Source organism: Falco rusticolus, chromosome 3 (genome assembly GCF_015220075.1).
Source record: "Falco rusticolus isolate bFalRus1 chromosome 3, bFalRus1.pri, whole genome shotgun sequence".
Lineage (NCBI taxonomy): Eukaryota > Metazoa > Chordata > Aves > Falconiformes > Falconidae > Falco > Falco rusticolus.
This window is the reverse complement of record NC_051189.1, coordinates 48,481,632-48,553,720: the sequence shown is the minus strand read 5'-3', so window position 1 is coordinate 48,553,720 and position 72,089 is coordinate 48,481,632. Positions and strand designations below refer to the sequence as shown.

The 72,089-nt window shown below is 39.2% G+C and overlaps 1 protein-coding gene across 3 annotated transcripts; it reads right to left on the bottom strand.

The window, feature by feature from the left end:
* Positions 1–17,699: 17,699 nt before the first annotated feature.
* On the bottom strand, positions 17,700–65,479 carry PCMTD1 (protein-L-isoaspartate (D-aspartate) O-methyltransferase domain containing 1). Of its 3 annotated transcripts, XM_037378857.1 has the most exons (6): positions 65,206–65,314; positions 43,333–43,759; positions 39,228–39,330; positions 27,239–27,410; positions 25,589–25,712; positions 17,700–21,275 (listed from the first exon to the last, which is right to left on the bottom strand). In XM_037378857.1, the coding sequence occupies exons 2-6, from the start codon at positions 43,637–43,639 to the stop codon at positions 20,905–20,907; spliced, it is 1,077 nt and encodes a 358-aa protein (XP_037234754.1). In that variant the 5' UTR covers positions 43,640–43,759; positions 65,206–65,314; the 3' UTR covers positions 17,700–20,904. The 3 variants fall into 3 exon arrangements, with proteins under 3 accessions (XP_037234754.1, XP_037234756.1, XP_037234755.1); XM_037378859.1 differs by lacking the exon at positions 43,333–43,759 and having other exon boundaries at positions 65,206–65,377; XM_037378858.1 differs by lacking the exons at positions 39,228–39,330; positions 43,333–43,759 and having other exon boundaries at positions 65,206–65,479.
* Positions 65,480–72,089: the final 6,610 nt, after the last annotated feature.

The window sequence follows — 72,089 nt, the reverse complement described above, 5'->3', positions numbered from 1 at the left end:
TTTAAACACCATTAGAAGACTATCTTTTGTATAGGGTTATGCAAGAATACTGATTTACCAAACTAGCTTCTAAGTCAGAACCGTATTTTTTTTTAAAATTCAAGTCAAAAGGAAAAGCAATTCTTTCCCCTCCACTAAATTAGAACTTTTTTTTTTTTAAAAAAAAAAAAAAGGATGTGAAATAGGACAATTTCTTGCATCACAGAAGCCAAATGTGCTGTCATAGCTCTGGAACATATCTCTTGTCAAAAGTACAACAGAGATATTTGTTCCTAGGGGTGTGTTATGTACAAGGGCTTCCTAAATAATCCGGGAAAACAGCAAATCTTTTTGATTCGTTGTCCATATTCATCCATTCAGCCCACTAATGTGCATTCTCCTGGATGGACTGCTATTAACAGTTAAGGTAATTATCGTGTCAGTGCTACTTTCATGAAGACACACAGCCTTTGACTTTCTTCTCTTCAGTCCAAATTACTGATAAGTTTTCCTCTTTTTCTTTTTTTTTTTTTTAATATATCCAACCATTTCTTTCTGAAATTTAGTGTTTCTAGTCATAATGAAATAAATTCTTTTCATCTTGCTTATTAAGACACAATTTTCCCGTGAATGAATATTCAAGAAAATGGAACCTTTGATTTTTATATGCTCCTATCATTAGATATTTTCCGTTGTTAGCCTAAACACACAAATTACAATGTACACTCATGGCTACTGAAATTACAGAGTTCAGTCCAAGAAGTCTTCAAGTAAAATTTTCCACAGTAAAATTCAGTGTCTATCTTCTTTTGCTTCCACACTCCTCCACTACAAAACCGATGGCTGAGTCTGTTTTAAGAATGTAAACCTGCAAAGATTGACAGAGTAAATGTAGCTGCAGACAGAGAGATGTGGCCCTCTGCATTGCATGGCATGCAGATTTTAGGAGTCTGACGTCATATTTACTGTCCCAAAATCTGTGCTGTACCCTAAAAAGTCGTCAAAAAGGTTACAAGGAGTAAATAGAAAGAACAACAAAGGCATGTTGCATTTGGCCTTGAAAGCCAACAGAAGCATAGCAGAGTCAGTAAGAAAAGATTCCCCACTTCAAATTAAATACGGCAGTGTATTTTGAAAAAAAAGCTCTGAAATACAAGGCAATTTTGCACAGGCTAGCACCAATACGGTAAGCCTTGGGGCTTACTCCTTTACAGAAATCAAAGGAAACAGAACCAGCAGTGTCCTCTGTGTGTCCTTCCTTTGCTTTTTCTGTACCTTCCAATCCCATTTTTTACCATATGAACTTCATTCAGAATGAAGAATTTCCTTCCCAACTTACCTACTTACAAAGGTTAAAACATGAACAAATACAAGACAGTAAGCATGATAATCATTAGAAATTCCAGCCTATCAGGAGAAACCGCCTTAAAAATTGTCACATTTTCTAGAAAGAAAAGATTTAATTCAGAGGCAATTGCCACAAACCCTATCCAAACTTGCCTATAGCCTGTGAATATGCTAGTTATTACCTCAGGCTGTAAGTTGCACTTTTAGTCAAAGCTGGAATGGATTATCAGGCATTAACACCATTACAGTAAGATGCACTAATGAGATCTGTACTTACACTAAATCTGTTTTGATCACCTCCCATTACGTTAAAGATGAGAAGCTAGGAAAACTTGCATGTCATTTTTTTCTATTATTATTCAAAAAAGTAAAAGAAAAAATGCTGGAAATATTTTACAAGCTAGTGAACCAATTAGAAATTTGAAATCACGCCCTTCTAGTAGTTTCCTAGTCCTTTCTTTTCCCACTATTGACAGTGAACTTTTTAACACTGTAAACTGTTAAAAAACCTCTACAGACACTTGCTTCACATGCTCAGAAATCTTACTTTTAAACATAAAAAAAATAAAAAGCCTGTATTTAAAAAAAACCAAAAAAACAAAAAAACCAATGAAGAATATGAACCATTCACAACTACTATCCAACTCCATCCCTTCATAATGAGATAACTTCTCTTTTAGTCTTTTGTTGAGCCTCAGAGGAAGGTTTGCACCATGGAGTCACACCAGTAACCTTCCTGGTGAATATCCCCACCAGAACCTATGCCTTCAGCCACCCGGGGAACCCATCTACAGCACCACCCACCACGACCCTCCAACATGTTTGTAACCATCAAGACTGCACCTGCACTCTCCATGGTACCTTCCATGCAATGAATTTAAAAAAAAAAAACAAACCAAAACAAACATAAACCAAACCACTTTATCTCAGTTTTGCAGAGGAAGAGGTGTGCATATACAATCATTCACCATTGGCTGTAGCGTGCAATGACTACCCAGTCAGTTAAGGCTAGAAGGTAGATGAGAAACGTGAAATGGGAAGTCCTGTATGATCAGACTGACAGTGCAATCAGTACACAACTGGACCAGTATCATTAAAAAACACACCAAACAAACACAACCAACAAACAAACAGAAAGAAATCTAATAACAGATGGATGGGATAACCAATCGATCAATATTTAGAAACTGGATAACAACGGATACACAAAGTTTTCTCCCCCTTCTTACACCGAGAAGCAGCCTACCCATCTCAAAAAAATCTATACAAATCATTCCAAGAACATGTATTTAATTTATATACTCCATGAACATCTCTCCACCTCTACCCAGTAACAAAGTCAGTATCAAGAAAAGTACTGATAAAGGAATCTATTGATACTCAGAAACTGAGAAGTTTATAGTTTTATAGAACATTACCAGCTAGCATGGTAACTGACAACTTTTGAATGATGCTCTGAAACAACACTTTTAGTAATTTCCAGTGAACTACATAAAAATGAAAATAAACTGGACTCCTCCTTATACAATCTGTTTTCAGTTTAATTTTGTGGAACACAAACATACATAAAAGAAAAGGGAGTGTAAAAAATGCAATATACTGTCCTACAAGAATAGTTAAAATTGGAAAGTTTTGCTAAAATACTTTCTTTTCTCTACTGAAAGCATTTTCTTGTGAAGTCCTGAGATTCCCCTGCTATCCACCTCTCTTTGTCCTGAGATTCCCCTGCTATCCATCTCTCTTTGTCCTGAGATTCCCCTGCTATCCACCTCTCTTTGCATATTTTAGATGAGACTTTTCTGGCTCCATATTGCAAAAGGAAATGTGTCATTAAATGCTTTCCAAAGTGACATTGCTGAGCATGTTGGAAGTATTTTCTGTGCTCTTCCTGAATGACAGGCTACACATCTCAGGCGTCAGCTGTGTGCAATTCATTAGTGCTACAACGGCAGCACATCAGATGAGTGTTTTATGGGGTCTTCAAAGGCAGCGATAAGTAGCCAGCATTCACTGTCTGAGGAAAAGATGATTCCTACAGCCACAAACTTTGGCTTTTTTTTTTTTTTTTTTAACAAGTTGTCAGCCAAGAAAAAGAAGAATTAAAAGTACATTTCTAAGACACATGGAGACCTTTACAAGAAACTTTTCTAAACAGGGCAAAATGGAGAGTGGGAAATTGTTTGCTGGTAATTGTTCTGAAACAATCCTCTACTTTTCTTTGATGCTTTGCTTTATATTTTGAGGAGGTTTTTAGGGAAATCTAACACAGGCTTAGGAGCATCCAATATCTGGAAAGGCTACATAGAGACACTTTGCTTGCAGGAAGTATACCTGAAAGTTCCTTAAATGTATTCATATCATACACTTTAATTTGACTTGTAATTACTAATTCAGGTAGCCTTTCTATAAATCTGGTTATTAATGTATTCAGTGGGTTCATTGCACTGCCAGTAGCTCAATTTCCTCAAATGGTTTGCCGCATGACTAGATTTTCATGAATGGAAATTGAACCAGTAGATTGAAGTTGGACTTGACAATCTGAAAGGTCTTTTCCAACCTACGTGATTTTATGATAATATTTTGTAGGCATAGACAGAGAAAGATGACAGCAGGAGTCTCTTAGGTCTCATTTACATAGAACCATTCTGAAGATTAGTTATCCTTACACTGAAAGGTAGGATATCCTTTACCAAAAAAATTGGACAAAACATTTTTAAAAGGTACAGAGAAGTATTTTACAAAATGTTCTATTAGTTCTCTAAAACTAATTTGTCAAGTTCAAACCTGAACTCAAATACTTTCAGAAACTTAGAATTGGGGTAGGGTGTTGGAAGTGAATGAAAACCTCCCCTCTGCCAAATCCTACTGCTAAGAACTAAAAAATGAGATGTAAACAGGTACATACAGAAGATTTAAGCATAAATTTGACTGGTTTCTGCATGTATTTACCAAAGCATCCTGCTTCTCCTGAGATATATCGAACAAGCCCTCCTGCAATCCAGGACACTGACAATACCACAGCAAATTTATGCAGCTACATGATACCATACAACAAAACGCACATTTAAAGAACAAGAGCGTGCTGCTTTTGTTAGTATGCCCCATCAAAAAAAATATTGGGATTCAAACATCAATGAGGTCCTTCAGAAACATCAAAACCTGAACATCTGGCACCCCTGTTATAAAATTCTCACGTCTTCCATACTTCTTCCTTCAATTTTGGAGAGGTAAGACACCAGGAATATTCATAACAAACTGCAAACTGTAAAGCAAAAAACTTCAGGCTGGATAAACACCATCCATGCTTCTTGTATTTCTAAAGTCAGTTCAGATATGCTTGTGACAAGACATTGCTCAGTGACTGGAAGATTCAGAATTAGACATAATTAATACACTGGGAAAAAAAGTTCTTGAATGGCTATTGGTGAATAGCAGCTTCGCCAAGACATCAGGTGGAGAAAGACAGATGAAGAATGTAGACTCTATTCAAGAAACCAGGTATCAAACTGAATCCAAGCTCACAACTTTTCTATAACTGACTGTTTTCATAAGTAACTTGCAAAAAAAAAAAAAAAAAAAAAAAAAAAATTGTCCATTCTGAAAGGGTTTCCAGCTCAAACAGTAACAACACACAGTAAAATAAAGAGCCCACCCTCACACTTGATGACAGCTTTAGGCATATCATCCAAGACACGATACAAAGCTGTATTTGATAACCATTCCTTCTAAGGAAAAATGAACTTTTTTAATCCAATAGAACACATAGGTTGGAATAAGAATAGTCAGATCTCAGACAAAATCCTATTTTGCCCTTGACAAAGCCAAAAAGGTTTCTTCAAGATGGAAAAGCATCTTTTTGGCCAACCTTATCCTTTTTACAGTTTGCTTCACTTCTTCACAAGAATAGGTGAATTCTTCATTTCAACACCAAGCCAAACATGCCATAAATAGATCAAATGTTTGACACAATCCAAGTGAGAGAAATGCATCCTATAATATATAAAATTAATTAAAAAACAAAACAAACAAACTTTTAAACAGGTATTTATGTCTGAGAAATCACTGTCTATATTCTGATGAAAACCAGGTATTGCACTTACCTATTTTAGTTTTTCTTCAGTTGTTGTTTATCTTTCATACACATACCCATACAAACCACTAGAGAATTGCATGACATATTGCAACAATGCAGAGTGCTCAGCTGGAACAATTGAAACAAGGTTACATTCTTTATTAGCAAGCAGTTAGTTTGCACCGAAAAAGCCTGTATTTATTACCAGGATTTTTTAAATCTCCCGGTGTTCTGATCCATTTCAAAAAGCATTAAATTACGTATCTTTTAGGTTGATACATGCTCTTTGAAGGACTTCAGTGGTATGTCACATATCTATATAACCAGGCTAATGTTGAAGATAGAGGGTAAGATAACAAGCAGATGTAGTCCTGTGTTTAGCTTAAGTTTATTTGGCTTATGCTTAAACAGTGCTAGTTTTGTACACTTTGACAGAATAAGGTTATAGCTTGAATTAATAAATAAACAGGGCCAATTAAATGCATACAAACCTTTCTCTAGTTTGCTTGTGGGTACATTTGCAGTGCTGGGCAATTTTTTTTTCTTACAGTAAGAACTTTTATCACTTGTATCTTTTTTCAGTTCACATGCCAGGAAAATGGTACATTGTGGGAGTTCAAGGCATTGCTTATAATACATTGCAGACCTTTGTTATAATTAAATTAATTTAAATACTTTAAAATAAATCTCTCTGATCCCAGAGGTTTTAATTTTCTATATATCTTCCACCTTTTATGGAACACGCATGGCATTAATTCTCTTTTAAGATCCCATATTAATGCCATGCAAAACACTGATTAATTATACAGCAATGATAAAGAAAACTACCAAGATAGAATCACACCCCTTCTTGTAGAAGGTATACAAGTGTGATGATTATTATGGTAGATTCCTCAAGTGTAGCAGCCGGGAAGGGACTGGTGCCCTCCAAATAACGCAAAAAAGCTCATAGCCATCCACTGATAAAAAGTGACTTTTCAGTGTTTTTTCTCTACAGATTTTTCATCTGCTCTTTTCTACACTGCATATGCAATGTCTTCCCAGTGCTATTTCATCCCCTTTACTACATCTTTTCACATTTCTTTGTGTCCAGTTCTGGGCTCCCCAGTTCAGGAGAGACAGGGAACTACTGGAGAGGGCCCAGCAGAGGGCTACAAAGATGATGAGGTGGCTGCAGCATCTCCCTTCTGAGGAAAGGCTGAGGGAGCTGGGGCTGTTCAGCCTGGAGAGGAGAAGACTGAGGTGGGATCTTATCAATGTCTGAAGATATCTCAAGGGCGAGTGTCAAGATGATGGGGCCAGGTTCTTTTCAGTGGCACCCAGCAACAGGACAGTGGGCAACAGGCACAAACTACAGCACAGGACGTTCCTTCTGAAGATGAGAAAAAATTTCTTTACCTTGAGGGTGACAGGGCACTGGCACAGGCTGCCCAGAGAGGCTGTGCAGTCTCCTCTGGAGACATTCAAAACCCACCTGGATGCAACTCTGTGTGACCTGCTGTAGGTGAACCTGCTTTAGCAGGGATTGGACTAGATGATCTCCAGAGGTCCCTTCCAACCCTGACCAATCTGTGATTCTTTCAGCTGTGGGCAGCATCTCACAAGGTCCCTGGCTCTGACTGGGCCAGCCACGCCACCCAGGAAAGCGGCAGCATTTACATAGGACCTCACTGCCTTCCACAGAGGAGGCTTCCTCAAGGAGGAGTGATAGACAGTATCTGACCTTAGCCTGTAAACTGGTGCACGGACTGCGCAACGAGCTTGACACGTGGGCCTTTCATGAATGATTAGCGACTCAAACAGTACAAACAACAATAGCAATGGGTTTTTATAATTTTGTTTTAATTTATCAATTAAACTCCAATATAATTCACAGATAACTTCTTAACTAAGGCCTCCTGGACTCAGCTGTAAGTAGGTGCTATGACTGTAAATTGCTCTTTTTTTTCAGGTGGGTGAGGTAGGGCGAAATTTTCATTGATTGGAGCTTCAGTAAAAAGAAGCTTCAGTAAAGAGAATCTGAAGGAACAATACACAGTGTTGTGGCTATAAAATTTCCTGCTTAGCAGCTTCAGGTAATATACTGTATTTGAAAAGATTAATTCAACTGTGATCAGATCCAACCCAAAGTTCTTTCATTCCCCCATAATTTCCAGCCATCTATCATTCACCTATTTAATAAACAGCCACTTGTTTCCCAGGCTCCACCAAAGCATCAGGCAGATAACTATCAAGGCTGTAAAGACAATAACAATGACTACAGAGCTCTCAACGCTGTGATAACTCTTTCCTGAAAGCAAACTAGCACAACTCCTGACTCAGATCATCTCATCCACACACACAGGACTGAACAGGCAAACAGAGTGTGTTTGTTCACAGCAATTTTAATCAGTTATAGTCAAACTAATTTTGATTTTAAACAGTCCACAAGGACGTGACAGGCTCAAAAACCTAACCACTTACAAATGCACACTCTGAAATAATAGAAATTTTATAATCCCATGCTGCTGTAATAATTGTGCAGTGTTTCTTATTCATATTACACTCCCACAAAACATTTCCAAGCATTCCCTTCTGATGTACAAACATAAGGAGAGCAAAACCTACATGTGGGAACCTTAACTAAATGACAGTAGAAGTAATCAAGCTGAAAAACATCTGCCATTATGGGCTGTGCAATAAAGATTGCTCTAAAAACTACAGTGTGGGAGGTTTCTCTCATGAGCAGAGAAAAACGTACCCTGGTTTAACAGCAAGGAGAACCAGCAAAGCCCAAACTTTCAAATGCACATCAGCCTCCTCCACCAGCAATTGCACTGTGTGGCCTCAAGCCTGCCATCCAATAGGCTTCAGCTTCCATGTCTATGCAGACATTTCTATTTATAATACCACAGTATCCAGCAGCTTTTTTATTCACCCAGGGCACCTGAGCACCACGTGATGCAGCCACATGGTGTGGGAAATAAGCACTTCTCATATAAGCGGACAATTTTCTGTCCTTCTGCTCAGAGGTCCTGCCAGCACTAGGCTATTTGGAGCTGCTGCACTTTCACCTTCAGTATTTCCAGAACTTCAAATGTTTTGAGGTTCCACTCAGGCACTGGGACAGTTTCCCTATTCCCCGTGCCCCCAACCCCATCTCTCCATTGCCACTCAAACTCTTCCAACCCAGGCAGTCACCTGCGGTCTGAGCCTTCTCTGGAGCTCTCCTGAAACCTAGGACAGCGAGGCCGTTTCCCTACGGCCTGGGGTAACACCTGAAAAAGGTGTCTGCATGCCAGCAGGTGCAGATACTATTCAAAAGGAAAGAGAAGGCAGAGGAAGAGCTTCTCCTCACCTGAAAAGTAATGAAAGCCAGGCTGGTCAACTCAGCTGTGCACAGGCCTACAGGGAAAGGGGACAAATGTTGCTGATGCCAAATTGTCTTGCAAAAGAAGAGCTGCCAAACGCAACTCGCTTCCGAAACTCCTCAGAGATAATATCAATCTCAGGCTGAAACCAGCAAGAAGCTATGTAGATGCAGAGCATAAAATCTACATCACATTCTCTGTGGCCTGGTCAGGCAAACCCCCTCTCTTTTGCTTTTGCTCATTCTTCTGCCTTTCCCCATTCCTTCGCAGTAAGAAGGAACTAGGAGGAATGCAGCTCCCTGACTTGGTCTGTCCTGCACCAGGATCTGGTTCTAGCTGCCTAAGGTCTTATATAAATAATAAAGTGCTTCTTAATGTAGTCGTCCTTGTAAAATCATTTGCCAAAGCAGTTCAATGACACAAAGCGTGTTTTCCCAGTGGGTCAACTGAGGCATGGGCCAATGATGTCACCAAAACACCATGGAAGAAGCCTCCAGTTCCCCCCAAATTTCTATTACTAAGAAAGGCTGCTTCTTCAGATCTGCTGTCAGAATTCAAAATTTATGGCTAGATCCACTAAACAGCTTAGATCTCACAGTTTAAGCATTAGCGTTGCATAGTATTCCCTAACTTTTGGATGTGTTGCCGTGATAAGTGCTCCTATTGCCAGGCAACAGTTTAAAGCTTTAAGGAGAAAATTTTGAAGACAGGTTCTTTGTTTTCAGCTTTGCATTTTGATGGAATAGATTGGCATCTTCAGAGGAAATTAAAACCGTTCCCTTGGACCACAGTGTAGAGCATCTGTATTTAATCAGAGCCTCCCGCTGGGCCCCATGCCAAAGCGATATTCCACAGCAGCCCTGTCCCTGCCTCCAGCCAGCCCCTGGTTTAACTGTAGATTTAGAGGTACGCATGGTACCCTGCATGAAGCGCTACCTCCCCCTCTGTGTCTGTGAGGCCCCAGAATAAGGATGGGACCAGATGACAGGGGAACTGCAAAGGCCAGGGAGACTATTCAGCTAAAAGGAAATGCTGAAGAAAAGGTGGGACTGGAAGGCAAGTCTGAAATTTTAGCTTTAGGAGCAGGGTATTTCACTGAGTGCTATCATTCACCTTCATCAAGACTGAAAGGGCTGAGTATTCACCTGATAGATGCCTGTGCTGCTCCTTTCTCATGAAAAGAAGTGTGAACATCAGTTCTTTCTTCCATAGTTTAATTATTACAAGAACAGTTTTCTAGTATTTCCTCTGCTCCCTTGAAGGAAGCACGCTGTGCTGGCAGGAGATGGGGTGGTCACAGTCAGCCATGGCTGAGAAGCAGCTGGCAAGACCCTGCAGGAAGGAGGAGCTGGTGCCCCAGTCAGCACTTAGTGGCTGCCAGTGAGTTCATCCCACTCCCTTTTCGGGGGCGGTCACAGCCTTTCCCCACCCCCTGTATCTGCATATCTGCTACCTTTCACCTGTTCCCAGTCAGAACTGTCCCATTTGCATGGCTCTGCCCCTGCCCAGTTCCCACTCCTCTCCCTTCCATTTCCATGTCCATCCCTCCCTTGCTGATAACTGCACTGAGAGATGTCTCAGCCAAACCCTTGTCTCTCCATCACTTTTTCTCTCCTTTTTGGATAGAAAACCTACCTGGACTTTCCTGGATTTAGTTTGTTCCTTGTGAGGGTGCTTAAAATAAAAACAAAACTACATTGGCAGGTTGAAATTCAAGTCCCTTTTCTCCTCAGTGAAGACCCTACCCACCAGAACCATTTTTTTAGTTCTCTGACCTAATGCTAACTAAATTATTCCATGTAAATGAAAATAATTTTGGTTGAAGACACTCAGAAAAATCACATATCTTCCACACAGGGTAATCTACAGATCAAAAGTTAACAAATTCAAAAGATTTTCAAACACTCTAATCTAGCACAGGGGTGCAAGGGGCATATCGTATACATCCAGTGGGCTATTGTTTAGGTTTTGGCTTTTTTTTTTTTCTTTGAGGATTTACATATATTTTAGATTGGATCCTGAAAGCAAGAGAGACTGAGAATAAAATCAGCAGAACTGAGGGGTTTCAGTGTGAACAGACCCAACCCACTCAAGATGTAAGGACTTGTGTCACTAAAACATTACAAGCATCAGAATAAACTTTCTTGCCATTCTCAGAGTTATCTGGATGATCTCCCTAAACCTGGGAGAATTGATTGCTATCTGTTTTAGTCAGGCTAGGTCAGAAGACAAGCAAGGCAATGCCGAAACAGTCCAAACATCACCTATCGGAGCCAACAGGTCCCACTGGGGCTTTGGAAGCTCACAAAATTTCAGGAGCTTCCCATGCAGGGTACAAGTCAGCAGCTGGCTCTTCCAAGCTACAACAGTATCAATGCCATTTTGCATCTTCCCTTTCATTGCCATTCATTGGTCCCACTCCCTCTCCTACTAGCAGAATTCTAGAGCAAACCACCTCCATCCCTAGTGCCCGTTACTCAGCTCCCTCACCTTCCAACTTTCCTTTCCTTACCTCCTGCTTCATTTGCTCAGCTCATATTCTAGCAAAACCCTCATGCTTCTATGAAGGCTCAGCTTATACTACAAACTAGAAAAGGCCTTGCTTCAAATTTTAACGAATTCTTTCAGGAAAAAAAATGAATGTAAAAACTAATGTGACATGAAACTGGTTCCACACTACATGCATACCGTATTGCTTTCCTACACAATTCATCTCCTTTTTGTCTCTTCAGAGACAGGAAATTTGTTTTGAATGGAAAAATCCAGTATTTATTGGAGGTGATAGCACAACCCCTGTTGACTTGAATGGGATCAGAATTTAGTATTTTTCAGTTACTCGAGTAGACCGCTGCTCTCTATCAAAATACATTAGAATTATATTTGCAACTGCTAGCACATTGATGCATAGGTGAAATTTAAGTCAGAAGTTTACATTCTGTTTAAAGAGCTAAAGTTTCTAGAATATTTTTAGTATGTCAGAGAACACCACAGTGAGAAACTCACTGTTCAGCTGTTTTCGTTAATGATTTTATTGTCTGTTCTTAGCCATATCCCCAAGCACTAATTAGAAAACTGCTTTGACACAGAGCTTTAAAAATCGTCAAAGCAGCATAGCTGGCGTTTTTGCCATTCTTGTGACCAAACATTTTCAATAGCCTTTTCAATCTCCCTTTTTTAAAATATTGATTGTGAAAGCTCAAAGCAACTTGGCAGCAAAGCAAGGCTACATCATTAAAGGCAACTGATGTATAAAAGCTATCATCTCAGGGGTTGGGAAGCAGGGGGAGATGAGATTTGAAACTAACATAAAGCACACTCAAATAAACATACATTTTGCTCTGTGGTGCTCCACGGTGGGTCTTCTTTTCCCCAGAAGGGTTAAACAGATCATGTGAGACCTGTTATCCTGCTACCTGTCCACCACAGATCTGAGGTAACTTGTGGGAAACAGCATGGAATTCACAGCAGTCAGCATGATGAGATGGGAACCACTTCAACCAGCCACAACTATTGAAGCCCAAGAGAGGAAAAGACAGCTGTTCATTCACTTCCATTAAATCTCCTACCTGTCACAGAGGAACTTTCATTGGAAACATTTGTCTTCCTGGTTTTGAGAGAGCACTTGCATCAGAATCTCTTGCTGTTTGCAACAGCATCACTCACCTTCTCCAAGGCCTAATCCAGCAGGAGCTGCATTTAATTTTGATCTTTCAGGACAAACTAAACTGGGGAATACCTGCTCTGCGATCCTTGTTGAGACTTAGGTGACAACTAAGTTTATTAAATTCCATGGCAGGCAGGTGGGAACTAGAGGTAGCAGTTGAGTTCAGTAGCTGTGGCCATACAAACTTTTATTTCAGGTGCCTCAAGTGGCAGCTGGACACTTGAACTCTTTTGCAGACCTTTGCCTTTATGATTTGCAAGTCTGTCTTTTTTTTTTTTTTTTTTTTTTTTAATTTGTATTTGCCTGGAAAGTATTTTGTAACTCCACTATCCACTGGCATTCAGCATTTCATGTGATCAGTTCCTAGAGATGAGATTCTCCTCCCATCATCTTATACAGACAGTGGCTTGCGACCACTGGAGTCCATGGATTACACACAAGGCGAAAGATCAGCAGTGAATAAAAAAAAGCAAGGTTACTGTGACGGAACTACCACCTGCTACCACCACTGCAGAGAAAAGGATATTAGTGTGATTATTTTAATAGGAATAAAAGGAGATGTTTACAGGAAAATAGTTACATCAGAATTTATTATCAGTCTCAAGTTAGTATCACATCAGTATCACTCCCCAAAACGTCAGTCACCTCCGCTTCTCCACAAAATTAATGAGATCTGTTTTTGTGCTCAAGGGATAAAAAAAGAAAAAAAAATCTGATTAACTTTTAAACCCAATTTCTTGAAGTGAGGTAAGGTCATGGAGATGCATGTCATTATTAAACAGATTTAGTAATCATTAACACTTAAAATCCCTGTTTCTGGATATGGGAGAAGTCATTGACTGCAGGTACTTAGGATGGTGATCCTGGAACAGCTTTTTCCAACACATTCACACAATCCTTATTTTAGAGAGCATCTGAAAATAGAAAAGAGGTGCTGTGGAACAAAGCACTAGAGGTTTCATAAGGAGATGGCTCGTTACCCCTTTCCCACATCTCAGCATATACAAACTGTGGTTTGAAAGCTGCTTAATAGTACTTTGTGTACCTTGGGCTATTTGAGCTAACAAGCCTGCCAACCTTTGCATCCATGCAAAACCCTGCTCTGGCCTTTTAACATTTAGCATTCATGTCCTCCCTCCGCTACCACAATAGTTTAGAAATGCATTTTGTTTTTCAAGTAAAGTTGAAACTGCATCCGAGCATGATTGTTGCCAATGCTCATCTCAGCACTGGCATCATTAGCAAAGCTGAGACCACACTGTGCAAACAGTATGACAGATCTGTTTGTCTCATGCTTTAAATATGACGCTTGCTTTTTTGACCACTATTTCATATTTTTCCCAATTTTCAGAAGTAGATCAGCAACTGCCAGAGATGCTAAACTCTCAGGACTGCAAAGCTGCCAGTCTACATAATCCAGAGGCTTGGACAGCTAGCTCGGTTGTTGCTGTGAATACTGAAGGTAAGAGTGGGATCTGTCTGTGGCATAGCCAGAGGATCTGGAATAGACAAAACTCCTGTTGGGGCCCTTGGCAGCAGAGCAGTACTCCGAGATGCTTCCCCTCGGGTTACACCTCTTTCTCCAAGAGGTGCTGTCCCGCTAGGGCCAGGCTTTAGTGCCACATGCTTCATGTTTAATGCATATTTCCTTCACAACTATAGCCTCCCCTCCAGCAAATGCCTCTGCAACAACACTGCTCTCCAACTCAGGCGACTAGCAGTAGCACTGTACAGCAGGCACAGCAGCAGCTGGATACTGCATTATATAGGTCTGTAATAGTCATGCACAGGTATGGATGATACCACGCACAGCTATTTTCTGCACAGCCATGTTTCCTCCACACCTGAATATCCAGTCCTCACGTATGGTCTCAAGTAAGCATTAGTACAAAATCCAGATCAACTCTAGCAGCTGAAGGCATCTAATGCCCAATTACACAGCTGGTCAAGTCCTTACAGACCCTTTTACAGTGTGGTACCTTGAACTTCTGAGTAGAAGACTTTATCCACACCAGCAACTCTGGTAAGGTCTCACATTACATTAAAGTATCCCCCAGAAAAAAATAACCCTATTATACTATACCACTGAAACAGAATTTTCAGGGAATTATTTGGAAAAATCAAAACAACTCAGAGAACGATTCTGCATCTTTCATTGGGATCTTTATCTAAGCAAGTTACTCAAAGAAATATTTAATTACAAAAACATCAATGTAGATATTTTGTCTTTCCTACCAGTTACCAGCACGCAGCCTTCAAGTTTTCCATAAGGCAATGCTGCCCTCTCTTGGTGCAATTTCTTAGCACAATGTTCTTGATACAATTCCTCAGCAAGGTTAGAAAGCGTTTTTTAGGGATGTACTGTTTTTTTTCTCCTTTTGTAGAAAAATCAACGCGTTGAGTTTGAAAAAGAAAAAAAACCAACAAACCTAAACACCCCCACCAGGCTAAAACAAACAAGTAACAGACTTAGTTTTGTAGGGTGTTGATTTAAGAAGGTCACTATCGGTAACAGATTACTGCCAACTTTACAGGATTTATTAGGTGGAGCAAACAGTACTACAAAAACAGTGCATTCTACATTTGCCCTTACAGATTACAGCACAAATATGTACTGTACCTTCTAGCAGAGAAACAGACCATAGACCAGGACAAAAAAATAGTTAGAAAGATTAAAAACAGGTATTTGAAGTGGTTAGAACACAAGCAAAATCACCTTTCAAACCAACGTGTACAGAGACTATTGATTGTACAGACGTGGGAACTGGCAGAAATTACAGATTTTGAAGCAGGAATCAAAACTTCTTGCTAATTTTTTTTACGATACAAACAGTAGCAACAGGTCAGTTTACTTATCAGTCACTGCCTCCTATACAAATTTCTCACCTCCCACTCCTGTATCCCTGCTCCTTTCCCAACCCCAATAAAACAAAAAAGAAAACTTTCTGATCACTTAACAGATATAAAAGCTTGTCCCCACCCTTGTGTAACCTTGCAGTATGGTACTGACATTGCCAACCGCAAGCCGTACACTGCACTGAGTTTGCAAGGCCTCTGCACTGGGTATAGCTGAGCTTTCCTTCACCTCCCATGGGTTTTACTCAGTTTAGCCATGACAGCACTCTCTCCAGCTGACTGTGTCTACAGCTAATCCATTCTACTCATGTTTATCTTTGTGTGGTACAGGCCTAGTTTTATATCTATAGCACTGTTATTGCTGGCAGAACAGGGTAATTATTCTCATAGTGCCGTAGTATAGAAAACGCAGCCCTGGTATGAGAGCAGAAGCCCTGAGAAGTGGGGACACATGAGGAAGTGTAGGTGTGTACCGGCATGGGGTTGCAAGAGATGGGCCCACATTTGGTACTGCAGATGCCACAGCTGTGCACAGCTCTGTAATGCAGTTTAAAAAAAAAAAAAAAAAAGACAAGACAAACTGGTCTTTGGATAACAATTTACTGTATCTAACAAACAGATCATCATATAATCCAGGTTTTCTGTAGCAGGAGCTACAGAACAACAAAGAAAGAAGATGCAAAGGCACATTATCCAACAGACAAATAATTCCCAAGCTGATCCTAGGGGAATAAGGAGGAACCAGCAATATCAAAGTATTTTTCCCACAAAGGACTGCAGAGGCACAGAACCGTTACCCTCTCCAGCAGTTACAAGCTGTGGATTTAACACTTCGGGGAAACAGCTTGAGCATAATTTCCGTTTCTTCTTTTAAACTGCATGCACTACAATTTTAACTGTATTACTGTGATTACTACTGTGATTTTTCTTTCCTCTATATGAAAGCACTCTAACTGCACTGTTCTTTTCTGAAGTATCTAATCACGATTCTTAAATTAGACTGTTAAGACCTCTGTAATTGTGCATGTACATATACAGATCCCCTCTGCCTAAAACAATTCTGAGTTTAACATATTCCAAAGACAAAAACTACCTACCCCTTTCTAGGAAGTAGAGATTAGTGACACTCCAGATCTTGACTAGGAATTAGATGACAGCTGCTGTAAAAATGACTACTTTAGTCATGATTCTTTGTATCAGAAGATGGAAACAATCTCTATCTTGGACACACAGGCTGTCAGATTTTTAATAAAGATCTTGCCATTCACCAACACAATTTCAGGAGAGTCTAAAGCAAGGCTCCTGAACTAGTTCGCTTCCTTAAAGAGCCTGAGTTTCAGAGATGTGAGATGAATAGAAGCCACTAGGCTTCAAACATCAAAGTATACAGAAGCCCCAAACTCAACACACTGGTGGAAGAACTCAAAAGAATGTCTGAGAGAAAAAACTACTGAGGTGTGTATCAACAAGAAACCCTGCAGGTCTACTTGCCTGCAAGGAACATTTCTCAGTTTGTAGAGGTCATCCACTTGTACTGAAGATGTTTGAAATTGGGCAGTAGTAAACCCTAATGAATTATTTTTCAGTCCGGACAAAGAGGCTAGCAGAACAGCGAGAAAATACTCATAAAAAGAAAAAAGAGCATTTAAGAAAAAATAGGATTTAGCATGTACGAACACATTTTTGCCCTCTGTTCTTCCAGCCTATGGTCATCAAGGCTGCTTGTGACTACATGAAGGAAGAGCGAGAGAAAATTCAGTGCTTTCTGCAGTGCTTTCACTTCTCTCCAGCACTGAAGCTTTTTGCAAAATCCCCTGGAAAGGCGTTACATAGATTCCTAGTTCTCCGCAGAGATTAGAGCTTTAATAGGCAGATGCAAATTCCTGTAGCTCCCTAGGCAAATCTCATTGAAGCATCACAGAATACAAAGGATGACAATCAGAAGACTCCAGAAAGAAAGTGTTACCATCATGTTAGAAAGCATCGATACATCAGTGTTAATTCTTGGTTCCATACGGACCATAAACATGGTGCAAGCTTGTTGCTGAACAAGCCAGCTTTACCTGAGCAGAGTCATTCAACAAGTTGACACATGCACTGTGAAGCTACAGAAGCCAAAGACAGGTGTTTTATCAAGCCAGACATCCAGATTTCACTGACTTTTACTGAAAGATATCAAGAAGCACACAACTTTAAAGCCTTACTGTTCCAGTTACACTCCAATGACCTTCTCTAAACAAGTTTATGGAAAGGACCTCATAAATGATTCAAGTGTTGTCAAAACAATTAGCAGCTCATTAAGGTGGATTTCTGTATACGCCACCAAGAAGAACATAGTTCCTTTATCTTTTGCAATTGATTAGTAAATCACAAAGATAGAAGCCTTCAGTTTTACTCAATTACATGAATGATGGAAGGACACACTCTTGAGTAGATATGGATTAATATTTAATGAGTTAAAACGACTTTAATCAGAACATACCACATTTCATTATATTCCCTATTTATTTTCAAATTGACAAGTAAAATGCATTTTAAAAAGCAGTTTAGAGAAGAAATGACAGCATTTTCAAAAAAGAAAATAGACTATGTTTCCAGCACTTAAGCAAGAAACAGTGCTCAGCTGAACATATATGCTCAGGTTTGTTTCAACTAAAACTGTTTCCCCAGTTTTTGGGAGGTAGCTGTTCAGTCTTTCCTGAACACCATGGGATTAAAAACACCAGGTCTTGTGAAAAGACTGCACTGGTGTCAAGTCCTCCTCCATACTAAAGAGGAGAAAAATCCCTGAAAATTCCAGCTCATCACATCTTTCCTTACAGTGACCACAATTACAGCATTGATAGTCAGCGTAGCCCACCTTGTACTTTTCCTTTAATTGGTAAAAAAAAATAAGGCTGCCACCAAGACAGAGTTTCAGCAGAAAGTAATACTTGCTAGTAGTTGCTCCCCACCCTTGCTGTTCTTACCTCAAAGTTCTCCTTATTTATTTTGACCCAGATAGTTGCTCTGTTGAAGGTAAAAAAAAAAAAAAAAAAAACACAGCAAAAAACCAACCCTCAGTATTTAGCAAAAAAACCAAAAACACATGAAACTGTTCTTGAGCATATAGCTCATCTATAGGTTCTAGGCTCACTAGAAAAAAACAAATTCTCCAGCCAAGTACTTCAGAAGTAGTGCTGGGCCCAAAACAGCTTTCCTGTGTCATGAATAACATCTCAACTTTCAACCTTTGTTAAAAAATTCAAGTTTTAGCAAAAAGGTGTATTACTCCTGAAATTCAAGAATAGCTTTTATTAAGAGGTTACTGACCTAACTATGAACTGGCACCTTAATTTCCAAACAACCGAAAATACTTGCACAAAACCAGAGAAATTCAAACAAGCAGAAACCACCAAAACAACCCCCCATTTTATTGCAACAATGTCCCCATCATCAACTGATACGGCAAAAATTAAGTTTTATTTCATTTTTAATTTCTATCTTTTTATTTATGCAAATATAAATTCAAGAGTGTAAAATAAATCCACATATAAAACACAGAAGAAACATTCTCTTTCAGTGACTCCGAAAAAAAACTTACATACTGAAGAATCATGACAAGTCATCCGCTATTCATTTTTCCAAGTATACAGGCATTAAAGAATGCAGAAATTTATTCTCCAAAAGCATCCTGTATAAAGTCCTCGAAGTACTTAAGTAATATTTAGTCATCTCATACTCTTGAGCTTATAGATGTAGATTCCAAGAAGAGGAGAGACAAAACCTCAAACTTCCGATTATTTAAACTCCATCTAAAATAATCCATTTAAAACAAGATTATGTTCAATTCTTATAGCTGAAGCATCACAATTACTTTATTAGTATAATTATTTTGGAAAACTTTCATAGTAGTTTTTCCTGCTTTTAAAATAAAGACAGAATATTTATTTCACGTAGTTTTTACTTATACTGTAAATATATTGCGGAAAGTAACTCCACATGCTGGTACAACAGGCCTTCATGAAGTTCCACTTAAACATTACTATGATGTACCTTAAAAAACAGGGACTACAGCATGAAATGCATAATAAAGAGTCAGTCTCATGGGATTACATATTATCTTCCTTCTCAGATGCAACAAAATGCTTACGTGTTTTGAAGTCAATATTGGACTGTTAGACCACATGAACATTGGCTGGTTACAACCTGGACTAGGAACGTTGACCGTTTCAGAAAGATGTGATCATTTTGTTTCTATTGTGCAGGATATTTCAATAGGAATTCTCTTCACTGGGTCCAATAGGCATATGTTACCAATGATTGTGGCTTTTAATGCGTATCATGCCGAGTTCTCAATAAACACTGTTTTCCCTCATGGTTACGTTACAACAGAATGAAGAAATCAAGATAGTAAAAGCAAACAAAGTTAAAAATGAGAACTGCAAGTAACTTCACAACTAGAAGAGGAAAAATCATAGATTTAAATCAGCACTATTGTGGGTCCCCACAGTTGCACTGCTACTCTTTAGGCTTCCAAAAGATGTGTATATTTTATAAATATTTGTGTGCTAAGAGCCATGCTCAGAAACAAAATATAGGCTAGCACAAGTCTACCTTCTTGGAGATGCATGTTAAGTATAAAATTCACTTACTAAAGTGCATTTGCTTAACAAATTCTAACTTCTACTATTATAGCTATCCCAATAAGCAATACAAACTAAACTTTGTTGAAATTCTACCTCTACTTAAAAGCAGTAAATATAGATGACTGAAATCTAAATTACAATCTTTTATTACCAAACATTTTGACTCAATGTTGTGAACTGTAGAAATAAAACGTACTGTCCTAAACTTCTCACAAATGAGGAAGTACCTCTAGTTAGAAATACTGAAAGTGTAGAACGGAGTAAAATATAAGCAGAGCTGAAGTAAGCATTGCTTTGCTTCTTATTCAATATGGTGTTTAAGGCTCTGAGAGAAGCTGTTAAGTTTCCTCAAGATCTTTTGGCAAAAGAAATAAATGCAGAAGTAGCAGGGTCATCTGACATTTCAAAACTTCTATTTTCTTATTTCGTTAAAGCCAGCTCGTTCAGTGTCTGTATACATTTATTGCACTTGTGTTGTTGGAATACATCTATACCAACATAGTAATAATGATTGCAACAAAGCCATAGTAAAATAAACTTTAAAAGAGTCTGATTTCAGACATTAGAGGATAAGTGTCTGCATGTTTAAGGTGTTCCCCTAGTAATAATAAATACAGACAAATTGTTCATCAAGTCAGATGCACGTTCAACAATTATTTAGCATATATAAAATTTCACTCATCCTTTCATCAATACAAATCTGTTAGGGATCAAAAAAAGACTTACCATGCAAAATATTGATTAGTGCTGCATAATGGAATATATATTTCTATCAGAGTTAAAACAGCATTTTCAAAATTTAAAGAAAATAGATTTTTAAAAAGGGATTCTACTGTTGAATGCAAGTCTTCTTTGTAGCAAAGACAAGATAGAGATAAGTTATGATTTATCGCTGTACTTCAGTCTCGACGAAAGACTAATAATAATTTGTCCACCTACTTCTTAATAAATGCTACATTTTCAAGAATAAAGGAACTATCAGTAGGCATTATTTCTACTTAAAACAAGTTATTTCTCTCTGTAATAGGTCAAGTATGCTTTTAAAGATTCAGGTAATGGTAGACTCATAATTTTCTCTCTCAACAGATTTCGAGGCGGCTCTTCTGGCTTCAAGGCCTCACTGTGATCTTTATCCTCCTCCTCTTTGTTATCATCTTCCATTCTTTCATCTTCTTCACTATCTAGAGGCTGAGGAATGAGCTGATTACCGACAAACACATAGGTGTTAATCCTGCGTCTACGACATCTTCTGCGTTTTCTTTTTGGAGGAGCCTTCTGAGTAATACCCTTGGCTTTCATCTCCTCATTTATGAAGTTTCTAAGGGTACGTCTGATATATATTCGAGCTAGGTCCTGGAGATTCCTAACAGCACATGGAGCTAAAAAAAAAAAAAAAAAAAGTTATACTAAGTGAAATTTCCCTCTAGTGAAAAAAACTAGCTGCAAGGCAGTAAGAGTAATGTCCAAGAACAATAGAAATTTTAGTACGTGATACAATATGCAAATGAAACAAAGCTAGATAGAGCCACCCTGACAAACCTTGTGGCACAGTCCAAGAAATTAAGAGGTCTTTTGACAGATATGCAGGACAAACAGAAAGCATGAACAGATTATCAGAATAAATTTAAGAAAGCATACCACAAATACTGTCATCTTTTAGCACCTGACAAGTCTTGGGACCTACTGCTGGCAATGTTTTAAGAACCTACTGCTAGGAAACAATTTCTACCTCTGTGTCACATTTGTTTAGGCAAGTGCCTTTTTTCTGCTTCCTTATTCTACTCACTATACTTTCCCCTACTTCCTACTAAATTCAACTGATGAGGGAGGACCATGTTGACTTCACAGCTGATCAACCAGGTAAGTCACCCATATCTTTGCAGCAGAAAAGGAATCAAAATTACTGAAGTCCTGAAGACAAAAAGCAGGTAAGAAAAAGCCAAAACCCACATATTTTCCCATGACAGACAAGCAGCTGATGACCAAGTATTGCTGGGCTGGTGGATGCCTGCCCCAGATGAGCAATGGCTAGCTAATTTCAAGGAAAACAAAATTCAAGGAGTACACCAGCCAAAAGTGCAGCCTGTTCAACTTTTTTGCTTGTAATTTTTCTTCCTATACAGAGCAGCATAGAAGTAATGGGGACTACAGCAACAAAGAAGTTAGTGAAGAAATAGTTTTTGATAATTACACTTCCAATACTGCATTCAGCTTAAAAAACACTATGCATTTCAAACAAAATCTGTTTATACACTGATTTTAGCTGCATGCTAGTTACTCAGATCTGAGACAGAAAGGGCATTTATGAATGACAACACTGATATCAGCTAACACCAACAGAAATTTTTCAAAAGCCCCATTTGTTTAATATAAAACCAACTCAAAATTCAAGAACAAAACCCCATCTAACCATCAAAACCACATTTATAATACCAGGCTAAACAAGCCATGATTGCAGATCATATGTCAATTATAGTAAATGAAAACAGAAGGTATATAAAGTTAATGGACTAACAGACATTTGTCTAATATAAAGAACTGTGTAAGAGAGACTTCATAAAATCAGAATAACAAAAAATTTCCTTCAGAAGAGAATGGAACAAAATTTTGAAATGCTGTGTCCTGAAAAAGGTGTGAAAGTAGTAAGCTCTCAGCTTTATCCTGCAAGATAATATAAAATAATCACATTATTTTCAGTGCTAGTTATGCTTGATTATATTCTATTTGATTTTGAAGACAACAGCATCTAAAAAGTTTAAAGACAAAGCTCCTCACAGTCATATCCCAGATCATAAGCCAGAATTAGTAACTATCAACAAGTCATAATGCATAAAGGAAGTCAAGGCCTAACAGTCCTAAACTTCTGTTCAGAAATGCCAGACACAACAGACACACAGAAGACAGCATAAAGAAAATGAGGTTTTAGAAAGCTTCAGACTTGCTCTATTAACAAATATTAACAACAAAAAAAACCCCACAAAAAAAGCCCACTTGATAGGTAGGAAGGACAGCTAGGCAGGAAGTCCTAGAGTAATATAAAATCTGTTTGAATACGGAAATATTCAGGAGATACCTAAAGAGAACTTCAAATAACAGAAGTAGCCTTAAGTTCTGCCGATACTCATCAATTTAAGCCAAACTGACCAAGAAATACAACTCATTTTTTGTTTTGATTAGTGATCTTAAACTTGATATTTTAATTTAATTGTATTGATAAACACAGTAAAATTTCATTGGATCTAAGCCATTTCATCTTTTCTCATTCATTATGATTAAATAAAAAAGAAAATCAAGATTTCAATAAAATCTATCATTACCAGTGATGTACTTGGGTTCATGATCAGTTTTTAGTACATACAGTACTGTGGGTCACCACAAGTTCACTTCCCACACAAAGTTAAGCATGAAGCTATGCAACCATTTTAACATCCTGCTCAAATGTAAAACTGAGATGAAGAGTATTTACCTTACCAGTGCTAGTTGTGCTTGACATTTATCACATAGCATACAGTCTACCCAAAGGCAGAGTTCATCCTTGCTCGCAATATGCCACACAGCTGTAACCATTCTGGTGTTGAATAAGCCTTCTTAAATCATTTACACCAAACATGAGTATCTGAGTATTGTTTACTGCCAATCTGTCTTACGTTTTTTTCCTAAAAGCGTTAGTCAAACTATTCAAATTATAGGTACTATTCTGTTTTTAAATGAGAGGAACACGATGCAATTTTTTGATGTTTAATGTCTGGTTCTTTCTAATTGTCTAGTAGCAGCAAACTGTGTCCTAATTAACTAAGTTGGTAAAACGATCCTTTAACAACACCTCTGTAGTTTTCTATGAGGAAAAAGATTCTACTCTGAGAATGACTAGCTGACAGGTATTTTACTACACCCTATGAAAATATGACAGTTGTAACTGCAATCTATATGTAACGTCACATGTGTCAGAAGGCATTCAAGGGTTGTCCAGAGTATGGCACAGACTCCACGTTTACTTAGTAGTGACATCTGCAGTTTCTGGCCACAGTTTGCAGAAGGAAAATGTTTACTGACTACTCTGAACTGAAGATAATTTATCGGTATGTGGATTTGAAATAAGTAGACATCACTGCTGTAAAAGAAATTAGCCACAATTTTTATTTCTTGCACTTCATATCACTACTTTTTACAGTGCCCCACTGAGCAGTGGAAAGAAGCGTATCTTACTGATTTCATTTTACTGTGCATCTTCAAGTCCCTAAAGTTTGAGGGGGTTTAAATCTTACTAAGTAATGCCAACTTAATAGCACATTTGTTTGTTATTTTTCTCTGCTCACTAAAAAGTAATTTTGAAATTCTTAAACTACTTACAGGAAACACCTTTATTGTACTGCAGTTCAGTTCTGAATGCTACTGGTCTGCACTATTTTCATTGTGAAAATTCAGGAATGGTCATAGAACACACTTGAAAATCCTCTTTATCTTGTAAGGAATTAGACTGCAGTAAATCATAGTAAGACCAGCAAGTTTGACAAGCTACCTCTGTATTTTACTGTCAGTCATTATACAGTCTATCTATTATGGACTACATCTAAAGCAAAGAATGGACAAAAAAAATAATCTTGCATTAACAAGTTATTTTCAGGAAATAATTTCTGAGGTCTAAAAAAGCAAGTGTTGAAACAACCAGAATTAATTATTTCTGAAAAAAAAAAAAAAAAGAAAAAAAGAAAAAAAAGGATCTATACTTTCAACAAAACCCGTAAAGGTAACTATAATAAGGAACTAACCTTGGCAAGCTCACATACAGACTCAAAATTAATAGCCAGATCAGCAGCTACAGGTAATGCAACCTGACAGGACATCCTGGACTCCTGAAGGGTTTATACCTGTTTTACAGTTGAGAAGTGTGCATGGAGGCAAGAAACATGACAAGAGGACAGGGGAATTCTTTCCCTTTGGTTAAAGGTTAACAGAACAACACAGGAGAGAAAAGCTGTTATTTTCTATTGTCTTTGCTGGGCTTATTTAGGTGTCCACATGCTACTGAAGCTCTGTGTATTATCCTACTCCTAGACCTAACTACTCTGACAGAAATTTTCAACCCTGCACCTTTCTCTGCCACTTTTTTCCCCTTCCCTTATCTTGGCAACAGTTGTACTTTCAGAGACCTTTTCTAAGTATCTTTACTCACCTAATTCAAAGCATTGAAATTAGCCAACCCCCATGACTAACAAAATACAGCTAGGCATCATTGTATCAGTTGCAGACAGACACAAACACACTCAACTATTTAATATCCTACCATACACCACTGCTGCACAGTTTAGACCTGCTCCTTTCATTTTGGGGGGGAAGAGAAGAAATATTTTTCTCATGGAGAGCATCAGGAAGTTAGCACTCCTGACAGACAGCTTCCTATTTTATCTGTACCTCACTAGAAATAGAGAAGCTGAACCTAAAAGGAAAAGAAGTCTGGAAAATAAGCTGGAAACACTGTATAATTTTAATTCAGGGCATTAATCGTTCAGCAACACAGAACATGTGTCAGGAGCACAAAAAAGCATCAATAAGCTCCTGCTTTGCTAAACTGTTATGCTTCTGTTCTATGACATTATGTCTGTATAGCATAGCCTACCTACTTCCAGACCACCACCAGCACGCGCTGTAACAACCCGTCAAGGCAAAGGGAGTGAGCACAAACGACACTTACGCAGTCCCACAGTGTCATGTTTGCCGTTGTCATTTCTGTTAGGTTGCACTAGTGGAGCAAATGAAACAGCAAGGATATTTTTACTTTCCCATGTGTTCTGTCCTGTTCTCAAGATCTGTGTTAGCTGCATAAGAACAACAACAAAAATAATCAGTAGTTACATTTTTGTCATTCTCAATACTATTCAGACTGGCATTCAAATACACTACTAGTTTCATTTGCTTCACAATTAATTTATAAAGACTGCTTTATGAACAGAAAGGACTTTCATATTCCTTGAAATTGTAATTGTTCACCTGAGTACCAAATAAGGCTCTTTAGCAATGGGAAGAGATGCAGCAGGAAAACAAAGGCCCAAGGTAAGTTTTGCTCTTTCTGATTTTTCCAAAAGATCACAGAATAAGTTGGAAGCAACCTCTGGAGTCTCCTGCTTGAACAAGACCAACTTCAAAGTTAAATCAGGCAACTCAGATTTTCTGATGAAGTTAAAAAGATCTTCTAGGACAGATTCCCCAACCTCTCTAGGCAGCCTGCTGTAGCGATAACTGTTGTAGTTGGGTTGGGTTTTTTTCCCCATATGCAGGCAGAATGCCCCCTTGCTGCCATTTGTAACATTCTTCTTTCAGTTTGCTATGTACCTGTGAGGAGCACTGGACTCCAGTCTACCAGCTAAATTCTCCACCCTTTTCAGAAGTCAAGTCAGGAATTAAATGTTCCCTTAGCTGTTTCTCTGCAGGCTAGAGTAACACAGATCTTTCAGCTGCTCCTTGTACTTTACATGCTCAATCCCCCTAACCATCTGTATATAAGGTAGAAATATTCACAGTTTTGATTTTGCTTTTGAATTGTGTCTACCTCTAAGTTGGATTCCATAAATTTCGACTGACAATATCTTAGTCCAATAAATACTAAAAAAATACTTACGGAACTGAATCATGCAACTATGTTTAAATCACTTTGGTATTTTGAGAAAGCAGATCCAGAAATAATTATCACATTATGTAAGATAGAGTAACTAGCATGTTTAGCAACAAGCATTTTAGTAATTATCCATATTTAGGAGGACATCAGCCTGAGTCACATAATCTGTCTTAATTTCCCTATTAGTAAAACAGGGAGGTACTACTTACCTTCATAAAGCCTTTTGACATCTAAGGATTGAAAGTGATAAAAGTGCGAACGTATTATTAAAATAATACACCTGTCTAAAAAAACATTTCATCTAACACAGTAAAACAACACTGGAAACTGCTGAAAATAATGTCATGTTGTTTCCTCCCCTAGCAATGTTCCACTAATCACAGTTATTTCCCATTTCTGACACAAATTCTCTGGTTTAGAGGGTGGTTTCTTTGTTTCAAAGCAAATCTGGGACTAGTATAACTGAAATACTATGAATGGAGTTTAGTTTCAGTGAAGACAGTTTTGCCACCGACTTTGTTGGAAGCAGGATACTGATGTTTTCCTACGAGTTTAAGGGAAAACCTTTCAAGACCATTAAAAAAGACTAGTATCTGCTTAACTGCAACAATACACTGAATCACAGTATTAGTTGAATGTTAACTTAGTCAAATATACATTTAAAAGCATTCCTTAAATTATATATTTCTCATACTAAAAGATAAAAAGGGGAAATTGTCACTAAGTCACCTGATCTTCTATAGGCATTACTAAAATGCCTCCCACTTTCAATAAAATTTTCATGTAGTTTTCATGGTCTTTCTGGACTCCAGCTCCACAGTAAATCCGGTCATATTGATGACTGTCTGAGGCTATTTCCAAACAATTACCAACCACAAAGGCAGGTTCACAGAACTCAAATCTAAGGGGAAGAAAAAACAAAAGAGGGGACATTTCAAATGAGGATTTTTAAGAAAAGCCAGTCCAGATAGAAACAGAAAAATATTTTTCATACCTTCCTTTATGTAATGAAGAAAAATTAGCATACATACTCTAAAAGTCTGTAGTTAGGCAATACTACTTGAAAATAATGGGATTTTTTTCTGCTACATCAGGGACCAAAGAAACATTCTTAAGCAGTTATAATTATGTATTATGCAAAACAGAAAAGGCCTCAAAGCAATAAGAGACTTCCTAAGTGCAAGTAATTAGATTTGTTTAAAGAAACCTTACAAGCCATACAACAGAAGTGCCTATAAAACAGTAAATTCATCAACAACATGTGATATCCAGGCTGTTTGATAAATATTGAAACAGTTAATTTCCTAATAGCCCTCCCTCTATTTTTTTTAAAGATCAGGCTTTTAAAAGACTTGTTTTCCCCTAGCTCCCAATTTTCCACCTTGAGCCCAATCCACTTTTCCCAAAGAAAGGAATTTAATGGAAAAGACTGACATTTTTTGGCCAGACAGAAAGCAATAAAAAGAGATTCTCAGAAGCATCTAATTTTCATCAGCAAATCGAAGTTATACAAACACTTTCAAGTGGACCGAAGTTAGTAACAGAAGTCATAAGGACTGTAAATAGTCTTTGTCACTGCATAAAATACCAAAGGAAACATGTACAGCACAGAGCCTTATTGCTAAAGCTGCCTATTTTCTCCATTACAGTGATATTTTCGAACATTTTTCGAATCTCTGAAGTACCCTCCTTCTTCAGCTGTTAACATCAAGGTAATTTACCTTTTTGTAAAAAATTCCTTCAGCGAGTAACTACATTTTTTCCCCAAATATTTTAAGATTACAAAGTAGCTCATAGAAAGGCTTTATGGTTTTCTTGGGGGGGGGGGGGGGGGGGGTGGGGGGGGGTGTATAAAACAAAAAATTCCAAGTAAAATCTAACACGCTGTTGCATGAAACAGTTCATAAACTTAATCTGGCAGTATTACAATCCAAAACATCTCAAACTTCATCCTGAAGGAATGACTTCTAAAAACTTCTTCAAATACATATAGCCATTTTAAAAACTTTACAGTTGACCATGATTGGAAAATAATATATTTTTTTTTCTTTTACTTGGCTAGCAGTAGCAAATCCCAGTACAACACCTGACAACATTCAAATCAACATTTCTTCAGTCACAAGGAAACCTGGCAGCTTTCACTGCTTAGGGATGCTGCCTATAAGGCTTGGCTCACTTTCTCACTTTCCCATCTATACCACTGCCATTAACAAATTAGAATTCTATTAAACTGAAGTTTTTTCTTGAAGTATATCATTTTTTCCCCAAGATGGGATGTTTGATCTTGAAAAGAATGCAAATGCTTCCTTTTTTGTCTAGTCATAGACTGACTCCAGAATCCTCTACCAACTACTCAACAGCTCATGTGCTATGTGGCAAACAGTCCACAAAGTTGTTTCCTCTTCCAAGTTCAGAGGAAAAATTGAAGTCTACAAACACCGGTAGATTACAAAGGAAAAAAAGGGAGAGGGAGGGAGCATAGAGAATGACTGTTGCACAAACTGGGCAGCTAGCCCAGCATGAACTGTAGTTGAAATAATTTCAGATTAACAGAGAAAGATCTAGAAATACATTAGACAAGGTTAAATGCTGGGAAGAAACTGAAACTTGAGGCACTGATCACTTTGCTGACGAAGCCAACTCATTTCATAAGCACTTGGACTATCACGTATTTTTCTGTATTCAGTGAAGGTCAATCAAGCAGTTCATGCTACAGTTTAAGTCAAGCACCACATCAATTTAATTTGAAAGTCTGAGTAAAGTACTTTTGTAGGCTTCAAAAGTACAAGGGTGGGGGAGCAGGGAAAGAGAAAATATGGTACTTTTCTAAAATGCAGTTTTAGATCTTGAGACAGTCCCTAGTTATTTTTAGAAAAATGAAGACAGCCTGCCTGCCTAACCTGGCAATTTTCACTTGTGATCTTCTCAAAATGCTCCTCTAAAAGCTGGCAAACTTATTACCAGATATGTCTAAACTGCTTCCTCTACTAGAAAGCACCTTAAAGCTCATGAAGCCACTGTTCACACCCTCTTAGAACAAGCAGGAGCACCAAACTCTTAAGTCAAAAATACAAGACAAAAAACCCCACAAAACATTCCCCAGACACAAAATACACTATACGTGAGCTATGGATTAAAATCCAGTAGTCTTTACAAATACAGTAAAAGCTGAAGAGAATTTCTTGTTTAGCTCCACAGTTTGAAGCCAGAAGGGCACAAAGTGCAAATGAAGGCACAGAAGCAACTTCTTATTATACCTACGAGATGGGTTAAGCACTAGAGACTAACTCTATCTATAGGCCCTTTAAATTGGCTGGACTGTGATCCACATTATTAGCACAGTTTTGTGGAGATGTGAGCCAGTTATTTATTAGTCCATTTACTTCAAAAAATAACCTTCTTCCCCCATATAGCTTCAGCTAGTTTCAATCCTGTTTGTCAGTAGCTGGAGTTTCCTGAAGACTCATTTCCCACAGCAAACCTGAACAGCGTAAGGACTAAAGTACATTTAATTCCTGAAGAACTCTTTAGTCCATGTCAGATGAAAACCAAGGAGGTCTACTCAGCTCACCTGGCCATGCAATGGTAACATCCATCTGGCCTGCACTGGTATGCCAGCTGCCCACTCAAACACAGGCAGTTTAGAAATTGCCCTACATACCTTCCTGTCACCCATAAAGCTAAAGATAGAACAAATACAAGGAAAAGGTTATAAACTGTCTCTGGTCACAGCACCATGCAAGTTCAAAAGCCAACCCTTTTCATTTGTGCTTCTCACAGAACCAACTGTTTCACGTGTTACGGTATGAGCAGTAACAAAATGCCAGAAATAAAGGCATACAGAGCTCATGGTAGATTACAGACTTTTCAAACCTAGTAAACTGTACAATAGCAAACCTTACTCCTCCACACTCCCATGTAAACCTCACCAGTAACACAAGGAGACTCTTCCCCAACTCCCTGAATCTTCACAGCTGATTCCATTTTCACAAAAAGATACACAAGCCTCTGAATCAAAAATAACTGATAAATGCATGTAACGTTTTCTTGTATTTATCTAATCCAGTAATTTGTGATGACCTTCCAAAAGAGACTGGAGTGTAATTTTGAGAATTTGTTCCACTAGCTTTCCCAAATAATTTTCAAAATGAGTAAAACTGAACTTAACTTTGCTTAAGTATAAAAGACTCCATCATTTGATCAGGAAATTATCTAATAACTTAAACACAAAGGTTCTGCAAACACAAGGGAATAAGTGATTTTAAGAATAACTACCAAAAGCATCACAAGCCTGTTAAGTCTTACAGTATTAAAGTAGTATCAACTACATTGTTTTGCAATGGAACTTGAGCTAATGAAACCCATATTACTTTAGTCCTAATTGTCACTATCTGGCAAGTTGATTTTATTCCTATTGCCTTTAGGCTATCAAAACAGATCAGATATTCAATTACCTTCTGTGTTACACTGAACTATCTTTAATTAGATTAATGACACTGCTGGAAATAAAGAGTTTATTGCTTTAACATGCAGCACTGACAATCACATAAGCTACCTATCAAGATGAAGTAATATTTTGCTTTTTGAGTTACTGAGTTGAAATGGAACTAAGAAATACCAAGTGTTCGTGACTATTTGTTCACCTCAACCAAAGGGTCAGGGTGGCTTTCCAGAGCATTATGTAAGTAACAAAGAAAACCTCTTATTTCTTACATCAGATGCCAAAAAAAAAAGGCAAAAAAAGTAAAGCACTGGAACAATCTGGAGGAGTTTTATACACATTACGTGTTTAAACTGGTATCTTGATTACAAAAGAACCAAGCCAACAGAACAGAAAATGGAAGTTCCTACTATAGATAATAAAGCAACAGAAAATTTCTGTTTAAACAAGCACTTGCCAAAGGATAAATCTAAGGCACATGCAGATCACATTTAGCAATGGCCTAAGATAATAAAGCAGTTTCAAGCACATAAAATACTGTTGACCTGATTTTGCCCTTCCATCTTTTGCAGATTTTAAACCTATCCTGTTTCAAGTTTATCCTCAATACAGCTATGGTACTTTTCTTCCAGATAACTGTAAAAAAAAAATAATCTCTAGAAACTGAGGTGTATCTCTGTCTTTGCTGCAGGAACTTAAGAAAATCATCAAGTAACAGATTGTTACTGCCCATGTTCTTTTAAGATTCCCCATAGATACCAACACTAAGTATTACTATTGTGATAAAATGAATATTAATTTTAAAAAACATTTATAGCAAAAACTAATATTAAATTTTGTTGCTCCTGTATCCATATCCACCAATCTAGTATTTCTGTCATAGCAAGCCATTAACAAAAAAATGAGCACATTCTTGGGCTAAGGTCTTCTACCTATACAAACTTCACGAATGCAGGATGTTATCCTGATCTCTCTTGGAGATGAAACCACATTCAAGTAGGCATGAATTGCCACCCTTTTTTTTTTCCTTTAGAAAAGAAGTAGTTCAATAGAATTGGGGAGAAAAGTCAAGTAATTTGAAGGAAAACCAACTTTCAATACCCACAGGCTTCTCTGATGGAAATAATAAAGTATGTCACAAGATACTTCAAAAAAAGCAATACCGACTACTTACACCTGTCTTTTGCTAAGAGAAAAATTAGTTCTTAAAAGCAGCATCACTCCAGCTACATTTTACACCTCTCAACTACTTCAGTCATACCAGGATATCTAACAGTACTCTTGTTCCTATCTCTATATTTGGTCACTCGTATCTCAGCTTGCTGCTCTTACAAACAGGAAACCCATTTCAGTATGAATTTAGTATAGTTTTCCCATCCACATTCATTTCCTGTAGTCAGACAACTCAAACCCTCCAAGTCATCTGAAATCTCATTCATAGCATCAAGCTGCTCCAAGTAATTCCCTTCTAATAGGAAATTTATTTAAATTTATTTAAACTTCGGGCACAAAGGACTATTCTTCAGCTTCAATGATGTGTAAGAAAAGGTTGGCATGTTGTTAACACTTGCCATTTGAACTACAGTGACACTGCACTGGAACAAAGAATTCAAAACCATTGCAAAGCAAATTTCACACCTGTCTCTTCATGGGGGAAAAAAACAAAACAAAAACCAAACACATTTTAATACATATTCCAAAACACAATGGTAAATCCAGCATAAGAACTCATGAAATTAGCTTTATATCATATTTCCCTTAAACCAAATACATTAATAACAGACACTGAAATGAATCTGCAAAATGTTCAGACTCTGGAAACGCATGATAAAACATTAAACTATTTTTGCTACCATGACAAGGAAATAACACTCACTTTTGTCCTATGCTAGTATGTCATTGCCCTAATTCTAATATACTGCTGACCATATTTTCCAGAGAAGAGCTCCTCAGAATGGGGGAAGAAGGAAGAAAAAAAAAACCTAACCAAAAAACCTACAGCAGTTGTGGCAGAATAGTTTGGAAGTTGCCTATTCTTTTTACCAACAAAAAACTGACCTAAAAGAATTTACAGCAGCTGAAAAATAAGTGTTTCCTGTGTTTATTTAAGACAGACTGAAAAGCTACACATAATTTAATCTAGGAAGTTCCATCTCCTTTGTCCATTTGTATTAAAGAGACAATACTCCTAAAGCTTCTCCTATGTCAAACAAGAATTTCACAGACAGTAATCCTACTCGAAGTACTCCTAGACTCTGTTTAAACACCAATGCATTCACTGAAGGAAACCTTGAAGCAGCTTTCAGATCATTTAGTCATTTTTCAGGTTTTAAACTGACATAAAACTTTTCTTTGAAATCCACAGATGAAGGTCAATGCTCACGTGGCTTTGTGTGATATAACACACCACAAGAATACGCAACAGAATAATGAAATTACTTTCTGTTTGCTATGCCTCATTAGACTTTCTCATTTTACCTAACTGCAGAAGTGCATTAGAACTAGTATCAATCAGATTTAAAGGTACTTCGTATATTGCAGGAAAACATCTTCCTATTTGCCTCTCAATGAATGGTTCCCACATTATATTGTCTGATGTCTAGTTAAGATTAAATCACTAGCTAAGAAACTTTAAGCCTGCATCAGTTAGTATGGGAAAATGATTTTTAAAGAGCATCAATTCTTCTCCTGTGAAGTGGGACAGCAGCAGAGCAAGATGGCAAGTTCTTTCCACCTTACTATTTTCTGTTATTTACTGCTCATTCCACTTTGGTTAAGCATATTTTTTTTTTAAGCATTCTGAACTAGTCTTTGGTTCATGTATAAATGCATATTTGTGGATTGCTAGCACATTTTGTGGAAAAGTTACACACATTTTACCTATTAGTATTATTATTTGAGAGACCTTCTGCACGTACACTACAAATTTTAAACAGAAACAAACATTAAATCTTTGAAAACAAAATCTACAACAACACATTTCTAGTCCCTTGCATCCAATTACAATAACAGTAATTTTAATCAGCAATAGAGTAACAGCCAAAACTGATGCTGGTAAAATTTCTATTCAGTAATTTTGTCTTGAATATTTTTTCAGCTTCCATGCAATGCTGTAGAGACAGTGAGACACCTGTATGTCTACTTCACTTGTATCTGTCATCCTTTTTGGATAAACTTAGCTGAGGCTATATAACAGAATAACTATGACATCTAGTTTACAATTTCTTATAGTCTCATCAGTTTCACTGAGGTGGGCCAAAACAGATCACACAACTGTTTCTGAGGAAAACATCAAACACTGGTTCTTAAAAAACCCTTACAAGTAATCTCACCCTCCCTTCAGCATTGGTTTACAAAATTTAAATTTTGTTATGTACTATATGTAAACTGTATGTGGTGCTAAAACGAGAAATTACACCAAAGGAATAGGTTTTTTATTCAATTCCATAGTGAATTTTAAGGAAAGTGGGCAGGAATAGGATGGTAAGAAAAAAATTTCTGTCATTTCAGTTTACTGTCAGAGCCCTAATATATCTATGGATAGAAGTCTGGAGAACAACTCATCTATTAACAAAAAAAGCAAAATATTTGCTTTCCTCTTTTTACTGAAGCAGAAAAATGGTTTAATAAAGTTAAAATTGTCATACTTTATATTGCACATATCTGTGAAGCAACAGATTTTATAGGAACCATGCACTGAGCACTGTCATTGCTTTTAACAAACTTTCTAAGTACTTTAAAACTTGCAGCAATGAGAGCTGTCCAAAGCAGCATCCACTGTTGGATTTATTAATTTCTTTATGAAAGATATTTCACGTATGGTTCTGAGAGGACAAGAATATGTATTTCTTCGACTATCAAATGCTTGAAGAAAGCAGGGTTTGTTCCTTCCTAGGTAAGAGTAGATTCAATTGTCATTTTCGGAGCCTTCTGGTCTATGATGTGTAGTATGCTTAATATCTCTAAATAAAAAAGGGATATTCCAAAAGCCTGTTTTCCTTTCCTTTTTGTTTAACAACCTCTGGCATCAAAGAATTCCACCGGAATTCTTGCAGTCCCTGTGTTATTCTGATTAAACTAACCTCAACAAGAATTTATTCACCACTAACAAAACCATCAGACAATTTGAAACCAAGACTAAGTTATAAGTAAGATTTAAACTGAGAAAGTTTATCAGTGAGTTCTGGTGACCATTTGCTCTTCCTGATTTGATTTTTTTACTGCAATTATTAATCAGCTGCACAGGCAGGATGGAGGTTTCTTTTCTTTGTGTGTATACAAGGAACTTTCCATTTGAAATCTGCTTTAATAAAAAGACAGTGAGCCTTCAGGGGCCTAACAGGAGCCCTAAATTTTGATGAAGACAAATGTTCTATGGAAGATTAACTTTACTAGTTTTCAGTGCTAACACAATCTACTACAGGACTTCATGAAGAAGTTTCACCCATAACAGTTATCCCAGAAGTAGTACTAGGGTTCTTGTCACTTACCATTGAAGTGGTTTCTTTTGATCCCGAGAAGGGTTGGTGATTTTCTTTCACAGCAGGGACTTCAACATCTTACCCACGTTTGGTTTTTGATAGGGTGCTAGAAGATGGGCAACCTAGCCTTGCCCTGTGGCTCTCTCTCCGAGCTGGATATTCTAGGTCTAGAAGTTGACTGGGAGCAGAAAAGACAACACATTCCCCTTCAATAAACAGGTGAAGCGGGGCCTGGTACTTGAACATACGTGTTTTAGATAGAGCCTTCTTATGGAATGTTTTTTCCCCTTAACTGGCATGCATTCCCTGAAGGTTTTAAGAATGGAAGAGAGCCTTATGCATTTCAGGGTCAGAGAATTTGCTATACCTAAAATCTTTACACCTCAACCACAACAACACTTTCAGGTGCTTTCAGATGGAACTTCCCCTGTGCTTCTACTGGCAAACATGCGCCATCAAATAAAATCAAGGCAGCATTTTACTCTCAGAAGGAACAACTCCACCTCCGTTTAGAGGAAAAAGATTTTTAGATTGGTGGGATATGGATACAGATACAAGTGATTATGGAATTACTTGTCTTTCTGAAACAGGTACCTGAAAAGCTTTTCCTCTAATCAACAGTTCAACAGGCCAAAACTGAGAGAAGCTCAGCTACCAGAGGTAGACAACCCTTCCTTTATTTAAGCAGAGTGAGTCTCTCAAATCCTTCTGGACACACTATTTTCACATTGCTTCCAGTCTTTAGTCAAGCATCTATCCCAATCATAGAAAAGTAAATTTTTAATTTCACCAACATTCTTCTCAGGAATCAAGGGGGAAAAGTTAGTTTATACCACACAACACTGGATCATTCCCCCATAAAAATGGTTATCTTGTCATTCAATAGAAATATTCCATCTTGCTTTGTCAGGCAGAACCCCACGTGAATTATCATGACCCAGCTCCACAAAGAAGTCAGGTGCAAAGCCAATGGCCTATTGCTCCAAGCAAAGGAACACCACAAAGTTAGATACTGTTTATTTCGGATCTAGGTTGAAGCTCTCCGAGTACCCACCCATAAGGTTAAACCATCTTTTGTTTCAAAGGTTAAACCATCTTTTGTTTCAAAAAGGAGATTGCTTAAAATATTCAGACCAGACCAAAGAACATTATACACTAAAGAATGAACACAGGGAAGTGGCAATGTGAAGTTTTACAGAATTCCCCATCCGCATTAACTCCATTACTGCCAGGAAAATCAATCATAGTCTCTGTGTTCCTCCTGTCCCCCACGTACCTCGTTAGAGGCTGCTGGCAAGAGTAAGGTATTTTTCCCCATCACACACACACCCCTGCCCAAGCAATTAGCTTCATTCATACCAGTCTTGCCACATAAAATCTATTTTCAAACAGTAAGGATGCCTGCTAGATATATATACACCAGTGTTCAACAGTAGACAAGACACCGCACACCTTTTTCTTGGGTGGTCTTTCGTCCAAATACTAAGCTGACCAAATCAGTAGTTAAGTTCTGATGCCACAGTCCGCGCAACTTTGGGTAAATATCTTTCACTTATAAATGAAGATGCAGGAAAAAGTTACTGAAACAAGAATCAAAACCAAACTTACTGACCTAGAGCACATTACTTCAACAAGCAGATTGAAATTTAAGACATGCTGTACAAATTCACTTAAATTAAGAAGACACAGAAGGACCCCATCAAAGAAAAAAACCATACCATCTTCATTAACTACATTAAAATACAGAATCCTTACAAAGAAAGCAGTTAGCCAGAATCAGCTATGCAGACACATTACAAATCCCCCCTCAAAACACAAAATCCAACCAGCTCATCAGTACCATGTCAGCTGCAGCGCAGCTGTTTACCAAGTAGATTTGTATTAAAAAAGCACTTTCACAGAAGCGTAGCTTTTGTTAGGTTGATGAGGAGGGTGTTTCTGTAGCCATTGCTTAGTATTTTACTGTTGTGAGGAAAAGGTGGATTGTTAAAACAGCATGTGCCAAAATACAACGTACAAATTAGTGATAAAGTTCAGATCATATTTACCAGCCTGCTGACTTTTTCCCTCTCATTGGAGTAACACTGTATAATTAAAGATCATTTGAACTATGATTGTAAACAGCATGCAGCATTTATAACACTGTCCCCAGAGCCGATCTCCTGAATTAGGGGAAAATAACTCTCCTCTTTAAGAATATTTAGATCATTTACTAAGTATAATCACTTATTTCCTTCAAAAACAATATACATAAAACACTGACATTCATTTATGCCCAGTTTAGCAACTTCGGTGCTTTTTTCCCCCCCCAGATCTTGCATGTTTTGAATATTCTTTTATCAGTGTTCTGATATTCTTTTAAATAAATATCCTAATCAGATCTTGTTTAAAAAATAATGTTTTCTTGCTACCCCTGCACTCAATTTCTGTACATAAATCTATCACAAGATTGGAAAGACATTTCAATCAAAACCACCTTTTTGTATGTCTGAGTACAGGAATGTGCATCAGCTCATTAGCTGGCAAGTACATCTAACTTAGAGCCACTAACGCAGAATTATTAATGCTCACAAGTGACCACATTTCACACACTTTTTAAAGACAGATTATATAAAGTGCATCATGAAGTTCCTGAATGAATCAATTTTTTCTGGTTTCTATATGTATTTACCTGAACTAACATTAAGTGCCTGTATTAAAATTAACACTGCAGTAATGAACCATATGTATTTTCTCTTAGATAACTATGTTTATTGTAATGTCAGAACACAGTACTAAAGCCATCTAGCCAATATCATTAGTACAGAATTTAATTCAGATACAGGTAACACTAGGATGATACCTTTCTGTTACTTCAGAGCATGAAGGAGGAAGGCCTGTGGTCAGACCAGAGCTTCTGAAGTTTGGGCTACGGAAAAAAGTGGATTGAGCTCCAACGAACATAACCAGGAACACAGCAGTTCATAAAGCACATTACAAAGGTAAAGAGAAAGAATTTTTCTCTGTTGCCCATTGGGGAAGAAAAGAGGCAAAGGACATGCATTCTTAAGCTAATCCTACAATTCAAAAACTTTACTGCCTTTCCAGAAGCTACCTTATAATCATTCTTGGAGAACTTACTGCCTGTAAGGAAAAGCATCTTTACAAGGAACAGCCCTTGCAGAACCTTGCCTTTCTTTCCAAACAGGCAGATTCTTATAGGCCAACTTTAGTAATAAAAAATTCTTGAGTTCAATAAAAATAAGGTTCAAGCCCTGTAACCCAGGAGTACACCAGTAGAAGTGAGTGGTATATGAGCACTGATTAATATTCTAAGTCCATGTCTTCAGGCAATAAGCATTAATACAATCAGATAAATTTACTCATGTCTAGATCAACAGTGGTAGATTAGAAAAAAGTTCATACTGTACAGGAGGATAATGTACAATTATAAAATAAAAACTGACTTAATGGATACAGATTACTTTAAACATGCAAAGACACCTGCATATCGCATAATTCTCCTGAAGTACATATGTATATGTGCATGCCCATACACATGTATATATGTACATACATCACCAAAATGCAGAAAAATCAATTGTATTAATTCTATTATACAGCAGGAATACTCCCACATTTCTGAAGAGTGCTTTCTTAAGCCTTACCTCATGAACTAGCGTAACAAAATGGAAATGTTATGTTTTGGTTGTGTGACACCATTCTTTTCCCCTCCCCTAAACTAGTAAGCAATGACACACTCAGTTCAAAAACAAAAACACTGCTGCAAAGTGAAATAGACAAATTAGATACTTACTTATCAAAGCTATCACTATATTTTATGAAGCTCTCCAATTTTTCCTTGGCATATTCTACCACATCTGAATGAAGCTCTATTCCGTGATTTATCCCAAACGGTCCTGTAAATAAAAAGAGTAGGGTGGGGGGTTTTTGTTGTTTGTTTGGGTTGTGTTGTTTTTTGTTTGTTTGGGGTTTTTTGGTTGGTTGGTTTTGGCTTTTTCTTAATTTAAGCACAGCACAACTGCATGGAACAGCATTATACCTTTCATATGTGAAATCACTAAGATCACGTAACACAGAGAAGTCTCCCAACAACTGCTAGACAGTTATTTTTTGTGTCTGCATTGCCAATGCTTATGAGGAAGGTAAAAGGCCAGAGGATCAATGACTGAACAAGGACAGAACTGTGGTAAAATGATTTTACAGGACGAATTTTCTTCTAAGCATGCAGGAAAAAAAATGAATGACTACATAAAGTCAGTTTGAGTAGCTTCTTTTTCAATACAGTATTTAGATCGACTACAACAATTTAAAATCATTATTTAGTCTGTATTTTGGTATTTATAGTTTGATGTTTTCTTATGACAAAAATTTCAGCTTTTGACAATTCAGAGGCCAGGTATTATATCCCTTAGCCACATCTGTCTTTTATTCTGCAGGTTCCAAAACCAGAAGTCTGCTCTGATTTACTTACAATAAATTTCCATCCAGAACACTGAAATTGACCACATTATGTTCACTCATCACAATTGCACCACAATTGCAACACTGCTTTCCTGCAACCAAATCTAAGTGTATTTTCAAGTCAATCTGGGTGCCAGAAGTTAATGCTATTTTTCCGGAACACGAAGAAATCATGAGACAGTATTATGAGGATTATCCACATCAGGAAGGAATCCGAATTGGATAGTCACATTTGCTGTGGGGATTCTATATTTAACATGCACTTATAGCCCAGGGACTTTAGTCACTGGAGCATAGAATTGGAAAAGGGAGAGGAAAGGGGAGGAAGGGAAGTAAACATCAATAAGATTAGACAAAACTTGTATTTATAACCTCTACTGCATTCTAAATCTTTCCTAAATATTTAACTCAAAGATGTTACTCCAATGAAACAATTCAATTTGTCTTTTCTAGGACACTGATTAATAAAAAAGACCTAGGATTACCAGGAAAGGTTTCATTTTACTGTAAAAGTGTATGCCACTAAGCTGATTAATAATTGCAATTCTTAACACAACATAGTTTAGATCATTTTCTACTAGGTGAAATAAAACCAATCCAGCAGGTTACCACAGGCAGTGTTCATAAGACCTCTCTGATGCCAAGCAAGAAGTAGGTGGATCATCCAAGGAATGTTCTTAGAACTTGTGAAAGCATGTACCTTCTGTTGACATACCTACTGTAAATATAGGTTATCATCTATCACATTAAGAAAAGCACCAGCACAGGCAATCCCTTCCTAGCTATTTAATTATTCAATGCTCCCTTGCATGGTTACGATGTTCTAACCAGTGCAGTTAAGAGTTCTACAGCATGCAGCAGCATCCAAGGTATGTTTTCATTAGTTAAAAATTGATCACCATTTCTTCAACCTCATAATTTAAATTAAAAATGCATTATCACCTGTCCCAAAATTCACATATACATTCCATTACTCAATTTTAAAAACATTAAAAAAAAAATGTAAATGCCCGTTGTTTCAATACCTATGAATGCAAGACATCATCACACCATGATACACTGTGATATTCTTAATTTGAACAGAAATACAGAAACATCTTCTGTTCTTTCATCAGAAGTCACAGCTGTACATTTAAGCAGTCTCCTAAAAACATTTTCTACTATTCTCTAAAGTCAACTGGCATCTTTCAGCATAATAAGCTAGCAATTCCACCATTAGTCTGAACTGTATTTCATTTTAATGTTACCAGCAACAGTTAACTTAACCTCTGTGGAGTGGCAGTTGTTTGGTGGGGGTTTTTTAGTATGGTGCTAAACTTACAAATGTTTATCCATTTCAAATTATTTGATGATTTAATCTAGCCATTTTGACACTGCCAACACAGCAGAAATACTGCTCACTACATTGTCAAACAAAGATATTCAACTACGGTCAGAAACCACTACTCTGTTATTAACTGCAGTGCACACCAGATCTGTTTTTAAAAAGTGAGCTTTTAAAAATATACATGGTTTATTTATCAAAAACTTACATCTGTTTGTTTTTCTTTGTTAAAGCAGCTGTTCCCTGGTTTAAAACAAACAATAAAGAAGAATGATTTCATGTAACAAGTAATTTTATCAAAGGGAGCAGAGTAAGAAAATAAAGGCATGTAAATTGTATTTATTGCTTCCATGCCTCAGCCTAGCACTCAAACGACATTACAACACCAAGCAGGCTTTGGAGACTGGGTACAGCACTGCAGAAACATGGGAAGTCTGCTTCTGTAAGTAGCTGACCAGTCAGTGCTCCAGGCACCTCAGCACTGCTAGAGAAGTATCAGCACCGGCAGTGGCTCTGTGGGAACACCTCCAGTGTAACTGTGCTTCTTGGGAACTGTCAGCCGATCTCGCCCTCTGTAGAAGAACAAGCCTTTTCCCATTTCATTTCTTCAACTCTGCATATAATAATCTGAAGGACAGGAATTCTGCTTGATAAAGAGAGGTCAAACCCAGGAGCATTCAACAGCCAACCAACAGCCACTCAGAATCAGTTAGAAAAATACACTGATGCAAGTGCAATAAGCCACAATTTCTTTTTTAAACATCATAGTTAAAGAATAATGAAATAAAGCTTTCCAAAAGTCAGAGAAATAAATGAATACTATTACTCACTACCCTGAACAAACACTTCAGAGGAAAAAGTACAGCAATATTTACTAGTTGTTTTAATAGTGAAATAGAACACTGAACTTTAAATATTGCAACCTAATTAAAAATATCTACTCTCAAACAAACACTGTTGAAAAGGGCAAAGCAATACTCTAATAGAGTAGGTTGTGGGGATTTTTGTTACCTGTGAATGAACATAGCTCTCGTCTCCACAAGAGAGCAGTGGAATCTGTTGAATTGGTACTGACTGTAACAAAAGACACTGCCAGAGATGCCAACAAATGATGCCTACTATATACTATTAGGGATAATTTCTACTCCTCAATAAATTAGAGATGACAAAGTAACTAAACTAACTGAAAATTCACAAATTAACTCTTCACATCTCAGTTGTGTATATAAATATATATATTCCAAATCTGTGTATTACCTGTCAGCAAGGTTTGGGCAACCAAAGAAATACGAAAATTCTTTGTAATACAGTCAATGAAGTTCTAGCTATGAAAACCACATACTAAAATAAATGAAGTTATTTCATGTAATGAAATTAATTTGTAAGAAAGAACTGTTGATACACATGCTCTGTACTCTCAGTGTTGGGGGGGGGGTGGTGTGTATTAAATCATTCCTCTTTCTAAGATAGGTTTTAAAATGTAAATTTTAAATAACTCATTCCAATCTTTTTCATACAGTAGATTATTTGAAAACAGAAGAAAAACCACAGTGCTAATCTGTTAAAAAGCCTACAGACCTGCAGCGCTTAAACAGTCTTGTCAGTCTACATTTCCAAACCTTCTCCTTAATAAAATTACCAAGTCTACTTTTAAATAATCAATTGCACACTGATATTTTTCAAATAAGTTTCTTCAAGAGTCATTACCCTTTACATTTTAAATTTTTGTTTCCATAAACTGTAAATCAAAACCGTAACCTAGAGTAAGGGCATAAACAAGGTACCAATATAGACTAAAATTTTACCCTCAAATACTGTTCCTGTATGCCTTCTCCTTTTAAGCAATAAAAGGACTGTTTTCTTTCAAATGAGAACTTTAGATTACAGAAAGGCAACCGGGGCCGACTGCCTCTTCCAGAACACTCCATGAAGTGTTACTGAACAACAGTGCCAGTGAAAAGCTTGTAGATAGCACACGACATTTTAACAACACATCTCACTCAGTTTTAAGTATAGTACTGTCATTTTTAAAGAAGTAAAAGTTTTACAGGGCCTGTATAATCTTCTAAAAATATGCACAAACACTGTATTAAAATAAAACTGTTCAAGTTACCTAATATTAATCCCACCATTGTACTCAAGTATCCGGTTCCACTACCCAGATTTAGAAAAGATAATCCAGGCTGAAGCTTCAGTGCTTCCATGACTTCAGAATAAATGCAAGGTGCTGACAAGTGTATATTTCCATGCTTCCAGGCCAAGTCTTTATAAGCATTGTCCCTGTATCCTTCCAGATAATAATCACCACGATCAATTGCTCTGAAGGCTTGCTCCACACTCTCAGTGCGAATGTACTGAGCTTCTTTCAAGTTATCAATTAAGTCATCGTTGTCTTCTCCAGCACTCACAGCTCCTCCCATGCTGAATTTCTATGATAATTCAATTAGCTTGCAAAATACATTAGGAGGAGAATTTTCCCACAAGTGTAAGTATGTAATGGATTCTCAGTTCTTCTTTCAGAAGCACATCAGAAACGAATCCTAGAAAATAGATATGTTTACATAACTTGAGTTTCAAAAGAGAAACAAATCAACAATTAAAGGGTGATGAAATATCATTAGTATTGGATCACTTACAAAGTAGAACTATTAAAGAGTCAGGACAGCTAGTATTTAATCAAAATTCTGCTCTTCAGATTTTAACTCAATCTAATGTTTTTCATCTTAGCTTTAGTATATCCACATGGGCTGCAAGCAATGCAGCACAGGAGTTCACACAGACACTGAAAGCACTACAGTGCTAAGAACCTGCCACCAATATTGTATGTGTCGGGGGGTGGGGGGGTGGGGGGGGGGGGTGGGCAGGGACACAGACAGGACAGCAACTAACTTTGGAGTAGCTCTAGTCCCATCCTGAGAACTAATGCGCTACAGGAGCTGGGGCATGTACCAACTTAGCTTCATATGAAATTTACATGCTCTGAAGTCACCCTGCAGTGGGATATGGAGTCAGGCAAGTGGTGATATCCAGGAGATGTTTCTCAGATGATCACTTTGCAGCTGCACTAGAATACTAGTACATATGCAACCACACATTCTTCTGTTCTAGATCCAGCACAGCAAACCCCTCTAAGTATCTGAACTCCTCCTAATGCCACCTGCCCTATTCACTGCAGGTGTATAAATTCCTTAAGTATCTAGAAGTTTTCAACAGCTTGCCAGCTCTGAAGTGACTACCAAGTTTCATGAATTCTACACAGCCTATTTGCTTTGAAATAATTCCTTCAGATCTTTACTTTATCTGCAGTTACTAATCACTAAACTCATAAAATCCAGATGTTAAAACCATTAATGTTGCATGAATTACCAATAAAATGGTAATAGAAGACTGGAAGAAAGGAACACACAGAAGTTTAATCCAGCACTTCTAGATGAATAGAGTACCCACAGTGAGCTCATTAACATAGATTACAAAGGCAGCTTAGCCAAAATAAGAAAAAGACTATCATTAATCTTGCACATCCTAGGTAACCTAGTTAACAAAGAAAACAAACAAAACCCAAAAAACAATCCCAAAGACACACTCACCACTAACTGCATTGCTGAATATCATTTCTCAAAAAAAAAATTTCACCTGCCTCTTCAGCTCAGCACATGCCTATTTTATATACGCTTTTGTGCAAATTCATGTGTCAGGAATTCACAAACACAATCCAGATGCCCAAGGTCATTTAAGCTATCAGAATGAAGCAGTTCCTAAGTTTACATTGTGGTAATCACAGCAACACAATTTTTATGGTTAAATACTTCAAATGAAGAACCTTCTTACAGCACTAATGAATCCTCTTCCACATGTTTAACAGGCCTCTATCAAAACCGTACTAATAAATCTTCCCATAAAATAAATGGAAACATCCAGAAACTACAAGCAACTTCAGGTTTGGTGTGTTTGTATTTGCCCATTGCAACATTAAACAAAGACTTCTGGAGTTTGAATCATTTTCCTGAAGGATTAAACTAGAAACTGCAATGATTCTGAAGAAAAGCATCCTTGTGAATGCAAATACAATCACGTGCTGTGTAGAAGAATGAAGCTGGGTTAATTATCATTGATAACATACAGCTGTGGGCTGGCTTCAGGGGCGGTGGGTTGGCTGATGTAGGCAAGGGGCAGGTGTGGCTGCTTCTGTTAAGTGGTTGAGAGCCAATGAAGAGAGAGGAGAAAGAACATATGCCCTGGAAGAGGAGGGACTAGGAGAAGGCAGCAGAGGGACTGGCATGAAGAGTGTGTTGGTATGTGATGGTAAAAGACCTTGTTGCAGCTGGCTAGTTTGGAGAGTGCTGAGGCAATTGGTGCCCTGTGTGAGGCTTGACCTCAGGACCTTTAGCTTGTGAGACAGTGTAACGAGCGGTGACAACAATAATGGCTGTGCCAGGGGGCATGTGAAGTTTTGAGCAGTGACAGCGGTGCCCAATGTAGCAGAGACAGGCGGGGGGACAGCCTGTGATCCAGATCACATTGAGATAGGTGGGAAGAGCCTGGGGATCCAGATCAGACACCGGCAGAGGTGAGCTGTTGGGATCAAAGAGAAGGAAGCCTGATAGCCATGGAGTTAAGAGACTGAGGGTAACAGGCGACAGCAGCAGAGTACATGGCCAGACATGGCAGCAGCCCGCAGCGGTGGCAGGTCCAGAGCGGGTCCAGCCAGCCAGCGGTGATGGCTGTGCCGGGGGAAGGCGTGGGAGCAGTGCGATGCCACGGATGGCTCCCGCCGTTGCTGCTGCTGCTGCTCAGCCTGGTGGTATTCTTGCCAGTGTTCATGTGCTCGTTGAATGTGTCTCCAGTTGTAGACAAAACGAGCGACCACAAGGACGTTGAGAAGTTTGTTGGGACACAGAGTAATGTATTAGTGCTGTATAAGAAGGGATACGTGTATGAGTTCAGGGACAAATCGTCTAGACTGTATGAGAAGTTTATTTGTGAAAAAGTTGTGATGAATGTTAAATACATAAGGCATGAAATGTTAAGAAGAAAAAAACAGTTCAGGGACAAGTTGTCCGGACTGTAAGAAAAGTTTATTTGTATAAAGGTTGTGATGATTGCTAAAAACATAAGGCATGAAATGTTAAGGAAAAAAAAGGGGGAACTGTAGAGGAATGAAGCTGGGTTAATTAACATTGATAACATACAGCTGTGGGCTGGCTTCAGGGGCGGTGGGTTGGCTGATGTAGACAAGGGGCAGGTGTGGCTGCTTCTGTTAAGAGGTTTGGCAGCCAAGGAAGAGAGAGGAGGAAGAAGCAGAGAGAAGAAAGAGCATGCCCTGGATGAGGAGACTCTGAGAAGGCAGCAGAGGGACTGGCATGAAAAGTATAATGTGGTTAAATAGCCCTGAGGATTGTGGGAAAGGGGGTCAGATGGAGGAGCAGCAGCGTGGTTTGACTTCTGGAGGAAGGAGACACAGCACAGACAGAATTTGACCATTGGTAAAGCCTTGTTGCAGTCTACTAGTTTGTGCTGCAACAGTACTGGACTGTAGTCCAATGAGTACATTCACTCTTCTGAACACCAAACTCAGAATCAAAGCGTACTAAAATTGTTAAGGATCAGTTCTGATCAGAAAGGGCATATATAAAGATGCACATAATCCTAAATAAAGGAAAGCCAACATTAATCTTTGAAATCTGTTTTGGCCTGCCATTTCCTTCTTCCTTAGAAAAAAAATTTCTACAGTATCCAACACCAAAAGCTGTACAACTCTTATCCCTCCCCTGCCTAGATGGCCATCAAACAGTCTTCTTAAAAAGGAAACTTCATTGCCATTTAAAATTCTGACACAAGTGTTTCCTTATCCTTGCTTTGCATTATTAACATAAAACACCAAGTCACTAATAAAGATGAATAACCATATAGTACCAGTGCTAAGATTATATATCTAGGTTTAAAATTTCAAGCAAGCTCAAAGTTACCAGACAATAGTCACAATGCTTCTCCTTAACTACAAACATACTTCAAAATGAAGTGGGGAAGGTGGGGAATGTTCAGGGCTGCTACAGCCCTAGTAAAATCATGGGTGAAGCGATGACTGTTCACCACTGTTCACTGTGTGCTTCTGTCTGAGCCAAAACCAGCTCTCCCTGACCTTCTGCAGCAGTGGGGAGAGGCAGAAAGTCACCAGGTACAATTATCAACCAGCAAAAAAACCTTTGATGGAAGTAAAGAAAACACACTTCAATATCCTAATGTTCTACAGCAGAGTAAGCAGGCCTGTGTGTGTTTTTAATTATACAGGAACATCCCTTTCTATTTGTAAAAAAATTAAGGGACAGTTTAGACAAAAGTGTGGAACTTGAGGGAGGACTTTTATATTTTTGAATTAAAATATAATTTGTAAAAATATTCCAGCCCTGCTCATTTGTCTGTACTTGCATCACACCTAAAAGTTCAATGAACTACTGAATGAAATGACAGTAAGTTAAATAATCTATAGTGACTAAAGCATAGTTTTTGCCATCCCTTTATCCTAAGCAGTTCATGATGGTCTTGGGGTATCTTTGGAAATAATTTTAACTAAAAAGTAAATGTAAGAACTGACTTTCTGGAAAACTAATGCAGCTACTGCATCTGAGAAAGAGAAACAGCACTCCGCGCCCCGCCCGCAGAGTGCATGCACCACCCTGCACCAGCAGATGGCGAACTTGACCGACTCTCTGCACCCCACTGGAGCGCAGGCAGAAACAGAAACCAAACGGCAAAAGGCTACAATAAAGCTTTTATAAGTTATAAATACAATAAAGCAAGAATAATTCCTATCAAAAACCGTCTTTACTACTTTCACATGAAATTGCTTTCCCATAAATAACGTGCTATTTTCTACACAGTTGCTATACTAAAACAGAATTAACTTTTCAGGTATTTTGTAATTTTACGTCCTTGGTATTATCTGACAGCTAAAGTTATTAAAGTATCACAAGATTTTCTACTGATGACACCCAACAATTGTTTCACCTTTATTAACAGTCATCATGCAGAATCTCAAGGCAAAACCAGAAAAGGTCTGGTACACAGCATGACACTGTGGGAAGTAGGAGAGAAAAACTGAGAGCCTTCTCTCAAGGATGGGACTCTGACACATCTGAACTGAGCAGTTAGTGGGGAAGGGCCGTTAAAGGTTGCCCCTTACTCGATGTACTGCCCCTGGCTGGAAAAGGTGACATTAGGTAGACAGTGATATTGTTTTGCTTTTTAGATATCTTGATTAATGAAAGCAGACCAAAAGCAACTATGATGCTCTAACGCTGGACTGTACAGCTAAAGGTAAGCAAAAATGCTACTCAAGTGGAAAGTTATTTGTCAAAGAAAAACAAAAAACACCCTAGGAAGTTAAAGAAATAGATCTTTTCCTGAAAAATCCCTTCTTGTGCTGCAGAGAAGTATCTTTTCATATTTTACTTTTCTCCTATGCTTTTACAATTGTAAGCTTTCACCTGAAGTACAATTACTTGCTCCTAACACAGGCAACAGATATGTGAAGTCAAACACATTTTCTACTATTTTAAACACACAAAAGAAACCAACTCACAAGCTATTTCAGTACAGCTTGAAAAAAAAAAGAAAAAGGTAAGTTAGTCAAAACTTCCTTGTGACAGCTGACCCAGGACAAAGACAACAAAGCATACTATGATAAAACTTGCTACTTAGCTGCAAAACTCACAGAATACATCCTGTGAAGCTCACCAATATGTAAAATGAAACATACGCAGTTCACAAAAAGCACAAGCAGCATTCCTGATGCTTATTACACCAAGCAGCATAGAAGTTTCGGGAAGGAAGGGAAGGGGGCATAAAATTAACAAAATGCAGCAATTGCCTTTAGCCTTGGGAATCTTTGGAATACAGAAGCCAACAGAAATTGTAGTTTAAGTGTTAAATTCAATATAGTTTTCAATAAAAAAAATAATCACTAATTAAAACCAAGTACAGTTTAAAAACCTCTGTTTCTCATTCCACACTATTTATGAATTTATTTTTACAAGTTGGAACACTATCTTGAAGTTTCTTATACGTGCATTAAAAACTAAATTCAACACACTGCCCAATTTCTGTAAAAATCCACATAACTGTATCACAACACCTCTGACCTGTTTCTGACTTAACTTCTAACTAATTTTACTAGAATTCCTTATAAATAATTTCTGTTGTTTTTTTTTTATTTATCACCACATTAATTGCACAGGGGTTCACATAGGTGCTATGTGAATCTAAAGTACTGACAATTTGAGTGTATTTTACATGCTATGCAAAACTCTTACTCCAATGTTAATAATCAGATGTAAGGTTTGAGAAGGTTTTTTTGCCAGCTCTCAAAGGGACACAAGTTTTGCACATTGCTGAATTTTTAAAAACACACGTGTACTTCAAGTTAATCCCTTAGGTCACTAATGACTTGTACACTCTTAAATACAGATTAAATAGAATGCTAGCAATGCATCCAGTGAATTTTACAGGCAAAACCTCACCTTTGCTAAATACATACAATGTTAAGTATCTTACAATTTACTATCTTTTAATGCTGACATGTCCTGACTCCACATAGCTGACTCCTGAAAAATACATGCCTACTAACTTGACTCTTCTTTTGTTTCAAAGGATGAAAAATAGAAGAGAAAATATAACAAATGGGATCAGACATATTTCAAGTCTTCTTCTCAGAACTATTTTCCTTAAGGTACCAGCTTGCAGCACATCACACCACACTGAATCAAGAATGTGATGCATTACTTTAAACTCATAGATGTTTACTCAAACAAAATTGCTGGGTGAACCTTACCCCAGAGGGGAGGAGAGGCAAGAGATACCAATAAGCCACTGAGCTAGGCATTAATATAGACACAGGAGTCAGTTAATAAGTTTCCCCCAGAACTAATAGTCTGTGACTGGCAATAGGAGGTAGTTAACCACAAAGGCATACACGGGCCTAAAACACTTCAGTCCACAGTTCTGTTTACTCAAGGCAAAAGTCAGCAACACCACTCTGATCAGCAGAAATTTGAAGTTTCCTGGGCACCAACCAAGTGTTAGACCTGCTTCAGTTCAGACTCAATTCATGCCACTCCTGCAGCCATGATGAACTCCAGATGATGTTTTGCCTGTCTTTACCCCATCCAGTGACTACTACAACAAAAGGACTCCATTTTTAGTTTAGCTTCCCCTTTCCTCCGAGGTACTGTAACTGTGCTGCACAAGAGGAAATTTAACTCCAAACTGCAGAGCTGAGCCGAGTGTAAGATTTCAGCAAGGCCTCTTGATTACTATCTGAAAGGAAAATAGGAATTTTAACATTAGCCTCACCAGGTAAAGGCTGGAGAAAACCAAAATATGAACTGTGTGCTGGAGTGAACTACAAATTTTTTGTAGGTGACCACAAAAATCAGAATAGAGTGTGGGACAGAGGTATTTCAGAATGAAGCCTTGTGAAACTTTTTTTTAATCTTTCATACATATATGTCTCACTGCTAAACTGCTACTAAAGGCAATAAAACATCTAAGTGCTTTGGAAAATTAGCTGCTACTCAAACTGCCTTCTCTTCCACAGCTATTTGTTTTGCCACATCGAACAGTTTAGATGGGAGGAAAACTTGTTTTCAGGATACAGTAACATCCTACTCTGTGCCTTAAGGGAAACACTGCACGTTTCTGAAGTCTATACTCTAGACTTGTCTCACTCAAAAACATTCACTCCAAACCTACTGTTCCGTGGATCATCTCAAGAAGCTTTTCAAGTCAAACATAAACAAGTAAAAAAACAAGTACAGTCAGCTCTCCAATGTAATGCACTGCACAAAGCATACTTCAGGGTTCTTTGTAATACTGCAATTGAACAAGGAACAGACCACAGGATTAACGTTAAGGAATGTAAACGGCTACAACTACTGTGTTAACCTGAATTGCATTGACCTACTTGGGTAGAAAATGTTTGTCAAGTCTGATGTAAGGTTAAGCCCTGATCCTCCTGTTTAGGCCTTCAACAGCTGTTTATACAAGATTCCAGGTGCGTGCTTGTTCTCACTCTTCTTCCACCTCCAGTCACTCTGAACACACCAAGCAGCATACATGGTGCTGCATTTCTCTCAGAAGATGCGTTGAAGCTTATAGCACTCCACAGATGTGAGCAGTGACAAGCACACCAGCACAGACTTCATGATGGAGTGATCTTAACCTTGGTAGTTACACAAGGGCATGATTTCTAGACCAACCCTGCTGAATGCCCACTAAACCTTTTGACTTTTATGTTACCTTTTTTTTTTTCTCGAATGCAGACAGTTCATGGGAAGTAAAAAATAGTAAACCAACATAGAATTTTGTTGGTTGTATACCCAGAGGAAAATATAAACACTTTTTTTTTTCCTTTTTTTTGGACTGGGATACATTCCTTTCTCAGTCTATTTTCTTCTGTACTGGATTTGTTTTTCTCATCTGAAATTCTATCTACTCTCTTCACACAATGGCAAGGACTAAATGCTGAAAATAATATTTTCTATATACCAGTTCTGTATGCCAGACCTGTTTTCAGGTATGATGACAAAGACTTCAAAATTCATTACCTTTTATTACAAAGCAAAGCCAAGAATCCTACGTATTTCCTGGATGGAACTTGTAATGTGTAGCTTAACACCACATCCTGACTTAGTTTTCCTCACTGCTTAAAATCTGGGCAACCAAAAATGTTTGCAAAGCTGAGCTAAATTTCAGAAGCAGTTTATTCTTCAAAGTCTCCTACTTGTGACACTGCATAAATATGTTCTGAATGCTTACTTCAAAACAAGGAAATAACAGCTCACCATTTCCACCCGGGATAGCTAGATGTGTAGCTTGCCATACTGGGGTGAAACCTAGAGTGCAGGATAATTTCTGGAACTTAAAGGTGTAGATCTATACCAAGTACTAAAGCAGCCCTGCACCCTCAGAGAGCAAGTCCTTAGCAGTGGTCTCTATTTAGAGCTGTGCTTGTAATTCTCCAGTAATTGTCACTATGGTCACCACAGACCCAGCTTCAGTATTCACTTCCTAATGTCCTCTGGGCCACTAACTGACCTTTCTTAATTATATCCTGCAAAAACTCCCTGCTGAGAGACAGGAAAGCTGTCTCACTGCCCTAGTCTTCTGACATTAATCACTAGGTAAAATCTGTTGGTCATCTGCACAAAATTATTTTCCCCCTTACCTTCCACCTCAAATACATGACATCTTTGAGATTTGCATACCTACATTTTTAATCTAGTTGACTTTCATGTTACAAAGACCTTTAAATTGGGACCAAGCATAGAAACACTCCCCTCTCTTAAAAGAGTCTACTATTATCTAATTTCCATTAAGTTTTAATTTAGCCAGTATGTGCCAAAAAATGTTCTGTTAAGAAATACTCTGATTTGTAAAATGAGAAAGCCTCCATGGATGAGGTTGATGAGATGATAAACAGCTCCGAATACTCTGATTAGCCCATCTTTGCATAACTCTCGTGAGATTTTAAGCACCTGACATTATTACTGGTGCAGAAGAGGTTAGTCTGTCATGCATAAAGAGGTTGTCCATTACTGATGGACAGTGTTAACAACCAGTTGCTGCTCAGTCCCCAAAGCCAGCTCCTCCTCATTTTCTGAAGCAGGTAAACAGAAGTGCTGATAAAAAAACCTGCCTCTCTAGTGCTCTGAAAATAATTTTCCAAAGCAGCAAGATACTGTTAGCTAGTATCATCAGAAGAACCATGGAAGTACCATTTGCTATGTGTCAGTCCAGTGCTACTGCTTACAGGATTTAAAAAAAATTTCTGATTTAAATAGTTTCAGAGAGCAGTGTTAGCTACTAACAGAAGTCTGCAATACCCGACTGACAATGACAATAACTGAAATGTATGTCAGTGTATGATGCAGTTTGAGTGGTGGAACTACACAGTTCCTGGTAATCGTACTTGACTAGAGCAGCATGGCATGATTTTTCCACAGGACACTGATAAAATGTCAACAAAAAAACAGCTGCCTGTCTGTTGCTTACCATTAGTGGTTAGCTATATGCAAACTGGTGATTACATCTCAAGAGGTTATATGTATACCTTTATGAGTGAATAAACACTGGCTCTGCTCCAATTCTGCATGTCCTATAGCAGGGGTCCTCAAACTTTTTAACCAGGGGGCTGGCGTGCAGATGAAGTGGCAGGCAGTCATCTGCGGCTGCTTGGTTTCCCCCCCAAACCCCGGCGGGGGGGGGGGGGGGGGGGGGGGGCGGGGGTGCGGGGGGGGGTCTGTAAATACCGGGGGCCGGATTGAGGGCCCTGGGGGGCTGTATCCAGCCCGCGGGCCATAGTTTGAGGACCCGTGTCCTATAGGATCCCATCAACTATAGTTGTTTCTTTTTGCTCAATATTGCTTCTCTACCCACAACAGTCCAAAACATTTGGTGGAGTTTGTTTGTAAGACACTGCATAAAATAGTTTCATCTCTCAAAAGCTTAAGATGGCTTAGTGACCCCTCGAAGTTCCACTGAAACATCTGATAAGCAAAGGGTGTCAGCTTAGCCCAATGCCCAATGTCCAACATACAGACGAACCCCCTATCCTCTCTCTGACAGCAGCGTCCATGAAAGAACCAGGCTTTCCCTTATACCACACTTTCTAAAGGTCTCAGCTCCTGAGAGGTATGCCTACAGCTCTGTCTGTTCCCATGCTACAGCTATTTTAAGTCTCTCCAGTATAACCAGTCAAAGAGTACTGCTTTATCACGGACTGGCTGTAAGAAAGGAGAAAGATCAGAAGCTTCTTTAGATGGCCTAACAGACCTACAGAAACAGGAGGTACCAGGTAATAGCAACTTGTTCACTGGCAAGACTAAAACAGCAGGACTTCATATGACAGATATGAATCAGTGATGCTTAATACATACGGATGACTGTACTCACTGAGTCTGTATCATGCACCTGTTTTTTCAGAAGAGAAACTGCTGTCTGTGCACATACTTCACAGGAATTAGTGAGCTAGAGTGTGACCCAGCTGCAAAACCCATTGCCACAATACATGGCTTTGTACAGGGGTATTTAACAGAGAATACTCATTTCAAGCTGGTTTATATAGGCCGTAACAGTTAAATAGTAACAATTAGAAGAGCTGTGGAGAGATGTGTTTAAAAAACAAAATAAAACCAAACCAAACAAAAAAAAACCCACCACACTTCTGGAATATCTAATCCTTTTTAGCCTGAAAAGGTGAAAGGCATACAAACAATACACATTTCTGCAAATTTTAACATTACCCTGATCATAAGCCAACTAAGACACCTTGATATGAAAAACAAGCCAAACAGTCAAAATTTTTAAAACAAAAGTTGTTTCTCTTCATGAAAGAAAATGCTTAATAATTTAGTTTGTGGCAACCAGAAGGTATCAAACCACAGTAAAATAGGATGCTCCTTTACTTTCAGTACCACCTTCAGAGAGCAACCAGAAACAGCTGGAGGAGGGGAGCAGGAGAATCCTCTTTTATAGTGAAATACAAAGCTGGTGTAGTAGAGGAACTGAAACAGGCTTTCCTAACCTTTTACCACAAATGTAGCTTCTGCAGCTATAGTTCTTAAGCAGATCAAGTCACAGTTCATGTAATTGTGAGTAGGGGGAATGTGGCCTGTGACAAAATATTCACTGTTTCAGCCAGTGCTAAAATTCAAAACCTTATTGCACATAATAAGCTATTTAAGTAACTCACTTTCAGCAGCAACAGAACAACATATGCCTGTTGCCTTTAGCAAACGAAAATAGAAATGAGGTCAAGTGTAAAAATAGAAGATAGTTACATTCCTGACACTTGAAACCTCATCTTAGAGCTATGCATTTACTGCAGTCTCTACAAAAAAAAAAAAAAAAAACAACAAAAAAAAAAAACAACCAAAAAAAACACACACCCAAAACCAGGCCCAAATAAAACATAAAAATACCGATCAACTTTATCAAGCTCCAAGTGCACTAAAACCTTTTGGTCTTCTGATCTTTAGAAATATATCTAAAAGCATCAAAACAGCATGCTATAATCACAGCATAAACAACTTTTAATACCGTCTTATCAAAATGCTTACTTCCACAGTCTCAGGATCTCAAATTTTATTTGTTATGTGTCCTCTTCTTATGAGATGCTAAATCAATAAAATTTTAAGAAAATTCAAGTCCTGTTTACGAGATCCTTAACACAGTATGTTTTGAAGTTACTTTATTACTTAGGCCTGCAATCCTCAAGAGGGAGAACGAGTAAAGCCTACTCCTGTACCTACTCCTCTCCTCAGAACCATGGCAGAAAATTCTTTTGCTGATGCAATCTTCCAGAAGCATCACACTAGATTCACCAACTTCTTCAAATGTAACTTGTTTACTAAAACACATTCACACTAACAGTTACTTTTACCTTGTCAAAGCAAGCAATGGATATCTACTTGCACCTAACTGCTCTTTTTAATCCCCAAATCCTGCATATCTCCAAGTGCCTTGACTTTTAAGGCTCATGTCATCATCTGCCTCATTCTCCAGACATAAATCCATAAACAGCATACCCTAAAATGACATGACCTTGTCCATGAATCCCAATCATTCAAGATGTCCAATGCCTACTTTTACATAAAACATATTAACTATCCTTTCATGGTTCTTGCCAAAGGAAAGGATGATTTATCAAAACTTTTAATATGTACAAAGCAAGTATGAACTAAATCTGTTTAAAAGAACTACCAAAGCAGCCACAAATGCAAGTCATCCGGTGGGGGAGCTGGGGGGGAATCAACTCCTTATTTTACAATTTAAAAGGTTACAGCATTAGTACAGTTACCACAGCCTGTTACCAAAGCCTGCTCCACAAAGTTTTATGCAACCATTCCAGCATTCTCCCTGTTGCTATTAAAATACCCTACTTCAAGGTAACATTTCAAAGTATTGCTTTCATAACAGTATCACTTTAATTCACACCTCTGTGGCCAGCCAGTAACTTCTATCATGAATTTTCAACTGGGCTTGTAAATGATTAAACAGATTACTTGCCAGCATGTATCAAAATTAACCCTGTCAGGTTACAGGATAAAAAGCTATTCTACACACAAAGGAGTAGAGAAGCACACTTGTGTGTGTGGGAATCCACCTAAATACCCCGGCCCAGCTGCTCCCAGGGCTATCCCAAGAGAACCATCAGCTCTCCCCACATCCCTACCACCACAGGGCCTCTCCAGGGAACTTTTCAGATTGACAAGTGTGGCTGCTTATAGGGGTACCAGATTTATCATGGGGTGCAGGGGAAAGGCGTAAGTCCTGTTATGGGATGTTTAGGGGAGGACCCAAAGGTGGGGAAAGTGAGGGATCAAATCGGCTTGGGGAGGAACAAGTGTGGGAAAACCAGGGCTATGCTGACAAGAGGGATAGGTCACCTGTAAACTAGCTACAGATAAGTATGCACATCCAGCTATGCTCTCCCCAAATCACCATTGTCTATCCTGCCTGCCCATTAACCTCCTTTTGTAACTCTCTTCTTCGGGCTCTGTTCAGTGTACATGTGCACCTAGGTGACAAGTGAAATAAGACCACAGTGCCCAGGGTGCCATCGAAGGAGGCCTTTTTTTTTTTTTCAGGTCAGGGTGTGATCACAAGGATACCAAACTGGACCAGCCAGCAAACTGGAAGCATGGCGTGGGAGCCAGGGACAGGGCAGACTGTCTGAGCAAGGCCATGGAAGGAGCTGGCTGCTGGGGCAAAAGAGGGTCCAAGTGAGGTCCTGGAGAAGCTGTGGTGTTTGGGATTGGTGGCTGAGCATGACTGTGTGTGCAAGAGACAATGGGGGATATCAAAGGGCCAGTTTCAGGGCAGAATGATTGTCTAAACCCAGTAACTGGAAGGATCCATACTACATACATACATGCATGGATGTGTCTGCCACTAGCAGACATGCTGCTTGACCACCCAAGAAAAGCCATTAGCACTGTTGGCGCTTGCATTACCACTGTGTTTTCTGTGTTGATGTGGCAGCCAACCACATATTCATATCCGTGAATACATGTATGTGTGTGCTACTGAGAATACGTGCTTAGCCTCACTACTGGCTGAACCTGGGGCCATGCATACCTAAACTAAGAACCAGAAATACTTGAACAAAACCCTTTATAGGCCTTCTTTAAAAGCCAAAACTAAAATACAAGCACATTTTTAACCTGAAAATGTTTCTGCACTATTGTTTTTCTTTGTCTTCAGGTATGAATCAGGTACTACTGCAAATATGGCTCCAAAGTTATGGCTTGCTTACAGTACAAACAGCACATGTGGTCTGGAGGGAATTTGGAGCAGCTGGGAAAGCTTCAGTGACCATGTCAAGTCATTCGTACAAGTATTTCACCAAGAAATGGAAGCTGAGAACCTTTTATCATTGCTTATGTAGCAACTATGCACCTGTACAGCATAAGCGTACCTTCATCCCCATAATCCTACCCCAGCAGTGTTTTTATTCCAGCCACACAAAGCAAATGGTTTTCACCTGAAAGAAGTGTAGTTTACTGATGTGACACAAGAGGCTGCTACAGTCACATAACATGCTGTAGTTATATCATGAACAACTCCCAGAGCATCCCAGAATGGAGGAGTCAAATCCTACGCTGACTTTTTCTGACAACTGAATTACTCCACAAAACATCACAGAATCTCAGGAAGTTCAGCACTAATGAGTCTTAGTCATAGTGAATGCATAATTAACTGAAGTAAATAAGCAGAGACTAAGGCCTATGGGATTTATAATGATGCAACTGTCAGCTCAGCAGAAGTTAAAGACACTCAGCAAGTCAACTTTTCTGTGTCCTTCCAGTTTCACTGACCCTGACTACAGTCATTTAGAGCTTCCTGAAGTAAGAACACAGCAAAGCTAAGAAACCAGACAGCAGGTGACTACACTGAATGGGAACAAAACAACAGTTCATTTTCAAGAGGGTAAAGGCAAGAGTTTTGCAAATAAACAGCAGGACCACATGCCCCAGCCTAACAAGAGCCAGCAAAACCCCATGTACCAGAATCCAACACAAACAACAAGAGTAAACAAGAACTTCATGAGTCTCAAGCAAAGATTTTCAGACAGAAATCAAATCCTTTCATGGTAAACTGATGTCCAAGAAGAAATACAGCATTCCTGATAACTTGAAATTATCAGTACTGCAGGAATATTAACCTTTTACTTTGTTTGCTGAAAATAAGCATCTACTTCAGTGAACTTCACAGTTCATTCTTTCAGCAATGCTAATTTGCATACATTGTAGCCATACCTGTCAAGCAGTAACAATTGTGCTGAAAAATATGATTGCCAGGACAGTAGCTCCAACTCTCTTTTTTAACTTTGATACATACACCATTATATAGCACAGTGGTCCTGACTGGGTTGAGGAGTATTAGTTGCCTTCTTTCAAATATCTGTCAAGAAAACCACATGGTAATTCCTGAATAGCAGCTGAAAACATCTGCTACAGAAATAAAACAAATTCTCAGAATAGTAACCAGTTATTATTTTCTCCCAACCACATGGTCCCAATTCCTCTTTCAACATTAAAACAACCATTTATAGGAATCAAGCCTTTCATTTGGGACAGGGACACCACAGACATATCAGTCGCTGGCTATGATTTACTAGCTGACTATTACCGTAAACAATTCCAAAGACTTTTATCACTTCACTTATGGAAGCCATACATTGATGCAGGTATCTCTTTTTGGAGAAGCAGCTTTTCTGTATATTTTTTTTTTTAATATGAATAAATAAAATGTCTCAACTCTATAATTTAGCTCCCCTTTGCTCCTGAAGACAACAGGAACTGTTAGCAAATGCTGTTTGTTTTGCTTTAGGGATAGTATCAATAAACATACTTTGAATAGTTACATTAAGGAATGCCTATGTTTTGTGTCTACTGTATTACTGCATACTGCCTTTCACTACACCTTAAACCACTACTGCATAAGAACTCTAACTCCTACTGCTAATACTATAAAAATATTTGTAGACATCGGGGGGGGGGGGGGGGGGGGGGTGTGTGTAGCAGCGAATCTTCCCAATGACAGTTAGATGCCTCCTGGTGGAACATTAGCCAGTACCACAAAGTTGTTGCTAGTCATCCTGAAATGCTTTCAAGATTAGTTTTCAATATTGCTTAATTTGCTATTAGGAATATGCACCTATCATTTAAGACTTTAACAATCCAATTGTTAAAGAAGGAAGAAATAATCATGATTACTGACAGCTTTAATAAGCATTATCTATTTAGAAATCATGCAAAGGAAAGTTTTTGTAGTAACTGCAAGCCTTTGATACCTGCAATGTGACTCAGGTACATAAACACAGACCCTCTAGTGCTATTTTAGGTGCACACGGAAACTATAGGCTACTTGGCCCATGATACAGCAACAATTAGATTTAAGTAACACAACAGAAAACTCTCCTGCCCATATCCTGTCCTTGCTTCACTGCAAATAAGCAAGAGCAGCTGCTGCTGTTGTGTGATTTAAGACTCCCAGACAGAACACAAACCACATAAAACTGAGGGATGTGTCCTTTGAAAGAACCAACAGTAGGGACTGGAAAAGCAACCAGATAAAAGTTAAGGCATCATCAGCCAAAAGACTCATAAGCAACCAAAAGAATGAACGTGGAGACACTGACTTGTAACCAGAAGTGAATGGGCAGTCTGTCATCACCAGGTTCTAAAACCTCTTAGGACAGAGATCCTGTTCGGTCACTATGCTACTGTGCAGCCGGTTGGTTGTGCACGTATTCTGTGTGTATATAAGCACATACAATCTACAGTACAGGATGCATGTTAGCAACAAAGGCAAAGGCTGCCCCTTCTCTAACTGTTCAGCTACCTCTTCGATTTATCCTGCTTCATCTTTTATTTTTTAACCTCTGAAAAATGTAAGCCTTCAGAAAATACTACCTCGCATCTAACAGCTCCATACTGACAACTCAGATGCCCTACAGTACCTTCAAATAAATGTCCTTCATGCAGGGTTCCAAACCGTCCATGTCGCTATCAAGCCACTTGCTCTAAGCCTATTAGTTTTTAAAATTATTTTTATAAACCTAGTTTTAAGCGGGTTTTGACAAGTTTTTGATCATTAACTCCATCTGCCTTTTACATCTTAGAAACACTGCAAATCCAAATTCAGCATTTGTTTTGCAACTGTATGCTGAGCAAATACTACTGTGAGAAAAATCTGGAGCAAAATGCAATGCTTGAGAGAAATTTTAAGCCTCAGTATTTCATGTCACCTTAACAACACTCCTAATATCTTGGATCTCCAACTCCACGCAACTCTTAGAACTCCATGTTCTGCACTTGTACTGAACAAAACAAAGCCAGAACTCCCAAATCAGCCTTCATTAAACACATCTTCTAAGCAGCGGGCTCCAAGCTTTTTTCTACCACAAGACAGCCCTCTAACCAAAGGAGCAGTTTACTCCTTCTCCACAGTCACCTCCACACTAGAACTCTCCCACACGAGAATACACCAGAATCTGTAGCCTGGGAGTTACCATGGTGACTCCTGATGTCACATCTAAACTATTTTAAGGGCTGTGGAGTTTGAGGGGTTTGTCTATTAGTTTTTTTTTAATTGCTCTATGATAACTTCCAAACCAGTGTTTTCTCCTCACAATGAAGGACATTTTATATTTTTAAGCTTCAATGTAAAGGACTGAAAATTAACAAGAAGCCATATACCAACTGCTGTCACAAAGTACCAATGATGGACCCCACAGTTGCTCTCTAGATAAAACTTCAAATACTTTTTGTTCTCAGAAATAAGTTTCTTGGTCCTAACTGACATTTTTAAAGACATCTTTACTTTTACTTCTTACTTTCAATGTTTTCAGTAAACTGCTGATCAGGAGCACATTTAACAAGAATCCACACACATACATTCATCAGGATTTTAACCTACTTGTGATTAGTAAACATCACTGTCAACTTTGCAGTAGCAACACTAATTCTGAAACATGAAGTTGGCACGATGTATCAGGACAAAAAGGACAGAGATCAAGCACTACTGTCCGGAATGGCAGCCAGCTAACCTTTCAGTACTGCCAAAAATTATACTTAGCATCCCAAGTTGCTACAGATTCTATCCTTTCTTCAAGGCCCAGAAGTCAGCGCAATTTTCTTGAACTTAGCAGCAGCAACCGCTTTCAGAGCTTGCATGAAGCAGGCCTGAAGGCTTTCATTGACACCCAGCACACACAAAGAAGTCCCAAAGGAACTGGAACGCAGTAGTTATTGCCTGATGTTTTAATGTATATTACATGTTATGGGTATAATTAAACTACTACACCTTACTTCCTAGAACTCAGTAAAAGAAAGAAGTGGAACAGTGTGATCACACTTCCTCAAAGAATCCTCTATCTAAAAAATCCACATTAGTTGGTTGGAAAAGATGAAGCATACATATCAACTTCTCATTGTTCCAGAAGATTCCTGGCATGCCTTAAGCCAGTCACAGACCTGATTATACATTTGCAAAAAAAGACGGCACATATATTCCTTCCACTTTTGCTTTGAGGAATTTACATTTTAAGTAGGTAAAATAAATGAGATAATATTCAGTGATGCTTGCATTCAAGAGTGCCAAGTGCTGTAGACTTCAAGGCACTTTTCTTACATGGAGAGCTAATTAATAATCAGCTACAGTGCATCACTTTCATTTCAGCAGGGTGAAATAGCAGAACTCCGCAACATTCCTGCTGAAAATGGGAACAAGGCAGGAAATGAACAGGTATGTGTAAAGACACTTGTCATCCAGAAACAATTACTGTATTCAGTTATTTCTCACTATGCACTAAAGACTGGGATGAGCATTCCAATATTGCCTATTTCAGAATTGCTTTTAATGTTTTGGGGAACTCTTTAAAATAAATCTTCCTGGAACACTGCATGGGAAAATTACCTTTACTGTATTGTTTTGGGAGCATCTTTTTTTTGGGGGGGGGAAGACCATATTACTAGCCACATGTTGCAGTAGGAACTTCATCTTTGTTATTGTTTCTTCTTCCAAGTTTGTTTAAAAAAACTAAAATGTCACAGGCAACAAGCTCTTTAGAGACTTCCACCTGCACTGATATCACAACTAAGCCTACCTTTAGCTTCAGAATATACACCTATCTCAAAGCAACCACACTTCAAGTTTACAGAAATAGAGCCAAGTGACAGTTCTGGTATGGTCCAGCACAGGCATGAGAAACTACATACATGTGTGACAGTCATGTCCTATTCTTAATCTCTTATTAGGCAGAAGCCTCTTCAAAACAAGCTGCTGCAGTTCAGGGCAGTCACTGACAGACAAACAGAAGATTGAGCAATAGCAGTCACCAATCAGCCAAGATCAGGACAAAAACCAGCAAGACTCCTAAATTTACAAATAGAGTACTTCAAAATTGAAACTGGCTGGTCAAATATCTAAAGCAAGTCACAACACAAAGTCTGAGATTAGACTAAGAAAACCCAGAGAAAAAGCCAATTAGGAGAGGCAGACTTTTACAACAATACCAAAGCTATGATGAGAGATTATTCAGGGCAGGAACCTAATCCTACACAGACCTAGTGATAACATTTGGCTGTCCAGACCTGTCTAGTATTACATACTTTTTTCTGTTTCTGTGATTTCATGACATTCTCCTCATTGCAGACCTCTCAACAACATCCAATTGTTTTTCCTTGCATTCTGAGGAACACTGACTGTTGTAAAGAACATCTGGCTAAGTGTCCATCTCCAAAGCCCTCACTGTGGCCCTCTGCTCTCACTTGCATACTTTTTACATTCCTATCATTATATTTATTCACCCAAAGGCAGTTAAAATACCAATAGGTATTTCACACATTTGTCCACCTACACATCCAAAATATTTTTTAAAAAATCCCGACAAATCAGGCAAGTTCTGCAGAAGACAGCTCCATTTATCCAAGCCTGATTCTTTCCAGGGACAGTCTGCCCAGAGTAAGACAAGGGGGGGGGAATGTATCACGCATATTATGATTCATTTGTAAGAATAATGAACTATGGTTACAAAGGCATTCTCACAATGCATCTCATCATTTACTAACTTTAAGCATTCAATTTTTTGTGTATTGCATATTAAACACATACCCTGTAATACAGAGGGCATACTGTGAAGAGGGATTGGGTATCCTCATGAATTCATTCATGTGCTGACTAGCTTTACTTGTGTTGTATTGTACATGTATCAAACCTTACTGATCATTATTAGATTGGAAGATTAAATGATCAGAAGAAACCTTACCTCCTTCCTAAAGTCTGCAGTTCAACTGTGCCTGACCTTTACTTGACAGGAGTGAAAAAATACCCACTGGAAGAACAGTAGCTACACGGGCACTAGTAAGTACTGCAAGGACACAAGCATTCTTCACACACTGCAGTAGTTCGGTACTTCCATCTCTTCTCTCACACAGACCCTAAAGATGTTTTCCCTCATCTTCCACCGAGAAAAATGAACACCCCTGCTCTTCAACCGCAGGAGGTTTTTCTTTTTCCCCTTTTGCTGTCAAAGACGACACAGTTGTACAAAGCAGGCCCAGGCTGCTTGCTGACTGCGTATCAAATAAATGCCAAGATTCCTTCCCCCTCTGCCCTCCCTTCCCCTTCCTCCAACTTCGCCGTGAGCCGCTGACAACTGCCGCGGCAGGGGCTGGAGGGCGATGACGGAGGGGACACCAGACCTGCACACGGACCGAAGGCGGCGGCCCGAGGTCTCGGCCCGAAGAATGACATTAACCGCAAGCTCAGCTACTGACAGACGAGACCCCAGGACGCCTCCCCCAAACGGATAACAACAAAGAAAGCGGAGAGGGGAGGAGGTGGCTGCCCCGGAGCGAGTTCCTGCTCCTCCCCTTACGCTGCTCCCAGCCAAAACAGAGCACAACGTAAACAGACGCAAAATGTGCGTTTATGGCAAAGCGGGGGGCAGAGGCAGCCGCCTCCTCCCGCCCGCCGCCTGCCCACCGCGGCCTGCGGGGCGGAAAGGAACTTACCGTGCGCTTTGCGTTCTTTATTTATGCAAACAAAGTGTTTTCCCCTCCCTGCTGCCGCAACACCTCCCCTCCGAAAGGGGAAATACCCCTCCTTAGCCCGTAGGTTTCTCCTGAAACAAAACGTTGTCTCGCACCCCCCTTTTGCCTCCCCCAAAACGCCTTGGCCTGGAAGACACAGCCCCGGCAAGAGCCTGAGGTTATAGGGACTCGGGAGAGGAGGGGGGAGGGAAAAGAAAAGAAAAAAAAAGTAGTAAGCTCCTGCTCTCACTGCATTTCCTCAAAGGCAGAAACGCCAGCCGTCACGGGGAGGAGGCAGGGCGCAGAGCCGCAGCGGGGGCCGAGCGCTGCCCTCACCTCGCTTCTACCCCCCTCGCCCGGATCTCAAGGCTGAAGCCCCCTCCCCTCCCCTCCCCTCCACGTCCCCTCACGCCTGCCCCGGCCGCGGCAGCACACCGAACACCTCTTCCCCAGCCCCCTCCGGGCCAGGGAGTATTTATTACGCAGGCAGCGAAAAGACGCGGGAGGTAGGGGGGGGGGGGGGGGGGAGGTTGGGGAGCGGCGGGAGGAGGAGCAGGAGGAATTGGCTGCCGAGGGTGTACGCACACCCTCCTCGTCCCGGTCCCGTCCCCCACCCCCGCAGACGGGAGCGGCGGCGAGCCCTCGCCCTGTCCCGACTGCGCGAAAACAGCCCCCCCCGCGCCCCCGAAGGGCGCGCGCCTGCGTGCGGGGCCAGCGGACAATGGGAACCCCAGCGGCCAGGGCGGCGCGGGAAGGGCAGGGGCCGGCGGGCCGCGCTCCCCCCCGCCCGGCTGGCCCACCGCCCCGGCCGGCCGGTGGCGCCTTTATGCCGCACAGCGCAGCCGGGAAGCGCGGCTCTGCCCGCTCCCCGGCCCCCGCGGGACACTCACCCGTTCCGCAGCGGGCCCGGGACCCCGCGCGGGGCAGCGGCGGCGAGACTTGCCTGGGCTGGGGGGTACGCCGGCAGCGGGAGAGCGCTCCGGTCGCTGGGGCGGAGCACAGCGGGGGCAGTCGCCGAGGGAGGGGGAGCCGGCGCAAGCGGAGAGCAGCGTGTCCTCGGCGTTACCCGCCCCGGCCCCCACGTCCGAGGGGCCCGCGGGTCGCCGCCACCGTTTGTGTTGGTGTAGGAGAGGGCGGGGGGGAGGGGCCCCAACAGCTGAGAGGATGTAAACAGAAGGTCACGTGACGCTGCCTCCGCTGGCGGCCCAGCCCCCTCCGCGCCGCGGGGCGGCCTGGCAGAAGGAGCGGGGGGAGGCGAGCCGCTCCGCTCCCAGCCGTGATTGGCCGTGCTTTGCCAGCCCGAGAGCCAATGGGAGGGCGGCGTTCATGGCGCTTGTCACCAGCCGCCTGGGGACCGGGGGGGATGGCTGTGCGCGCTGTAGGGCTAGGCCGGGCGCTCTCCCCTCACCAGGCCGGGAACCCCTTCCTGGGGCCGGCCCGGGGCTCCCCGGGGCCGCGGAGGAGGGAAAACGAGTCCCCGCGGTGGGGGGCCGGGCCGGCCGCGGGCGGGGAGCGGCAGCGTGGCCGGAGGGTGAAGGAGGACACGCTGCTTCTCAGGCCTGGTTTTTAAGTAGTGCGCCAGGTACCCGGCGCCCAGCCGAAACGGCTCCGCTCTCACCGGGCCTCCTCAGCTTATGGCGCGTTCGCCTTTTCCGAGGAGAAGCGGCAAGGGGCAGGCCGGCGTCTCGTCACATCCCCCCTTTCTGTAGGGCCTCGCACAGGGGGAGTCAGAAGGTGGCGCAGCTGCCTCCGAGAGAAGGGGCTCCGGGCTTTGATGCTCTGGAAGACAAGATAGTTCGAAAAACTACGGGGAAGAGAGATCGCAGGGCAAGCTGAGAGGAACTTGTGAAAGGAAGAAGTGCTCTGGCAGGGAACAGGCAGGAGCAAGTGGAGGTCGGGACAGCCGAGGGCCTCGGTGCAGGCCGGGGAGGCCCGAAGTGACTAAAAGTAATGGGGTCATTCTGAGCCCTGGTCTCCAGTGACCTTGCTAAGGTCCCATGTTTGGTTTCGGGGGGGGGCTGGAGAAATGCGGTGAGATTTGGGGAGTCAGAGAATGGGGAAAGCATACTGCTCCTGTTTTTTTTAAGAATTAAAAGTACACAGGTGTCAGGACTTGCAGCAGCTTGGCTAATCAGTTATCCACTGAGGAAAGGAATGAGAAACACCAGAGATCTCTTATCAGAAAACAGGTGGTAGTCACACTTGTGGAACACTTAAGTTTATATTCACAAATGATCAGGCAAGGTGTAGTGTTTATGGATTTCAGGCTACTGCATATGAAAACATGAATGTCTGGAGTGGTTGTTGCAATAAAAACAACTTAGGCAACTCGGTGACATTTATAATGATAATTTAATCTGGAGCAGTTTAAGCAGTGAGAGTTTTGCGAAATGCAGCTGAGAAGCATAAAGTTTTGAGTTTTAGCCAAAGTCTGAATACTGGTGGAACAGGATTTCTGAGTAAAAGCCCTGAGAAATGAGGTATACACAAATGTACCTGGTAAGAGGCCAGGAATGAGTATTACGCTGTTGGGGGGCAGAATTAGCCAATACCTGCAGCACAATGGTTGTAGATGGTAACAACTGAGCTGGAGCTAATTGGCAACATAAGGGTGAGGGTTTCTGCTAGGCTGTATCTGAGAAATAATTCTGTCTTTTGTTAGTTGGACTGAGGGATTCAAATAATCCTACAAATTTCCATACTGCTACTGCTGTAATGGATGTTCCCTTACATGCGAGAAACAAGTAAATTCCATTTTTACATTGAAATATGCCTTGCCCTCAGATAGTAAACTTAAATAATTTTTGCTGACTTTGTGTATGGAATATTTTTTCTATTAAGAATGTTTAGATAGATGTAATAAGTGTGTATAATTCCCTGCCTATTATATGTATGGGGGTTCCCTGGTTTTCATTCCCTCTCGTTCCATCACATCCTAGATCTTCGTGTGCATGACCAACACTTGCTTGTTACCTGTCAAACAAGGTGCACTTAATCAGTATTCACTCAGGACAGAAGTAATGTCCGTATTTTGCTCATTTAATGTTAAGATATTTTTTCAGATTGCTTTTTTCCCTGTAAGTTAACATGTTATGCTTGAACTGATACAATTTTTTTTTCCATTTACAGTGGACATGGGCATCCAGTTAGGAAGGTCATTCTTACGTATTCTCTCAGAGCTGAAAAGAAGCCTCAGCATTCAGATCTAGCAGAAAATTCTACTCAAGCATGTACAATTCTCCAAACCTGCTATAACTCACATCATCCATCATCAGACTACGTGTACATATTTTCTGTTGCAGTATGTAACTTCTGCATCTTGATGGGAAAGATATTTATTATTATCACACCATTATTTTAAATGTGAGATGTGCATAATTTGGGCAACCTTTTTTACATTTGAGTTGCAAGTTAATAGTTTCAAAAAATGCATCTCAGCTTAAATATTACATGACAGGCCCATCAAAGCTCTGTATAAATTATCTTTCTTAACTCAAAACCCCTGTAGAGCACTTAACTGAATCACAGTGAACACCTTTCACCTCATAAAACGATGGGTTGTATAGGCTAATGTGCCCCCAAAACGTCATTGATCTGTGAAATGTTGGGGGTTTTTTACTATCTATGCAGGTGTAAGCATTCTTTGTTCTTTTGATACTTATTTTTTCATAATCATGCAAATAAAATAAGTCTGAACTAGGTGGACAACTGCAGTTTGTCTTCATTCTGTGGTGCTGGTGAAGGTTATAACATTCAGATGCCTAATAGAGAAGTATGGAATCAAGACTGCCATTTTTTAGGTAAATTTGAAATTTGCTGTTAGGGATCAGTAAGCTTAAGTATTGAGACTTAACTGTTACCATAATGAGTGGAAAATTAGATATGCACAGTAGTTTATGATGAAAACTGTTCCAAGTAAAGATGAGGTCGTATATATTTGAGTAGTTACGTGTATCTAATTTCTTATTTATGCAGAAAAAAGTTGCTCTTTATAATAAAACAGAGGTTTGGCCTTCCCAAAAGGCTTAGGAGTGGTGCAAACAGCATTCCTTGAATGTAACATTATGTTAACATAAAACTAAAAAATAATGTTTAATTTACACTGCTTATATTTTTTGCATATCATAGTTCGTTAATGAAAACCATTTACGTATCGTTGCATTGAAGTTGGCTGGATTTGCATCATTTCGGTGTTATGGTCTGTGTTACTGAAAAACTCAAAATATTTTCAAATGCTACGTAAAATATATACAAAAGTTTTTCTTGAAAAGTTATTTTTAGAGATATATGCAATTTTGGTAATTGAATAAAGCTTAAACTTGTAAAATTTTTGATGGAGCTTTAGCTGACAGTGTTTAAAATATTTTTGATGTTCTGCCATAAAGTCTTAATTTTCATAAGGTTATAACAGTATGTTTTGTTGGATTTTGTAAGGTTTGGATTTTTTACATTTTATCCATGCCAAGTAAGAACTTTACTTGCTTGTTTAGCTTTGGAAAGCTAATGCAAGGACAAGGATATGAGAGACCTACCCCTTAGCTTTATTTCTGTTTAGTTATTTCAGATTGTCGTGCATGCATTTGAATGTTGACACAACTCTAGAAAATATAACTTACTGTCATTTTGAAACGGTGATCATTTTTTGATTCTGCTCTTTTCTGTAGTTAATGAAACCACATTTTCCTGTAATTTTTTGTTCTTTTTCTCCCTTTTTGCATTGCTTTCATTTTATATGACTGAAAATGATACCGTGCACAGACATAGAAACAAACTCTAATGTAGCCATTTTAATTATGGATATTTACTGTTCTGTGCATTACCTGCCATTCGTTTTCCTTACTGACAAACATCTGAAGGAGTGTTCTGAATGTCAGCACTATAACTATGATTGTTAGAACTAGTATCTAGTGATAAGAGTTCAGTGAACTTGAGAAAAAATAATTTAGTAGTAATTCATGGTGGCCCTGAGATCTGAAAAATCAGCATTTTTTCTTTATTGGAAGTCACTCCTGCCTGAGTTTTTCAACAGCGTTTTTTTGTAGGCCATAAAATTAAATAAAAAAAAATAAACCAGGATGTAGTGTTGGTCTGCATGTAGTTCAGAAAGCCCCCATAAAAAAAATATCCCAAGAGACTAGTAAAATAGAGATGAGCCGATGTAGAATATGTTAAAATACTATGGAAATGTAAATAGATAACCTGATCCATAAAGCTAAGGTTAAATTTCTGTTTAAAGCATAGACCCTCTCTATATAGGCAGATTAATTGACTTGAATGGGATGATACAAATATCTGGGTAGGTAGAACTTGATATTTCATCACAGGCAGACAAAAAGCTAAGACAAAACCTAAAATTAATTTTTAAAATAACTCTTAGAAATGTTACAATTATAAATTTCTAATCCAGCAAATAATTCCAGTTGTTAGTGGTTCAACTGAGTAAAATTGTGAAAGACATAATGTTGCCAATTCTTGCATATTTATATTTTCCCTCACGTATTTTTCTTTATTGAAAATATCACAGAGTCTTATAGTCACAGAATGGTCAAGGCTGGAAGGGACTTCTAGGGATCATCTAGTCTAACCCCCTGCTAAAGCAGGTTCACCTATCCATTAGCTTCCATTATGCCAGTGAAGCAGGAATAAAAAGTTGTCCTCAAAAAGAGTTTTCAGAGCTAATGGTGGTTGCTGTTTCTTTCTTATTCTCATCTGAGGGACAATACGTGGCCAATGTAATGCAGTCATGAGAAACTAAAAATGTTGGAGCTGAAGAACTCCAGCTGAAGAACTGGACAAAGTTTCACCAAGAGCAGCAAGAGCTGATTTGTAGTCCAGTGTTTAGACTGAGATGAAGATCAGAAGCTGCTGCTTTCCTTATATTCTACAAAACTAAAAAAAACAGTGCCTTCATTCTGAAACTATAGTAGATGCTCATAATTTATGTTTAAAACTTTTGGTGAGGTTTTGTGTAACATTCTGTTTCTCATTAATTTTTCATGTAATTAATTTTTTTCTCTAGTTTACACAATCTTATTAGACGTCCTTCCCCCAATCTAGTCTCACTCTGGTCTTTTTTCTCTTATTTAATTATCGAGCATTTTAAAATTGCTTGATTTACTATGTCAGTTTTGTCAGTTTTGTATGCCTTCTCATATTGATATCTTCCTGATATTCTTGCCTTCATACAGTATATGCATTGATCTCTCTCTTTGTCTTTTTCATTTTTGTTTTCATTGCCTTATTTCTTTTCCTTTATTTTGGTGGATTTTCTTTCTTGAAAAGCTTTAACCAGTTGGCTTTATAGGTGTAGAAAACAAAAAGCATGTGCTATATAAGTAGCAGTTACAGCTTTCAGATACTGTCCTCTGCTCCCTATGACTGATACCACTTCTAGCAACTGGATACAGAGAGCACATAATTCACACTGTATCATATATATCATCATTGGCACAGCCTGTTTCAGGAAGTTGGCTCTGAAGCAGAGAAGTGCTGCGGTGGCTTTCTCCTGTAGACTTGGTCTTCCCATATTAACATTGTGTGTCTCAGCAAAAAATACAGCACTGTAGAGAAATTGAGTAGCTCAAGGGAAAAGTAATGAAATAACTGCTGGAAAGCAGTTTATTTCCCCCTTAATGTTTGGCCTGCCTATCATACCTCTTAAATGTTATATTTTTTGCATTCTTTGTTCCCAGGTATTGGAGTGTACCTTCTGTGGCTCTCATCATGCCATTTCCAAAGATTTATAGTAAGTGGTGTTGAATTTCCCAGGAAAAGAACTGGATCAGCGCCCACAGTGCCAACCCAAGCTGAGTCTGTTCAGTTCTGCCTGCAGCACTAACCCACTATGAGCTTAACTCAGTTAAGCTATGACAGACTGATCTGGCTGCACAGTCACATCTCATATTGTAACCCCCAGTTCCGATGAATAGCAAAACATCAGGCTGGCTCCGTAAGCTGTTTATGGGGACTTCTGAAACCAGCTATGCAGCTGTGCTTCTTCCAGGTGTGGCCTGGCTCTGGAAGTAGTTTAGTCACATTTGTATCTTGTTGCTTTGACAGGTGGGAATTAAAAGATTTCACTTGTAATACTGATCAGACGTACATATGCAAGCTCTAGTGTCTCTGCATCCTTGGCCTGGTTAATCTGCAGTTTGGGTAAACAAACCCAGCATAATTGTTTTAGATGAAAGTGGTTGTATGCTGATCAAGTTTTAGATCAGAATAACATTCCTGAAAAGCTCCAGACCTAGTTGAAAAAGGTATCTTTAAAAGCAGTAAAACATCATTTACTCCAGGCCATGTCTATGTGCCAGGTTGCTTCACAGAGTATTCCTACTGGTCTTTAAGACTTACTTGCCACTTTTCCTTTTAGAACTGCACACTCTGTCCCCCTCTCTCCTCCTTCAGAGAGGTACTATAACCTTGCTAAAGGCATTTGTAATTTTCAGGAATAGCGATTTTCATTGCTGTAGATTTTGGAATACATTCTTCTCAGATACAAATTGCATTAAGCAGTTGAACAGTGTTACACATGCTGTGGATCACGATCGTGCTCCTCTGCAGCACACAGAATCAGTTCCAAATAAAAAGTACATACACTTATTTGGGATGCCTGTAACCTAACCGTGCATCCCACCTCTAATGCCCCATTCCAGTGATCACAACTCCTAGCTGCTTTATCAGAGGAAATGCAGTAACAGAAACATCATCTCTTGTTGCCCTGAGTAAGCAGGAATAGCTGTGGTAATTACCAAAAGTGATGTGCCTGCATACA

Bases quoted from the DNA above. Each gene is read 5' to 3' on its own strand.
- PCMTD1 (XM_037378857.1), bottom strand. From the start codon at position 43,639: ATGGGAGGAGCTGTGAGTGCTGGAGAAGACAACGATGACTTAATTGAT. The intron at 39,331-43,332 runs GTAACTTGAACA...TTTTATTTACAG, and splicing joins AATGGTGGGATTAATATTAG to GACCGTTTGGGATAAATCAC. The intron at 21,276-25,588 runs GTAAGTGTCGTT...TTTTTTTTTTAG, and splicing joins ACATGACACTGTGGGACTGC to CTCCATGTGCTGTTAGGAAT.